Consider the following 71,435-nt stretch of genomic DNA (forward strand, 5'->3'; position numbering starts at 1 on the left):
AAGGCAGCCAAAGCATAAAACATTCCTTAATGTTTATTAATAAACTGAATTAAGCTGTGCTGAGCTTTATTTTTCATATTAACATGTATCAGTCATAACAAGCGTAATCTTTAATCTCTATGGTGTTGCAGCTGTGTACTTGTTTAATTATGTATATTAATGTGTACTGACCCTATTATGACTGACAGCTGTGTTTATTATTTTAATTTAAAAATAAGTGAACACAAATTACTAATATAAGGAAATTATATGATAATATAAATCTACTTTTTAAATGTATTCATTACTTTTTTTAATGTTTAATAAAAATCAGTTTCAATGTTTGAAATTGGGTTAACCATCTACTTCTGTGGTAAACATGTTTGACTTTAGCAGCAGAGCTGCCGTATCTGTAGATCAGGATTTCCTGTTTTGGTTAAACCCTTCCGGTCCAGACAATGGAGCAGGAGCTAGTGAGGAGTGGTCTGTTAGGATTGTGGAAAAGTCCCATTTCTCCACTCTTTCTGCCCTGCTGTCACTTTATTTTTCCAGACTTTTTTCTCGACTCCTACTAAACTATGAATGATAAAATAAAAAATGAAGATATAAAAAATGATCTAATCTTATTTTAATTTCATTAAAAATGCAACACTGGAATGTAAATCAATTCACAGTAAAGGTTTGAATGTGGTTCAGCTGTACCTTTCCAGGGTTTCCACTGGTTTAAAGTAAAAAGGCTCCACTGAGCAGCCACTCGCTACGGACTCCCACCTTTAGGAGGAAAATGTAAGAGTTATTACGTGTATCATTTCAATGTTCCCTGCATTTCAACCATACATTGAATTTACTGTATTTATAAAGCGCTGCTCTGTACAATGAAGTGTCTCACCTTTCTTCTTCAAAGGCACCCATTTCTAGATCTTCACACTTTTCTTCTTCAGTTAGATCCATTTCTAGATCTTCACACTGTTGTTTCACACTCCTCAAAGTACGACTGACTGGCGTAGTTCAGTTTCACCCTGTACTTTGCTCTCAAATTACAGCAACAGCCTTCTGAGCCGCCCCCTCTCCCACTACCGTCTCCCTCCTTTCTAGGCTTCTGGGAAATGTAGTTTCCCATTATGCTTATATAACATAACACAACATCTTCCCTTGTTTTAAAGAGAAAACTGGGTAACACTTCACTGTAGGGTTCACTGTAGGGTTCTGGCTACATGAAGCCTACATAAGCCTGCCATGTCAACTGACATAACCCTACACCTTGCTGTGATAGAGCTGCGCAACCGACAGACTGACAGGAGATCCTTTGATCCTTCAACTCTTCCCAGGGGGCCAGAAGAGAAGAGAGAAGAGAGAAGAGGGAAGAGCGAGGAGGAGAGAGGAGGACTGAATCTCTCATATTAAATTACAAGTTTATTAAATCCATCTGCACATATGGACCCCTTACTGTACATCTTGCACATCTGCACACCTTATTGCACATCTGGACACTCCACACCTGGACACTTTATTTCAGTACCAATACCTGCACATATTTATTCAGTGTTGTCGTTACATGCCGTTACCTGCGCCTCCTTGTACAGTCAGTATTGCACGGCCTTTTTCATCTCAGGATAGATGTTATTGCATATTTTTATATATTTCTAGTTGCATATATGCCTGCAGATTCCTGCCTCTTTGTAATAAAAGAGCTAGATTTATTTATAGTTGTCAATTCTGCTGAACCTGTACTTTCTTTTTTTCATATTGTACCATCTTTATTATTGTAACTGTACTGTGTTATTTGTGTTGACTGCTACTGGCTGCTAAATGTCCTTCGGGATCAATAAAGTATCTTTTTGTTTTATTTATCTATCCATCCATCCATCCATCCACACAAATGTTTACGAATGCTCATTCCAGTACACAGCATCTGTCATAAAAGCTACTTTAACTTTGATCTAAACTGGTGAATGTAACCCTGTGGAACAGCAAATAAGACCTTTTGGAATGAGCATTTATGTAGGGTTATGTCAGTTGTCATGACAAGCTTATGATTACATTTTACATTTACCAGAGCGACTTAAAAAGTACTTTGTTGTCCACTCAGAGAAAGTATCCTTATGGGGGAAACAGGTTAGGGGACCCACTGGCCCCTGAGCTCCGATACTGCTAGACACAGTACAAGTGCAAAACAATACATTTTCATACTGTATTTTCATGTATACATGTATTCACCTACATGAAGGCGTCATGTAACCTTATGAAGAGAATCCTACGGTAAAGTGTCACTGAAAAACGTTTAACCTACAGAAATATAAACTGTTGCTGGGAATTACTGTGTGACTGATGAAAAACAAAATATTTTAAAAAGAATTCTTCTGGAGTAGTAGTTCTGTTACAGTCCTTCTGTTAGTCCTCATATTTGAACTAATTCACATGATTTCTGTCAGTCTTTCAGGGGGGCTAGTGTTCCTTTTGGCTCTGTGATTAGGAAAGTCCATTGTTGTGGGCTCAGGTTGTTGTTTAGGGTCAGTCTTTCGTTTGTCAGCAACAGCAGGTACCGTTTGGTCAGGAGCTGGTGGTGGAAACTCCAGATCAACACAGTTCAGCCACAGTGCTTCGCCATTCTCCATCATGATCTCATATGAATGAGGACCCACCTGCTGTTCTACTCTGCCGAGTTCCAGCAGTGTGACCTCTGAGCCTCACTGAATCCCCTGGGTTCAAGTTTAAAAGGTGTCTCTTCTTCTCTTCTGTCCTGCAGTCTTGTCTGTTTGGCCTTTCGTGCCTCTTTGCTGCTCTTCACTGGAGTACAGAGTGGTGTGGTGAGTAGATCCTCATGAATAAGAAGGTTTGTACCAATCCTTCAGCATCTGTGCTGGTGATAATTCAGTCTCCACTGGTGCACGTCTGTAGATCATCAGACTTTTTGTAAAGTAAGTTCCTCTTGACTGAGATTCCTACCAGTCCATTTGAACTGGGAAAATTGAGGCGTTGGGCTGGAAACCCCACTCTTTGAAGAACTGCTGGAATATGTAGAAAATTGAGGACCACTGCAAATGTAGCCTTCATGAAGGCTGTGACTGCTTTGCTGTTTGGTGTCTGTAGAGTCACTACTCAAGGTAGTTTGATGGTCGTCTGTCTCTACTGTCTGACTTTTACCTTGGAGGTCCTACAGATCTGCTCCTGTCTTGTAATGAGGCCTGCTGGGTGCTGGATGTGGAGCCAGACATTCTGCTTGTTGCTGTTATATTTCAAGCACAATAGGTTGTTCACAGTCATGTGATTCCAATGTGAAATCCAGACGGAGGGCAGGAAGTGAAGAGCAGGATGGACAATATTACGAGAGAAAAATATCAGAAAGCCACATCGTATGCTGGACGTGATCCTTCTTTTATGAAGAGAGTGATTTGTCAGCTGAACTGAGAGACTCTCCTGCTACCCAGGCAGCAGATATGAGCAGCTACCTCATCTTTCAGACCTCCTTCTACTCAATAACACTAATGAAAGCACACAAAAGTGTGGAGGCACAACTTTATTGGCTGAGATTGGCCTCCTATTTGCCAGCTTCCTATTTGAACTTTCCTGTTTCACCTTAAATGGTGCAGCAGTTATTATTACAACACCTGACGCCAGACTGTAAGTGCTGCACCTGCAACTGATGAACTGAGCAGAGTACAACACCACACACCTCCCGACCACAGACAAAGGTTTTTTGGTGATCTTCTTGCATTTTTCACCCTTATGAACAACAACTTCTGGTACTTGATAAAAGCTGCTTGTGGTTTCTTGGCTAGATCGAGTTGAGCAACCATAAATAATGCAAACCAGAGACATTTAGAGATCTTGTGATCACTTTAACACAGTGACATGATATAACATTGTATGCAAACAGGCTGTGCACATGCTGCTGTATCCTGTGATATGTCTTTATTGGTCACAGGCCAGTACATAACTTCTCTCGCTTGCTGCTTATGCTTTACCAGATGACCTTTATACTTGGTGCCTTTGTGGACAATGTCATCCACCACAGTTAGGCTGGAGCTTTACGTCCCGTAATCAGTGAAGTCGGACAGTCCTCTTTCTGACAAGACCACTCATTCAGTATGGCTCAGTCTCTATATCTGCTCTGATCTCTCTGACCACACTGGAAGTGATGCTACTATCATATCCATGTCTGCACATGATGCTACATTTATCTCATGGTCTCCGTCTGCAGTATGAGAGAGTGTGATGAGGGTGTCAGTGGCAAACATGGACTAACAGGAGTGTAAATAAGATTTACAGCATCCTTTTGCAGTGTGACTAGCACTCAGTGTGCTCTCACTGGACAGTCGTTTGGCCATCATTGGCACTAGTGACTGGTGATCTGTCTCCAACGTTTAAACGTAAACAAATTGGTGGAATCTCACACACTAAGAGCTCCTTATGTAGTTAGTAATGACTGAAGTTTGTGGGAGGAGCATGGCTGAAACCCTCCTTCTTCCAATCGAACACCCTATAAATTCACATCCTCGCCTTCCGTTCCCGTGACAAAGTGTTCACTCCCCACCACCCCCCCATCTCCTCCCTGTTCCTCAGTCCTGCATCAGTCCTACTACAGCTATGAGGAGGTCTGGCCTTCTAGCTACAGGCAGAAGCTGCCCAGAACTCCAGCCCAAGTTCTCAGAGTTCTCCCCCTCCCTCAATCAGTCTCCCCTCATACTACCACCGCCATGTTGAAGACGCGGTCCGAACTCACAAATTCTATGTGTGCATCCCTTGTTTTGCTCCTATTATTGCTGATGAAGTGTATGCAGATGGTTGCCATGCATCACCATATCACCATACTGCTGAAGAAGAGCTGCTCACAAATCATTTTGGGAAGCATCTGCTGAAAACCCTGTTCCTTTGGTAGGATCATAGAACCTGAGCACAGGATCTGCAGTGGGTTCCACCACCTGTCACTGTCTGTTTTGTTCATGTTTTGTGGCACCTCACACAATGATGTCATCAATCATAGCTGAATGTGCTCGAACAACATCCTGATGGTTCTGTGATGAACCTCAGGTGCTGAAAGAGCCCCATATGGGCGGCGTAAGAACCTGTGATGTATTAAAGGTGCAGAGCTTTGAAGATTTCTCATCTAACTTCACCTTCCAGATCCCAGAGGATGCATCCAGTTTGCTGGATTTGCTGGAAAAGCACATTTGTCTATTAATGGCAGATAAATGGCAAATTAATCATCATATAGCACTGAAATTTCTTCTTACTCCCAACAACTTATTTCACTAGAAAACAAAAAATGGATGAAAATGGCATTTATTGCACTTTGAACCCCTTCAGTTACTGCAGTTTATTGATTAGCAACATCTGTATTTTTTGTCTTTTTTATGAATACAAATGTATCAGAAATAAAATATGGACCACACTGCAAAAAATGGTATCTTGTCAAGTGAAATGATCTGAAATCTAGTTGATATATCTAATATTTCCCTTTTTGAGATGGTTGTGCACTTATTGTAAAGTTATTTACCTTATTTATCTTGTTTTAGGTCATATTATTAAGTAAAATTATATCACTATACTGGCAGATAATGTTGCTGGTTTCAAGCACATTAATCACAACAAGCAAAATTATGGATACATTTACTAGTTAAAATGACCTAAAATAAGGAAATAATGTCTAGAAACAAGCTAGATAATCTCGAACTAAGCTTACAACAATCTTAACAGGAGAAATATTAGATTTATTAATTGTATTTAATATCATTTGATTTGAGAAGATACCATTTTTGCAGTGTAGCTGTTAAATTTTGGATCACTATTACTATTATTTATACGCGTGCATTGTTATTTCATTACTTTCATTTTGTAGTTTGTGATGTACATTTCACACTCGACTTTAAAGGATGTTCATGTGGCGCCTCCTGGTGGGAAATTATTATTATTTTATTTTTTTTAAACAGACGAGGTGAAAGCAGCAAGAGCTTCTCAAATAATGAAAGCAAAACTTTTTCTTCTGCTGCAGCTTCTACAGAGCTCACTTTATAACAAACCATAACTATTTGTCTAGACTGAACACACAGAGCGTCCAGATTCTCACCCTGAGATCACCTGAAAACACACATTACAGTTCTTTAAAAATACCAGGAAGATGATCCTCACAGCAGTTACTGCCATATCAGGGCTCTGTTGGGGGGCCAAAACGCAGTGTTTGTGGTGGGTTGAGGGCCGAAAAGACAAAACAGTGCACAACAAGGTAATTAGTTGCCATTACTGATGTTTAACAAATGGAGATGAGGATATAAAGGAGAGCAGCAGGCAGTGAAAGCCACCTGCAGTGTGCTTCATTCTTACGTTATCAGCACTACTGTCCTACATTATTCAGTGTTGTTTTAAAAGCTATAAATGGGGAAAGGTAACCTGATTCTGGGCTCCTTTGGGGGAGGGTCTCATTATCACTGGTTCTCCTTTCACACACAAGAATTCCGTCTTAATTGTGGACTGATTGTGCAATTCCATATGTCACTTTTCTGCACACAGGTTTGCAGAATGTGGCTTCATTTCCGCTGGATATAAACACTCAAGCGGTGAAGAGCAGCACTTTTTGATCCTCCCCCTCCATCATAAAGCTTGAAACGGGAAGTGACGCGATCAGTCGAAGCAGCCATGCTGTTTTGATGAAACGTTGTTCATCTTGAAAACTGCAGCAAAATGGTGCAGTGTTTGAGACTGAACACGCCCCTGACCCTTCATGATATATTTTAAGGAAAGACACATCAAGAGCTCAGAATAAGTTTTATAATTTTCCTTTTTTGAAATGTCACATCATGAGGAACTTTATTTCTGCAGCAGTTTGTCTAGCTAACCAGCTGCTCACTTCCTGAAACCCCACAAGAGTCCCTTCTGGCCTGCATAGCATTGCGGATGGCGTGCATTGTGGGTATTGTAGTACTGTAGTTTTTGTGACGTCCTCAGAGCTGACTGCACTTTTTAAAACTGCAAAAAATAAAAAGTGGCGAAAGGAAGTTCAGAAGGAAATACAGCCCTATTTTACAGGACTCCTTTGTGAACATTTGTGTCATTAGTTAAAAATGAGTCTTTCGTGTCAAATAGACATACAATTTTTATGCCAAGAAATCATACACTGCAAAAAATCTCTTAACAATCTTAAATCTACTTTAAAAATAGAATATTTCTCATTTTTAGATTGTAGTACGATTATTACAAGATTACAAAACTTGTTTCTAGATGGTTTTTACTTGTTTTGAGTCATTTTATTAAGTAAATGATCTCACTATGCTGGCAGATAATTTTACTGGTTTCAAACACATTTCTTAAAATAAGCTAAATCATCTGCCAGGATAGTCACATAATTCTGCTTAATAGAATTATCATTTCACTTGACAAGAGACCATTTTTTGCAGTGTTGTGGCTAAATCTGAAAATCTACAACACAACTTTCTCTCAGTCGGGATGATCTAGACAGCTAACTAACTGAGAGTGGTGGGAGTTATAGTTTATCTAAAGCTGAAATGGGTCAACTATAGGCCTGTTCTCACCACCGTAAAACCTGTGAACAGACTCAACTAGACTGAGAATATCTATTGTTGAAACCATTTAAGTACAATAACTCAAATCAGATTTTCTGAAATGAACATTTGTACAGCACACGTTAAACTGAAACCGCTGCTGACACAGACTAGACGATTTAACAATATGGAAAATATCCATCCAAGGTGGGAATGACTGACACACCCAATATGCAAAGTTATGAAGTTAGTTTAGACCTTGTGTTTTAATGCAATGTGACATCATTCAGGATCTGGTCAGAGCAAAGGAGCTTCCATTTCCATTTTACCTGCTTTACTTTTATTTGAGTATTAAACACAACATATTGGCTACATACATCACTAACAAAACTGATAACTAAAATGATCACTGTTATAAAAAGAACATTGATTTCTGTTGTTTATTCTGCATGCAGAATGAAAAGACCTATAAAAACAATGATAATATGAAGAAGAATAATATGATCACGCACAGCGCCCGGTGAGATCATCTGTGTGTCAGCTTTTATGTCCATAATTTCCTCATAAAACAGACTTTCTATTACGAATGGGCAGAGAAACTCAGTGAGGATATTGTAAACTGTATGTATAATTACGTATCAGTGCTTTACAACTTTGTATTGTGTTTACCGTCCAGCCCAAACCTATAAACATCAAACCTGCTGTCCTTTCAGAGGCTCAGTTCTTTGGATACTACATATTCATATAAGTCGAAGTCACTATCAACATCGTAATAGCTCTTCGTGTAGATATTCGTCCCTAAAGAGAAACAAAATTCAGAATGTGACTGATGTGGCACTGAATACACTGGAAAACTACACTGCTGAAGACAAAACTGTGTTCGTCAGTCTTACAGTGAAATATGAACATATGAAAAACTCATAGTTTATATTTAGGTGGTGCATAGTTCATCCGTTTGTCACTCACCTTCTGTAGGTGTCTTCTCTCTCAAGCTGTATTCTGGGGGGCTCTGTTCATTGGTCACCATCAAATCAGTGGTTGCTTTCTGCAGGTTGGTCATGGTTTTTTCCCTCAGGTCCAGGTTCTGTTCCCTCAGGTTCATCTTCTCGACCAGGTTCTTTTCCCTCAGGTTCATCTTCTCGACCAGGTCCTTTTCCCTCAGGTTCATCTTCTCGACCAGGTTCTTTTCCCTCAGGTTCATGTTCATTTCCCATTGGTCCAGGTTTTCTCCCAGCTTCTTTTCCCTCAGGTCCAGGTTCTGTTCTCGAAGATCCATGTTCTTTTCCCATTGGTCCAGCTTTTCTACCAGCTTCTTTTCCTTCAGGTTCAGGTCCTTTTCCTTCAGGTTCATCTTCTCAGCCAGGTTCTGTTTCCTCATGTCCAGGTCCTTTTCCCTCAAGTTCAGGTCCTTTTCCCTCAGGTTCATCTTCTCGACCAGGTTCTTTTCCCTCAGGTTCATGTCCGTTTCCCATTGGTCCAGCTTTTCTACCAGCTTCTTTTCCCTCAGGTCCAGGTTCTGTTCTCTAAGATCCATGTTCTTTTCCCTCAGGTCCAGCTTTTCTACCAGCTTCTTTTCCCTCAGGTCCAGGTTCTGTTCTCTAAGATCCATGTTCTTTTCTATCAGATCTAGTTTATCTGCCAGATTCTTTTCCCTCAGAGCCAGGTTCCTTTCCCTCAGGTCTAGGTTCTTTTCACTCATGTCCAGATTCTTGGCCAAATTCTTTTCCCTCCAATCCAGCTTTTCTGCCAGGTTCTTTTCCCTCATGTCCAGGTTCTTTTCCTGCACATCCATGATCATTTTCTTCAGGTGGAGCTTGTTGAAATTAAGAGGCTCTTCATGTGAGTGGTTACTCGCTGTAGATAATATGCTGGGTGCAGGTGATGATGCCCTGTCATGACTTACACTGAAATATTAAATTAACTGTATGATTAGATCCATTTGGCACAACACTTATTAAACCAATACACTACACTGAATTAATTTGAAGGCAGCCAAAAGTAACAAACATCCCTTAATGTCCATTAATAAACGGAATGAAAGCTGTGCTGAGCATTACTTTTGTATACTGTCTGCTGTTAGTATTTAAAGCTATGCTTATCATTTTAAAGTACTAATATAAAGTAAAAATAATTATTACAATGTACTAATATAAAGAAATTATATAGAAACATTAAACCTATTTTTAAATGTAAACATTGCTTCCATTCTTTTAATGTTTAGTAAAAACAGTTTTACTATTTTTTTTACTATTTGAGTTGACAGTCTCTTTAACCATCTACCTCTACTTGACTTTAACAGCTGTGCTGCAGTATCTGCAGAGCAGGATTTCCTGTTTCAGTAAAACCCTGATCTGATCAGTGTAACAAAGCAGGAACCAGTGAGAAATGTTCTTTTTCTCCACTCTTTCAGTGCCCTGCTGACTTTTGTCTCGTCTCTCGCTAAACTGTTTCCTCTCAGGGATTAAAAAATCTAATTTTATTTCAATTCATTTCATTAAAACTGCAATGCTGGAATGCAAATCAGTTCACAGTAAAAGGTTTGAATGTAGTTCAGCTCTACCTTTCCAGGGCTTCAACTGGTTTACAGCAAAAAGGCATCTCCCCTGAACAGCCACTCGCTACGGACTCCGGCCTTTCCATCATTGTGCTTTAGGAGAAAAAATTAAGTTATTAGGTGTATCACTGCAGTGTTCCAGCATGCACTGAATTTACTGTATTAATAAAGCACTGCTCTGTACACCGAACAACAACCTTCTGTAACAACAGCCTTCTGAGCTGCCCCTCTCCTACCTCCTTCCTGGTCTCCTTTGTAGGCTTCTGGGAAATGTAGTTTCCCATTATGCATGCATAACAATAATATTTTCTCCTTTTAAAAAGAAAGATGTTTAACCTACACAAACAAACTGTTGCTGGAAACTACTCTAATCACTGTATGATTGGTGAAAAACAAATAGAAAAAAAATTGTAGCAACTGTTACAATCCTTCTGTTATGAAGAGTTTCTCTCCAGGCAGCAGATATGAGCAGCTACCTCGTCCTCCAGACCTCCTTCTACTCAAGAACACTAATGAAAGCACACAAAAGTGTGGAGGCATGACTTGATCCATTTCTTGCATTTTTTACCCTCATGAACAACATCTCTTGGTACACTGCTTATACTCTACCAGACTTCATAGATCTTGCATGTATGATCTATTTGGTGCCTTTGTGGACAATGTCATCCACCACAGTGAGGTCAGACCTCGGACAGTCCTCTTTCTGACTAGGACACTCATTTAGTATGACTGTTTTCAGTGCTTTATCTTCTCATAAGCTTTAGTCTCTATATCTGCTCTGATCTCTCTGACCACACTGGAAGTGATGCTACTATCGTACCTATGTCTGCACATGATGCTACATTTATCCCGTGTTCCCTGTCTGCAGTACAAGAGAGTGTGATGAGGGTGTCAGTGGCAAACATGGACTAACAGGAGTGTGAATAAGATTTACAGCATAGTTTTGCTGTCTGACTGGCACTCAGTGTGCTCTCACTGGACAGTCGTTTGGCCATCATTGGCACTAGTGGCTTGTGATCTGTGTCCAATGTTTGACCGTACACAAATTGGTGGAATCTCACACGTTAAGAGCTCCTTATGTAGTTATGTTATAACCGAAGTTTGGGGGGAGGAGCATGCCTGAAACCCTCCTTCTTCCAATCGAACACCCTATAAATTCACATCCTCACCTTCCGTTCCTGTGATGAAGTGTTCACAATCCCCGCCACCATCCCGTTCCTCAGTCCTGCATCAGGCCCACTACAGCTATGAGGGCGTTCTGGCCTTCTAGCTACAGGCAGAAGCTGCCCAGAAGTTCTCAGAGTTCTCCCCCTCCCTCAATCAGCCTCCCCTCATACTACCACCACCATGTTGAAGACGTGGTCTGTTTTGCTGATGAAGTGTATGCAGATGGCTGCCATGCATCACCGTGCTGCTGAAGAAGAGCTGCTCACAAGCCATTTTGGGAAGCATCTGCTGAAAACCCTGTTCCTTTGGTAGGATCATAGAACCTGAGCACAGGATCTGCAGTGGGTTCCACCTCACACAGTGATGTTATCGATCATAGTCTGTACTCCTGAATCTGCTGGAACAACATCCTGGTAGTTTTGTGATGAACCTCAGGTGCTGAAAGAGCCCCATATGGGCGGCATAAGAACCTGTGATGTATTAAAGGTGCAGAGCTTTGAAGATTTCTCATCTAACTTCACCTTCCAGATCCCAGAGGATGCATCCAGTTTGCTGTATTTGCTGGAAAAGCACATTCGTCTATTAATGGCAGATAAATGGCAAATTAATCATCATATAGCACTAAAATTTCTTCTTACTCCCAACAACTTATTTCACTAGAAAACAAAATGGATGAAAATGGCATTTATTGCACTTTAAACACCTTCAGTTACTGCAGTTTATTGATTAGCAACATCTGTATTTTTTGGCTTTTTTATGAGTACAAATGTATTAGAAATAAAATATGGACCACACTGCAAAAAAGGGCATCTTGTCAAGTTAAATGATGTTAGATCTAGTCTATGTATCTAATATTTCCATTTTTGAGATGGTTGTGCACTTATTATAAAGTTGTCTTATTTCTATACATGATTTACTTGTTTTATGCCATTTTATTATGTAAAAATATCTTGCTATACTGGCAAACAATGTTGCTGGTTTCAGGCACATTAATTACAACAAACAAAATTATGGATACATTTATTTAAGCTTGCAACAATCTCAACAGGACAAATATTAGACTTGTTAACTGTATTTAAAATAATTTGATTTGATAAGATACCATTTTTTCAGTGTAGCTGTAATTGTACTTGGTTCAGCATTACTGTTATTTATATGTGTGCATTGTTATTTCATTACTTTCATTTTGTAGTTTGTGATTTCACACTCGACTTTGAAGGAAGGATGTTCATGTGGCGCCTCCTGGTGGGAAATTCTCAGACCAGGTGAAAAGCAGCAAGAGCTTCTCAAATAATGAGAGCAAAACTTTTTCTTCTGCTGCAGCTTCTACAGAGCTCATCATCACTTTATAACAAACCATAACTATTTATCCAGACTGAACATACAGAGCGTCCAGATTCTCACCCTGAGATCACCTGAAAACACACATTACAGCTCCTTAAAAAGAAGGAAGATGATCCTCACAGCAGCTGTTACTACATCAGGGCTGTGTTGGGGGACATTTAATCCAGAGATATAAAGAGAAGGTATAGAGAACGTGAGCAGCAGGCAGTGAAAGCTACCTGCAATGAGCTTCATTCTAATATTTTCAGTATTTCTATCCTATATTATTCATTATTGTTTTAAACAGTTCTAAATGGAGAAATTTGGCCTAATAGCTGGTGAACTGGCAGTAGAGCACTCTACACTCAGCACTCGTCCAATAAACAGACGAGCTGTTCTTCTAAGTGAAAAAGGGCTTGAAACTCAATTTATAGAAACAATCACATTTAATTCATAATCGCAATAAGTTTCATATAATTTACCCAAATCATTCGGCCCTAATTGTATGTGTGACTGAATGTTGATTCACCAAATCTAACTGCATGGCTAACAGCTACTTACTAGACAAGATAATATAATAACACATTAATTTAGGATTACTTAGCTAAATAAAAACCATTACTCTTCATATTTCTGAGTTTAGCTTCACACACTTATCAGAAAAGTCACAGCTCTTACAATCAGTGTTAATCTTCCATACTGTGTTAACTATGCTAGGCTAAGATAGCCGGACAACTTAGCCAGCTAGTTTAACATGAGCTGAAGTTATGTGGTTAATATTATTATTAGTATTGGTGACAATTACTATTTTCATGAATAATGAATAAACCTATGTGTCGTCTGGACCACAATAGAAATGTGCAGTTGCCTTTGTGTTATATTTATGTATATTCGTCTCCCCCTGGTGGCCAGGAGTGCTGAAGCCCTGGAGCCAGCCTTCACAGCTGAGGTCTGGACTCTGACACCAGCAGCTTCTTTGTCAGTTTCACTGAGCTGTACACATTTTATCTGTTTACTCTCAGTCTCTGGTTAGTTTACACTCACCTCTGACTGTAAAGGTGGATCATCTCACTGTAAAAGAAATTTGTAAATGAAGAACAGGCTGCTTTAGGGAGTTGTTTGTCTGTTGTTATATATTATATATACATTTACTTATTTACTGTCCTCATCCACCTTAATGAACTTGCTTTATTTCTAGCACAGAAAAGATAAAAACAACACAATTTTGTACAAAATGCACTCATAAAAAGGGGTCACACAATCTGTTAAGCTGCTAATATGCATTTTATTTTATGCATTCTCATCTGAATTATGAGCTCCTAGTCTGAAATTTAGCCATGAACATTCACCTCACACTGATGTGACTGTGATAAGCACAGCAATACCAGACAAGCCGAGCAGCAAAATTAAGCATAAACATTTTATTTCTGATCTTCTACATCATCCAGTAAGTTAAAGTATTTTTCATCGTTCAGGGAGAACGTCAGTCTGTAGCACTGGTTCTGCCGTGTTCCCCCCACACACACTGGAAAAGTGAGCTGTTTTCAGTAATTAAGCACAATTTTCTCCCCATAACTGTTCCTCTTCCTCAGTTCCTCAGAAGCGGCTCTCCACTGCTGTAACGTTAGTCCACCACAAGAACAATTTCTTTAGATCTATAAACACAAATATGTTAAATACTTTTATAAATACAAAAAGCAAATAAAACAGTAAAGTCAGAAGGCAAGAAATAATTTACATTCGTAAACTCTTTGGTTTGCAGAAACGGCCACTCTGTCCGCCACGTTTACCAAACTGAAGCGATGGAACTCTCGGCCGGTAAACAGGTGAACAGTATTGTGGGATTGCCTTTGATGAGAAGGATACATGCGATGCAGCCGTCAAATTTGGTCAAAATAAATGCTGCCATTTTAAAATACTGCCTACTTAGACAGCTGCCTCCTGACTGGAGCCCACGGGTTGTCTCAGAAAATGGTTCAAAGCCAGATTTCAGAAAAAACATCTGAAATCGAGAACATGGAGAAACCAAAGAACGAGGATGATGTAAGGAGGTTTCTAGTGATGGTTATTTACCATGTCCATGTCCATCCACAGAAATGGTCACATGAACAGAAGAAATGCTGGAATTTAAAAAAAGCACTCGCTGCAGATCCTGTGCTCAGGTTCTATGATCCTACCAAAGGAACAGGGTTTTCAGCAGATGCTTCCCAAAATGGCTTGTGAGCAGCTCTTCTTCAGCAGTATGGTGATATGGTGATGCATGGCAGCCACCTGCATACACTTCATCAGCACTAATAGGAGCAAAACAAGGGATGCACAAATACAAAATGAGTGGTCTGGTCAGAAAAAGCACTGTCCAGCTTTACTGCATGATTACAGGACATGCATGTCCAACCTCACTGTAGTGGATGACATTGTCTACAAAGGCACCAAGTACCACCATGCAGGCCTCAGGAAAGAAATGCTCCGCAAGATCCATGATGGTTGACTGCTTGAAACAGGCCAAAGCAACAAGCAGAACGTCTGGCTCCACATCCAGCACCCAGCACATCTGTAGGACTTCCAAGGTAAAAGTAAGATAGTAGAGACAGACGACCATCAAACTACTCTGAGTAGCAACTCAGACACCAAACAGCAAAGCAGTCACAGCCTTCATGAAGTCTACATTTGCTAGACGTGGAGTTCCATGTATTGTCTTTGCAGACAGTTGTCCTCAATTTTCCAGATATTCCAGCAGTTCTTCAAAGAGTGGGGTTTTCAGCCCAATGCCTCAATTTTCCCAGTTCAAATGGACTGGTAGGAATCTCAGTCAAGAGGAACTTACTTTACAGAAAGTCTGATGATCTACAGACGTGCACCAGTGGAGATTGGATTATCACCAACACAGATGCTGAAGGATTGGTACAAACCTTCTTATTCATGAGGATCTACTCACCACACCACTCTGTACTCCAGTGAAGAGCAGCAAAGAGGCATGAAAGGCCAAACAGACAAGACTGCATGACAGAAGAGAAGAAGAGACTCTCAAACCCAGGGGATTCAGCAAAGCTCAGAGATGCAGTCTGGCAGAGTAGAAAGCACTGCAAAAAATACTATCTTGTCAAGCGAAATTATCTTAAAAATAGTCAATGAATATGTGTGTGTGTGAGTGAATGTGTATGTCTGTCTGTCTGCCCTGCGATGGACTGGCGACCTGTCCAGGGTGTATCCTGCCTTCCGCCCAATGACAGCTGGGATAGGCTCCAGCACCCCACCACGACCCAGAAGGATAAGCGGTTTGGATGATGGATAGTCAATGAATATAATATTTCTCTTGCTGAGATTGTTGTAAGCTTAATTTATGATTATTTTCCTTATTTCTTGACAATCTTTACTTGTTTTAGGGAATTTTATTAAGTAAAATTATCTCACTATATTGGCAGATAATTTTGCCTGTTTGTAAGAAATGTGCTTAAAATCAGCTAAATTATCTGCCAATATAGTGAGATAATTCTACTTAATAAAATGACCTAAAACAATTAAATAATGTCTAGAAATAAAATAAATAATCTTATAATAAGTGCCAACCATCTCAAAATGGGAAATATGCGATATATCAACTAGATTTAATAGTATACACTGTTGTTGACAAAGCAAAGACTGAACCGAACCCTGACCCTGAACAACCTGAGCCTGCAACAATTGACTTTCCTAATCACAGACCCAAAAGGAACACTAGAGCCCCTGAAAGACTGATGGAAAATGTGTGAGTTGGTAATAAGTTAAAAAAAAATAAGGAGTAACAGTAGGACTGTGAGTGAACTTTATTTTTGTATATTTTATTAGTTTTTTACCAATCATACAGTGATTAGAGTAATTCCCTGTAAGGGTCCGGCCTGTGCTGCCGGCAGCTGCCAGCAGAGGGCAACTGCGGCGAGGTGCCACAAGTTCAGGGAACTCCAATTCCCAGAAGCCCTTGGGCTGATTAGGTCCAACCTGGCACACCTGTGGACTCCTCTACTTAAGGCCTGGCAAACAGCAGCTCTTTGTCACGCCTTTGTAGAGGGGTGACCGGTATGGTACTTAGCCCAGGTGGGTATTTAAACAGAAAGAAAAGAAATGAGGGCTGGAAAAACAAAAGAGAGAAATGACCCCAAAACTACTCAAAAGCCAAAAAGAAGGCTTAAACAAGGAACGGTTCCAAATCATACAAACAGTGTTTGTTCCACAAAGAGCAAACAGGTGAAACATAGAGCTGCTCTTCCTCTCATCACAGAGGAAGTGTCTTTTGTTTTCTGATTCTCTTATTTATATTATTTTACTGTTCTTTCTCAGCCTCAGTCTCCAGGAAAAGACACTACATGTGTCTCCAAAAACAGGATGATGAAAGTCTTGAAAAATGACAGGCCAATATACACAGGCCTTGAGCCAGAGAAATAAAAATACAACCAGAAAAGACAAACTAACCAGGGCCCAGTTTCCCAGAAGCATCTTTGTTCTAAAATGCTTTTGAGAAACTCAGCCCAGACTAATAACCTTAAAATGCCAAAACATACAATTATACAACCCCATTTGGGGGATCCTCACCTCTGTCCTATTTATGTTGCTAAACATTTACAACCTCATTTCCAGAAAAAGTTGGGATGCTGTGCAGAATGTAAATAAAAAGCGAATGCAATTATGTGCAAGTTATGTAAACCATATTTTAAAGGAAAATAGTACAAAGACAACACATCAAATGTTGAAACAGAGAATTTTTTTTAAAAATGTGCCCATTTTGAATTTGATGCCAACACGTTCCAAAAAAGTTGGGACGGGGGCCTGTTTACCACTGTGTTTCATCCCCTCTTCTTTAACAGCACTCTGTAAGTGTTTGGGAACTGCTGTAAGTGTTAGGAGACACTGCTGTAGTTTAGAAAGTGAAATGTTTTCTCATGTTTGCTTAACACAGGATTTCAGCTGCTCAACAGTTTCTTTGTCGTATTTTTCATTTCATAATCATAAACGGGACGCTTTCTACTTCGCTTTAGTCCATTTTAAATGAGCTCAGGCCCAAAGAAGGTGGCAGTGTTTCTGGATCCTGTTTTATATTTGGTTTCTTCGTGTTTTAGAGTTTTAACTAGCATTTGTGATGCAGTGATGAACTGTTTTCACAGACAGTGGTTTTCAGAAGTGTTTCTGAGCCCATGCAGTGATTTCCACTGCAGAATCATGTCTGTTTTTAATGCAGTGCCATCTGAGGGCCCAAAGATCGTGGCCAAAAACCAGTATTTGCTGGCCTTGTCCCTCACATACAGAGATTTCTCCAGATTCTCTGAATCTTTTAATGATATTATGTACCGTAGATGATGAAAAACAAAAGTTCTTTGCTATTTTATGTTGAGAAACGTTATTCTTGAATTGTTGCACTATTTGATGGTGCAGTCTTTCACAGAGTGGTGAACCCCTCCTCATCTTTACTTCTGAAAGGCTCCGCCTCTCTGAGATGGTCTTTATACCCAATCATGTTACTGACCCGTTGCCAATTAACCACCAGTTGTTGTGTGTGGGGTTGTTGTTGTTGTTGTTGTTGTTGTTGTTGTTTTTAGCATTACACAACTTTGCCAGCCTTTTGTTGCTCCCGTCCCAACTTTTTTGGAACATGTTGTTGGCATCAAAATTTAAAATGGGCATAAAAAAAATCAACATTTGATATGTTGTCTTTGTATTTCATTGAAAATTGTTCAGGGTTTTAAAGATTTGCACATCACTATATAAGTTCATTGTGTTCTCCTTGGGTTTTTTTTTTTTAAAAAGCTGGTTTCAGCCAGTTTATCTGATCCTACAAGGCCCTACTGAATATCAGATGGACTCACATGAGTTCACTGAGAGTGCACCTGCAAGTAAGGTCATCCAAGTTCACCTGCTTTTGGGAAGCCCTCGAACAGGCAGACTATGGCCCAATGCGTCCTACATTTCCTCTTTTGTGAGACATTAATATTCCCTTTTAGCCAATGCTTAACTATTTGATTAAATGTCTATTCTATTTGATTAAGGGTGTACTTATTCAAAATTTCCCATTAATACAGATCATGTACATAAGTTTGAACACCCTGCTCAAAAACATTTTGTTGGTTTTGCACAGACAAAAATAAGTTATTTCCCAATATGTTAAATCGAGCAAACAAACAGTAATTGTGTATTGAAACTTGCAGAAGTATTTCTCTATACTATTTTAGTCATCTACTCATACTATTTTAATAACAATAACAATTTGATCAGGGTTGTTCAAGCGTTTGCATATGACTATCATTTTTACATATGTTCATATCATTCTGTAATATTCTGTAAATAGTACATGTCTTCTCATATGTATATATTCATATCTCCATATGTACATTCAAAGAATAAAGAGCCATCCTTTCACTTGGCTCTTTATTATTCTTTATTCTATTTATGGTATTTATTTATTTTTTTATTTCATTTGTTTGCATTCACCAAGACATATCCCTCATATTGGTGAAAAAGTGTGGTTCTGATTTAAAGTAATTATATCTGTATATATCCATAATATCAAAGCTTGTAAAGCTACACAGTATATTTATAGTATAATAGCCAACAAAATATGCTAGGTACACAGCAGTGTATTAGACAGTATTGCTACAGGACATTGTTCTTGGCTGACTACTGTTGTTAACGACGTGTCCAGAGAATACAAACTTGTTCAGAGCTGTGAGGCCGTCCACACCCACTATTACATAAAAGGTTGAAGAAATAGGACAATTTGCATCGTTTGCAAAGTTTGGAGTCACAGAGGATCTAGCTGCACCACAAATCAACAAAGGGAACAAAATAAAGAGAGGACAAAGGAGAGGTCATTTTATGCCTCCACTGGGCTAAGCTAAGTGTGGCATCTGATGTGGCTCTGGGTTGTTTCTCCAATTGGACTCATTGTACACATCAGAGAGATGGATAAAGGTGGCCACTCTCATTTGGTTACTATACACTGCATGATGCACCAGCAAGTTCTATAGCAGTTAAGTGGCACTGTGAGTTGTATTAATTTCATCAGTCTTTTAAATACAGACAGTTTTAGGAATGTTTGTCTAAGCTGAATGCTGCCTGCTACGTGCTGATATCTGTTGATGTCACGACCTACTCCCCCGAGGCAGTTAGGCTCTCATATCTTAGGGCTCATCCATGGCCATAATTAGCTATGAGGACACAGAGGTCCAGACCTCTGTAGTTGAGGAGTTTTTTCACTCCATTCATGAGAAAATGTACAAACAGTGTCATTATGATAATACGGTCTACTCAGCGGCGCAGCCACGGTATTCAGGCCACCCAATGAAATCGGGATAGAATATTTATTATGCTGCATTTCTGGGATGAAGTTTGTTTTCTGTGAGCGCTGTCACTGTATTATGGCCAATCAAAGCCTGCCTTTATTTTCTAAACCCTCCAATCACTGCTTAGCGACAGTTACTATCTGCAATTGCTTCAGTAACTTGGCTAGCGTTCGTGACTAATGTTAGGACACCGAGATCCTAGGAAGTTTCAGAAGGGTTTAATGAGATTCAATGTACTGTGTGATGTGATGAAACTACACAGTAAGCATTGAGAGGTTCTCGGCTGCCCTCAGAACAGCTGTGGTTCGGCCATAGACTGAACTGCCCACTCTGTTCATCTCTGTACAAGTCGCTATGCTGCCCTGAGTACCAGAGTAACAGACTTTAGATGATCAGGCATGCAGCACACATGCTATATGCTAATATAACATCAACAACTCATTATTCTTTTTCACTCTTTATTATATAACATTTAATTTCTTTTATTTGGAGCACTCAAAGTGTTGCTGGCTAAATCAACATGCTTTAGTCTAGTTCCAGTAGCTGCACAATTTAGGCTACAGTCTCCATAGTAGGCTAGATTAGTGAATAGATGAGAAATTAAAGTTGTATCTTGGTGATGGTATAGTATCATGTATTAAAAACAGCAACGCACTTCACACACCATGCTGACCATCAGGACTTACCCTGTGTGTTCAGAGTGACTCTGTGGAGATTTTAGCCATGGGGTACGATAAAACTGCAGTGTCCCATTAAACACAATGAGTACACTTTTTTCCCTCAAAATCACACAAACAGGCCCTAAAACACATTTTGACAGATAAATAACAAGTATGACAAATAGGATTTATAAAATGAATACTATTTAGCCCTGTCTCAGAGTTTTAGGACTTGGCATGAATCCAAGAGGACAGAAAATCAATAAAAAAACATGTCTGCCTTATGCTAATTGTTTATTTTTACTAATAATAACTAATAGAACGAGTCACCATCAAAATTCTTGCACTTTCAGCTCACACGCTCCATACTAACAATTTCTGAAAGGATAACTACAACTGCACTTGTTTAAAATCTCTATATGCACAAAAATGCTACATTTTGCAGGCGCTAGGTACATTTTTGATAAATGACCCAGATTAATAAAGATATTACATAATATTAGCATTTACATGTCAAACAATGGCATATTTGATCAGCCCAGGGTCTCCCGAAAATAACAACATATGGCATGTGTGACTGTGAAAGGCGAATACTTTATCATTTCTATTATAATTGACCCAAAATACAATTGTAGGGTTCTAGAATTCAGCAAGTACAACAGACTGTATTTTGTCTTAACTCTGAGTAGCTACCTTTCCTGCTAGAGAGAGAGAGAGAGAGAGAGAGAGAATTTAAATTATTAATTAAATACACAAACAGGATAGGAGTCAAATCAGTTTATGGAACAGTAATATCAGTTCATGGAAGGATGGGGAAGGAACAAATGAAAGGAAAAGGTGGAGAAATGTACAGTTGGTGTAATTCTCATATTTGACAGTTATTTTATTCACTCTGAGATGTAGGTAACATTTTGGCGAAACGGACCTCACTAAAACTCTGATCCTAGTTACGGCCCTGGGCTCATCTAAGCCAAATGGAAATGCCAACTTGCTTTCTACATTTTCTAGAAATGTTGCTAAGTGAACTGCAAGCAGGATTTCAAGAGTGTCATGTCCACAAGAAAAAACATTTGACTTACTAGTCATATATAATACGCAGAAAAGTGACCAATTAAAGGAAAAGCTTAAATAAATGAGTGAAGAAACATAGTGAGGTGCAGATGCTACCAAACAAAAACACTGCATGGTACAATAAGCAATTAAGCAATAGTAACACTCTCTATGGCATGTATAAAAGGCCCAGACAACCAAGAAAATCAAAAGAATAAAAATCTAAGTGACTTCGAATGAGGGTTCATTATTGGGGTATGAATGGCAGGAGCTTTAACTGGCCAGTGGTTCAATAGGAGCAGTGACTAGTGATTCTGCATTCAGATCTTTGGGAAAGACATCAATATACAGGGCTGGGAACTGTGGTGGAAAGTGTACATTCAGTGAGCATAATGCTCATGTATTAACAAGAATATAGGTAAGAGCAGATGTTCCTCAGGTTATTGGGACCTGATCAGAACATCAGCAAGAATGAGCAGGAAAGTGATCAGCACTGATCATCAACAGAGATGTGAAATAAAGTGATGTAGTCTGAGTCATCGTTCACCATGTTCTCCAGAACTGGAAGAGTGCATGTGCAGTGTAAACCAGGAGAAATGGTACATGATGAAGTCTGAACCCCTATAGTGAGGGGCTCCGTTGGCTCTGTTATACTGCTGTCCACAGGTGTCACACCTTTGTTGGCATAATTGTCATTTGGATTGTCGATATGCTGGTTAAAATCTCCAGCAATAACAAAATGATCAAAGTCGGTGGAAATAAGACATTATCTGTAAATTCGTCAATAAACTTGGCAGTGTAGTTTGGAGGCCTGTGGACAAGTATTAGTAGTATTCTTGATACCCCTTTTTTGAACCACACAAAGATACTCAAAGGATGTGAAATCACCCAATGATAACTGCTTGCATTGGAAAGAATCATCAAATACAGCAGCTACACAGTTAATACGGTTTCAGTACTACTTTCCTATAACCGTGTTTCTGTTAAAAGCATTAAAATCAAGCGCATGGGCTGTAATAAAATAATCAATCAAAAAGGTTTGTTGTAAGAGATGTAATATTGAGAAGAGCTATCTTAGTAACCTATGCGCATTGCTCCAAAAGCTCTGACTGGCATTTGCATAATGCAGATTGGATACATTTATATTATCTAACATGCACTTGGAAGGCTTTAACAGGAACCTTAGCATTTGTAAAGAAGCTTACTTCTGTCTTTACATGCTGTGTGCTAATATACATTTTTTTTTATTTAGTAGGCAAGTATTCTAAAAGTATTCTCCTAAAAATGTAAAGTAACTGTATTCTGAATACTGTCATTACAAAATATGACCCGGATTGAAAAGATACTTAAATTCTGTACACTGAATATGTATTCCTAATGCGTGTATTCCATTACATCCCAGCCCTGGATGTACACTTGCATTACACATTAGGACTGGCAGTGAAATCAAGGACCTTAACATAGACTGTATTGTCAGCTAAATGCAGGCTCACAGTTCACAGTGACTTCAGGAACAATACATGGTTAGGCTAATGGAATTTCTTAAATTATAATTTTTGAAGGCCTGATTCAGTTCGTCAGGTTAGTTAGGTTAAGAGCAGGAAAATCACTAAACTATGCTGTATGCTGGCCTTTTTAGGACTGCAGTTTGCCACCCCTGGTTTAAGCCATTTCTTGTTTCACCAAAGTGCTGAATATGGGATATATCTGCTCTTGGTCTGCAAAGCTCATGGGTCTGAATGTGTAAATGTGAGCTTTAGTCTCAGTGTTGTAAAAAGTGACCCACTTCTCATCCACATCGACACAGACCCCCAACACCCAGGGTAGGGTTTCAGTTCGCAGGCACTTGGTGAGCTCGTCCAGAGCTGTGAAGGACTGTCTGTAGTGACAGAGACACCAGAAGCCTTTACTGGGATAGAAGATGAACTTCCCTTTCCACTGAGCAGCCTGACTGGTGACCCCAATGATGAACTCACTGTTGACCTTCACCTCCCAGTAGTGCCGTCCAGAGCTGAAACCTTCTGTGGCGAGGATGCACTCCCATTTGTCAAATTTCTGAGCGTTGAGAAGATCATCAGATAGAATGAGTGCATAGTGAGCTGAGGCAGGATCCCACACCACGTTAGCTGAGAAAAGAAAAGAAAAACAATGTGACTGATGTGGACTGGCCCAGAATTCACTGGGAAAACCGCACTGCGGAACCTGAGTCTCTCTGCCCTGCATAGACTTAACTCTTGGATAATGAAGATAAAATGATAATTTCTTCCAGACACTCACCTGCTAGGGGTGTCTTCCCTTTGCAGATGTAATCTGGAAGTCTCAGTTCACAGATCTTTTGCTTCAGTCTTTTGTTCTCTTCCTTCAGACCTGAGTTCTCATCCTTCAAGGCCAGGTTTTCTTGCATTAGAGCCTGGTTTTTCTCCTGCATCTCCTTGATTTTCATCTGCTGAGCATCCTCCAGAATTATACTGAGGTTTTTCGTGACCTCCACCAATACGTGGCTCTGCAGTGCAGGTATTTTGTAGTGATCCATGACGTGTCTCTCGCAGAAGGAGGCACGGCAGGTCATACAGGACTTGTATGCTTTTAACTTTCTTTCTTGACACAAATCACAGGCCACATCTCCAGCTTCAGCATAGCGAGAGAATGGTCTGTGTTCATGACGATCAAACTTCTTAGCTATTTCACGTGACCGGCCAGTCTTCACAACTACACCACTGTCTGCAGCTGATGGTACAGATGCCACACTAAAATGAGAGAAAAAATTAGATATGATTTTAAAACATTACTGAAACTGTTAAACAAAGTTATGGAATGCTTAGATGCAATCAGAAAGACACTGGCATCTCATCACCATCAGTGCAGAAAGAACTGGGCTATTTCTTTTGGTTCCAGTTACAAAGCTGTCTTCCTCCATAGAGGGTATATGTGGTGAATTACCTTATGTCGTCCTCATGTTTTGTCCCACTTATACTGGCAGACGTGTCAGTGCACAAACTCATCATGGAAGGTGATTCTGACCTGTACAGCATAATAATACATTTTAGGTGACTCAAAAAACCTTGCCATATGTGGGTAGGTTAGGCTTTATTATCATACGTATGCTGAAGTTGAGACTGCAGAAATAAATGGATAGTGCAAAGTGCTTGGAACATGGATTCATGGATTCATCCATGTGTAGTGTAGAATATGCTAGGATTGCATCAATAATGAGTACAAGTACATATGTTTTTTGGAACTCGCCAATGCTGAATAAAATGAAGTATCTGTTAGTGTAATTGAGTGTAATATACCTTCACAGTCAAATCATTAAATCTATCTGATTTGTTAATGAAGTGTGTTAGCTTGCTGTGCTACATTAGTGATCTCTGATCGAGCAGCGCTGCAGTGGAGAAGAGCGGGTTTTGTTCCCCATCAGAAAAGCTCTTCTGTACAGCTGTAAGTAAAGTAGGTTTCATAGTTTTGATCCTCATCTGTCAATTTCAGCAGCAGCACAGCGACAGCAGGAATCACATCTGAGGCTAACGCATCTGAGGAGCTCACGCTTCCGTGAAACGCAGCCTCTACAGATGCTCTGTCTACAGACAATTATCAATAAAGCTGTTTAATTCAAAAGAAAACCCTGCAAACCGAGTACTAAATAAACATGCTGAGAAACCAAGCAGCACTGAGAACTGAAGCTAAAAGCAGCCAGTGATGTTCATGGTAGGACAGTATGGTCTCTCTACAGCCTGATTAATAGAAAAATAAAAAAACACTTAATGTTTATACCTCAATATTCTATTCAGTCAAACAGCACAAATTAGCATATAGGTTTTATTACCACAAATGTCAACTTGCTTTCCTCCATTTTGTTAGCATGCATGTCTCCACCTGTAATGTGGAGTCTAATATTGTTTTAACCCTCAATGTAGCACTCTGACATGCTCAGTTCATGTAAATTAAAAAAAAAAAAATCAAATGAAAAATGGTAAATCATATTGCATGATGTCATTGGTCACATCACACTGCTTAAAATTTCAGCACCTCCAACTAAATGTCGCGGTGGAGCAGTGCACAACATGATCAATAATTCAGTATAACAACTAATACTTTTTTTTTCTTTATAACTAACATTGTTGCATGTTTATTACATATGACGGTGGTAGGGCTGTCCGGTACATTCCACATATCTACCGGTGGGGCCCTGTCAGCACTCGTCTAACCAAGTGAGCACTTAAAGTCTACGCATGATCAACACACTTTCAATAACCAGCCGTGGGGCCCAATCACATTGGCCCCATGCTGAAAGCAGCCAATAAAAAAACAATACATTTACATACATCCAAATGTTAAGTAAATGTCACTTACAAAATGGGTGTTACCACGCAGCTAGCCACTGTGGTAGCCACTCATAATAGCAATATAATGAGTCAAGTCAAGAATACAATAAAAGTTACATTTGGTACCAGCCATTAGAGCAGAAATTAGAGATTAAACATTTGGGACACACCAGCCAGAAGATTTCAACATCATTCAGTCTGGAAAGGACAAAATCTGCTTGTTCAGTCCAGAGAGGTTCAAGAGAAAACCATGGCTAACTGAGTGTCGCTAAAAACTCTTCTGCTTTCCTTACCTGCTCTTGCTATGGTATCACTTGAATTCATTCATGGATTGATGGAGCTTGAGAGAAAAGGTTTTGACAAGTTTGCCCAGATGAAAGATCGTCGTGCATCTTTTCTTTTCGAGCAGTGACCGTCACTGTGAGTCATTCTGCATAATTACAGGGCGTGTTATTCCTAAAGTGTGATTTTAGCCCATTTTAAGCCTGATTTGGTTGTAGCCTTCTAAATTTAAAGGTTGGTCCTAATATTAATGTGTTCAGCTAATCATTTGCCTTAGTGTTCACTGGAGTTCGCTCATTTATCTTGCAGTGTGAGCAGATCTCACTGACTGATTTCTCAAAGTTGCACTCAAATCCACAGACAAGCATATTTACAATGACTGACCTACATAGGTGAACACACAGGCCAACCAAACAAAGGCAAAAAAAGTCAGCTTTGCTGTACCAAAGTCCATACATGCCCATTTTGCTCTGTTTGACTGGCTGGAATCAATGTTAATGTGGCAATTTTTAAAGTTTTTGTAAAATAGGCTGTAGAGAGACTGTACTGTCCTACCCATGTAACTCATATCCTGGTTTTAGTTGCAGTGCAAGGTGTGTTATGTGAGGTTATGATCACACTCTAAAAAAGCTAATGATATTGTAATACTGGCAGAGAAGAAGAATGGGAAAACACTGCACATATGGGCAAATGCACTTTATAAATGTACTCCAGCAGCGAGTCTTTACCAAGACTAGAAATGTTCTGACCAGCACTCCCAAACACAACACAGGGAAGGGGTAACGTGGGAGGACACGACACATGAGAATGGTAGACACTTCTAACAACTGGTTACATTACAAAGCCCAAAGCTCAGACACAACAACAACAACCTCTTTAACCAGGAGTGTGGTGCCTCCCGAGAGCCACACCCCCCCCAAGCTCCCCTCAGCAGCACGGCCCGTGGCAAATGTCAAAATATTGTGTGTTTATAATGTAATACTATGATGATAGGGTGCAGCTATATGTGTATTTAAAGTGCTTTATACCTGTACATTTGTACATTATTAAATCAGCCTGTAGATCTCTGTTCTCTGATAGACTTTCTCACAATTAATTTCACTATTTTATTTTTTTTAATGAAAATCAAGTCACAATTACGCTGTTAGAAATAAAGGTTCTGTTCAGGTACATTTTTCGTTCATCAAGGTACAAACAGTATAAATGTTCCCTCAAAGCTCCAACAGTGGTTTTAAGGTCTGATCGTGAACCTTAAATAAGTTTTTCCAGGTGAAAAGTTCGTATTTGTACCTTTTCATAACTGAATGTTTTAAACAGAACAGTAAAATAAAAGCCTGGAGACGAGACGGGGTGTGTGGAGTCAGTACAGCTTAGAACATATCATTTCAGTGGATTATGGTTCAGTTATGTTCCCTGACTAAAGGTACTGAGATGGAGCCTTGAGGGTTCCACCCCAGTGACAATAGGGGAACTGCCCCAGTGACAGTTTAGCACCTTTCTGAGAGTGTACAGAATTGAAAGTGTTCAGTTCTACCTTGTATCATCCAGAGGTTTAATTCCTTTAAAGTCAATAAGTCGCTCCACTGACGAGCCAATCACTTTCGACTTGCAGCTGGATGACTTTGGTCTGTCCACCTTTCTGCTTCATTAAAAACAGTGACAAGTGAAACAAACAAAATGACTGTTTAGAACCAGTGGCAGGCTGCAATAGCTATTTCAAGAGTGACTCTCATGCACACATGACCTAACTGTTAGTGCTCAGGGATGTACAGGTAGCTGACAAATTACAGGAAAAAAAAAACAATATACCGACTTACAAAAAGTGCTTTGTTGTCTCCCTAGAGAAAGTATCTTTGCTAGTTACAAACAATATGACAGTATGGAAAAATGCACAGAAACAGAAAGGAGTGATTTATAAATCTATTTTGATCTGTATTTAAACAAAAACAGTGCCAAAACCAGATGTGTAATGTTTTATCCGATCAACTTTATTGTTTTTGTAAATACACTCATTCTGAAATTGATCCCTGCAACAATGTTCCAAAAAAATGGACATTGTGTTCTCCAGGCTGAAGAATTAAAGGAACATCCAGATTGTTACCAGTGTAGTTCTAAATCATGGGGGGTGTTAGTGGGTAACCTGCACTTCGGTGAAAGCGTCATTAAGACTAAACACATTTTGGAGCAACATGTGCTGCCTTTTAGACACCGTCTTTTTCAGGGACGTCCATGTTTATTTCAACATGACACACCAAGAAAACATTCTGCACATGTGGGTGCCCACAGTCCAGTCTTGTGTCCCATTGAAGGCCTTATACAGTTGCACAATTGCACTGCAAAAAATATCTTGTCAAGTGAAATTATCTTAAATCTAGTCAATTTGTCTAATATTGATATATAATGTTTCTCATGTTGATACTGTTCTAACCTTATTATAAGAATTTTAGTAAGTAAGCTAAATTATTTTATTAAATAAAATTTCTCACTATATTGGCTGCTAACTTTGCTTGTTCTTAATGTGCTTGAAATCAGCAAAAGTGTCAATGTAGTGAGATATAAATTTGTTTGATAAAATGACCTAAAGTAAAAATATCTAGAAATAAGAAAAATAGTTTAGTAATAATATATAATATAGGGTAATAGTTTAAAAATAATATAATATTCCTACAACTAATTTCACTTAAGCAGTAGAACACAGAGGGAGTGTGTATCGCAGAATAACATCACGGCTGTGATTTGGTCGCCGTAGATCATCACAGCCGTGATGTTATTGGCGATAACACACTCCTCGAGTGTTCTACTGCTTTAATACAACAGTTAAATAAATACAGTAATAAATTAATAAACTGGGCCGTGAACGCGGCGTTTAGTATGTTTTAATGTTCGCAGTTCCTTCACCAAATTATAGCTCCTTAACGAGCAGCTCGTTGCTATGTCAGAGTAACGAGCTCCGCCCACTCGCTGCACAGCCGGCAGTTCGTTCTCCAGCTCCTTACACTAAATTCCCAAACGGTCATCACCACTGAGCAGCTTTTTTGTGTTTTATTGAGTCAGTTTTATGGCTCAGTCCAATTTGGTCAGACTCTGAAGATCAGACTACACGTTTGGCGAATGGTGTTGGGTTCATTTCTGGCTGATTCCAGGTTGTTCAGCTGTTGTTCTGTCACAGCTGCCGACTGAAAAGCTGCTCAGTGGTGATGACAGTTTGGGAATTTAGTGTTGTCTCATCTTCAGAGTCTGACCAAATCGGCTGTCGGTCAAATGTGATCTTAAAAGTGTCCATTTTCTGTTTGTGGCAAAGTAAAAAGTAAAAACGTTCAAATGTCTTGAGCGTCTCCTACAGCTGTCAAAGTCGTTGCTTAGCAACAGCATCTCAGTGGAGTGATAGTGTTGGTGAAAAACCTGTGACGTTATTGTGAAATAACAGCACAGTTAGAACGACTCTCAACCAATCAGCTTGTGTGGCCTGTTATACTGTTGTATAATTGAAAATACAGCATTTATTTGCAGTGTGAAGACATAATAGCAAAAAAAAAAATAAATCACTTTCAAAACTGGATCAGTTCATGTCTTCTGTCCCTAAATTATTAAGTTTTGCTAAAGAGAACAAAATAATAAAACATTGTGATTTTGTATTGTTTTCAGTTTAATACAGACCAAACAGAATCACTAATCACTGCTTACTGTTTTTATGACTCTTTCTCTCCACCACCATTTAAAACACCAACTTAGGGAATATCTTTCGGAGGAACGGCTTGTGGTGGCTCAACACCTTACAAAGACACTTTATGCGGGGTTTCATTTTATCTGTCAGCCACCTGTAGATCTCAATTCCTTTAAATAATTAAAATGAGTTTAGAAAAACCTAATTTTATTAAAAAGGCAATGTTGAAATGCAAACTGGTTCACAGTAACAGGTTTGAACATGGCTCAGTTCTACCTTTTATTGTCCAGGGGTTCCATTTCTTTAAAGTTAATAGGTAGCTCATGTGACCGGCTGCTCACTGTGGACTTACAGCTGGGTGACTCTGGCCGGTCAGTCATTGTGCTTTAGGAGAAATATTTGAGAGTTATTACATGGAGCATTGCTGCATTTCAACCATGCTCTGTACACAGGAGTCTTTAATGGAGAGTTAATCAGACTGTTTTATGTTTAGTTACAGCACAGTGGCAGATACAGGTACAAACTTCAGACCTTCCTGACCGAACAATGTCTGATAAAACACATTACAGATATAATAAATATCAGATCTGTCATTCTTACCGTTCTTATAATCGATCCAAGTTGCTTTGATCACTACAGCTAATCCTTTCACAGCGACAGGGAGGTGGAGTTTAGAGCTCAGAGTGGTTTCTGTTTTAATGGAATGTGGATTTTCAGGACCTGCTCAGAGCATAAAGTAGGGAGTGGTCTTATATGTATGTTTACCTAACAGCAGCACTTAAAAGGTTATGAGACTATGACACTGTTGGATGAAAATGGCATTTATTGCATTCTGAAACCAAATTATCAGCTTGGAGCATCTATCAGTTTGTGGCTTTGTTATGAACAAAAATGTATCAAATAAAATAGGGGCTAATTGTACATACTAATTTTGATTCAGCATTACTATTATTTATATGTGTGCATTGTTATTTCATTACTTTCATTTTGTAATTTGTGATGTACATTTCACACTCAACTTTGAAGGATGTTCATGTGGCGCCTCCTGGTGGGAAAGTCGTAATTTGTTTTTTGAAAAATAGAGACCAGTTAAAAGCAGTAAGAACCTTCTTAAAGAACGAGAGCAATGAACATGTTTTTCTTCTGCTGCAGCTTCCACAGAGCTCATCATCACTTTATAACAAACCACAACTATTTATCCAGACTGAGCATACAGTGTCTCACCCTGAGAACTCCAACATTCACTAGAAAGTACAGACTGCAAGTCTTTAAACAGACCAGGAGGATGATCCTCATAGCCGCTATTGCTATATCAGGGTTGTGTTGGGCCCAAAGTGCAGTGATTGTGGTCAAAAAGACAAAACAGTGCACAGCAAGGTAATTAATTACCTTTGCTGTCGTTTAATTAATAGAGATGAACATAAAAGAAGAGCAGCAGGCAGTGAAAGCTACCTGCAATGAGCTTCATTCTTTAAGCATGACTATCCTATATTATTCATTATTGTTTTAAACAGTTCTAAATGGAGAAATTCGGCCTAATAGCTGGTGAACTGGCAGTAGAGCACTCTACACTCAGCACTCGTCCAATAAACAGACGAGCTGTTCTTCTAAGAGAAAAAGGGCTTGAAACTCAATTTATAGAAACAATCACATTTAATTCATAATCACAATACACACACACACCCCATCTAAACCGCTTATCCTTCTGGGTCGCGGTGGGGTGCCGGAGCCTATCCCAGCTGTCATTGGGCAGAAGGCAGAATACACCCTGGACAGGTCACCAGTCCATCACAGGGCAGACAGACAGACACAGTCACCCGGAGGAAACCCACGCAGACACGGGGAGAACATGTAAACTCCACACAGAAATGACCCTGGTCACCCAGCCGGGAATCGAACCCAGGCCCTTCTTGCTGTGAGGCGACAGTGCTAAACACTGCACCACCACCGTGCCGCCCATAATTGAAACTTATATGATAAGTTTCATATAATTTACCCAAATCATTCGGCCCTAATTGTAGGTGTGACTGAATGTTGATTCACCAAATCTAACTGCATGGCTAACAGCTACTTACTAGACAAGATATATAATAACACATTAATTTAGGATTACTTAGCTAAATAAAGACCATTACTCTTCATATTATCTGAGTTTAGCTTCACACACTTATCAGAAAAGTCACAGCTCTTACAGTCAGTGTTAATCTTCCATACTGTGTTAACTATGCTAGGCTAAGATAGCCGGACAACTTAGCCAGCTAGTTTAACATGAGCTGAAGTTATGTGGTTAATATTATTATTAGTATTGGTGACAATTACTATGAATAATCAATAAACCTATGAGTCGTCTGGACCACAATAGAAATGTGCAGTTGCCGTTATGTGTTTATATATATATATATATAATATATATTATATATATATATATATATATATATATATATATATATATATATAAAATAATATTGTGTGTGTGTGCGTGTGTGTGTGTGTGTGTGTGTGTGTGTGTGTGTAAATTGTCTCCCCCTGGTGGCTGGGAGTGCTCCAGCCCTTAGAGCTGAGGTCTGGACTCTGACACCAGCAGCTTAGTTTGTTAAGTTTCCCTTTTTGTTTTTTTTCACTTTGACTTTCTATTTCTTTGTGCAAGTGGATTCTTATATCCGATCTTCTTATAAATATCTCCTAATTAGTCACTCCTAACTGCCTATCTAGTCACTGCCTTCAAAGGCAGCTCTCTCTTTGGGCAGCATTTTAACTGAAAAGGAACCTTAGTAGGCATTGCATTTGGGACAGTCTACAGAACCGTCATATATCATAATTTTAACTGCGCTGTACACGTTTTCTGTTTACTCTCAGTCTCTGGTTAGTTCACACTCACCTCTGACTGTAAAGGTGGACCATCTCAGTGCAAAAGGTTGGCTCTGCATCTGGAGCGGCTGTTTTCCTGCATTGACACTGTTGTGGAAATGTGTGTATGAAGAACCGGCTAATTTAAGAAATTGTATCTGTCGTTATATACTCGAAACAGCAGCCCAGATAGATACAGATAATCCTGACTGAGTTTATGAATTTCAATTTCATTCACAGTCCTCATCCACCTTAATGAACCTGCTTTGTTTATAACACACTACTGATAAAAACTACATATTATTCTGTACAAAATGCACAAAATATAATTTCATACAATCTGTGATAAGCACAGCAATACCAGACAAAAGTGGAGTGGAGCAGCAAAAATAAGCAGCAAAAATAAGCATTTGTGGTATAAAACATTTTATTTCTGAACTTCTACATCGTCCAGTAAGTTAAAGTATTTTTCTTTGTTCAGGGAGAACCTCAGTGTGTTGTGCTGGTTCCCATTACAGCTTCTATTCCTCAGCCAGCGCCTCTCCGCCACTGTAACGTTAGTCTCTGAGAACAGAAAAAAATCCCTTACTGTAGAATCTAATTGATAATTATTTCCATACTAAAAATGCCTAAACAGTGAACAGCCAGTATTTTAAACTGGGCTCTGTCTTGTTTTGATGAGCCAGCATGTTTACACAGCTAGCCCACTAGCTAAGCTAACTAGAATTAGCTTCACCGAACGAGTTACAAACACACCGTTGCACAACGTTGTGTTAGACAAGCAAACTGCCAAACTTTCACCACAGAATCCATTTCTAGAGATCTACAAACACGTTAAATACTTTTATACAAATACAACAATCAAAACATTCAAGACAGAAGTAAGGAAATGACTTACATTTGTGAACTCAGTCGATGGAACTCTCGTCCAGCGAACAGCATTGTGGGATTGACTTCGCTGTGATGCTGCCTTAAAACGCTGCCTACTTAGACAGCTGCCTCCTGATTGGATCCCACTGGTTGTCTCAGAAAATGGTTCAAAGCCGGATCCCAGAAAAAACATCTGAAATCGAGAACATGGAAAAACCAAAGAACGAGGATGATGTTGTAATAATAATTAACTGTTCAAGAGAGTGATGGCTTGTGGGAAGAAGCTCCTCTGTTGCCTGGATGTCCTGATCCTCATCTGGCTGAAGCGCCGGCCTGAGGGAAGGAGCTGGAACAGGTGGTGTCCGGGGTGGGACGAGTCAGTGGAGATCTTCTCTGCACGCTTCCTGGTTCTGGAGGCACGCAGTTCCAGATTTTGACTGAAGGGTCTGTGGAGGTACAGTCATTTGTATACACTGAGAAGAGCAATGGTGAGAGTACACCATCCTGTGGAGCGCCTGTACTGATGATCTGGGTGTTTGTGGTGAACTTTTCCAACCTCACTTGCTGCTCTCTGCCAGTGAGGAAGTTGGTGATCCACTGGCAGGTGGCGGTTGGCACACTGAGTTGGAGTAGTTTGTTGTGTAGTTGTCCTGGGATGATCGTATTAAAGGCTGAGCTGAAGTCCAATAACGGAACTCTTGCTTACGTTCCTGGGTGTTCAAGCTGTTTGAGAATAAGCTGGAGTCTCATGTTCACTGCGTCGTCCACTGACTTGTTTGCCCGTTATGCAAACTGCAGGGCGTCTACCAGAGGATCTGTGATGGGAAAGCACCAGTCTCTCAAAGGATTTCATGACTACAGGGGACAAAGCAACGGGTCTGTAGTCATTCTATCCTGTGATGGTTGCTTTCTTGGAAACTGGTATAATGGTGGAGTGTTTGAAACAGCATATTTTACCTGCAGTCCTCCTCAGCAAGCCGACAGTCACGCTTTGTCTGCGGGGGGTCCCAAACAGCAAAGCAGTCTTAGCTTCATGAGTGCTAAATTCGCTGGACATGGAGTTCAATGTATTGTCTTTGCAAACAGCAGTCCTCAATTTTCCAGATATGAGTTCCAACAGTTCTCTAAAGTTTATAGCACAACACCTCTCGTCCCAAATTTCCCAATTCAGATGGTGTAGCTGAAAGTTCAGTGAAGCTCATTAAAGGACTGATGAAAAAAGCCCATGAAGGCAAGGGGTACTTATGTTACTGAAAGTCTCATGACCTACAGAAGTGCACCAACGGAGAATGGCCAGTCGCCAGCCCAGATGCTGATACCCATTCACGAGGATCTACTCACCAAACCACTCCACTCTCAACTCCAGTGAAGAGGAGCAAAGAGGCACGAAAGGCCAAAGAGAACAGACTGCAGGACAGAAGAGAAGAAGAGACTCTCGAACTTTAACCCAGGGGAGTCAGTGAGGCTCAGAGGTCACACTGCTGGGACTTGGCAGAGTAGAACAGTTGGTGGTTCCTCACTCATATAAGATCATGACTGACAACGGCAAAGCACTGCGGTGAAATTGTGAATTGGTAATAAATTAATAATAGACTAATAAATCAACTAATAAATAAAATAAAGAAGGACTGCAACAGATCTACTGCTCCAAAAGATGTTTTTGAACATTTTGTTTGTTTTTCCCCAATCATAGTGATTAGAGTAATTACCAGCAGCGGTTTATGTTTCTGTAAGTTAAACTTTTTTCTTTTGAATAGAAGGGAAGATCTTATGTTATGTAAGCATACATGGGAAACTACATTTCCCAGAAGCCTAGAAAGGAGACTAGGAAAGAAGTAGGAGAGGGGAAAGTTCAGAAGGTTGTGGCTGTAACTGGAGAGTAAAGTACAGAGTGGAACTGAAACACACGTCTGTCAGTCTCTAGGTCTACCTGAAGAAGAAGGGTGAGACACTTCATTTTACAGAGCAGCACTTTATAATACAGTAAATTCAATTATGATTGAAATGCAATGAAATGTTCCATGTTCCATGCATGCACTCTTGCATTTTCTTCCTAAAGGCCAATGATGGAAAGGCTGGAGTCGAGTAGCTGCTCAGAGGGCACATATGCCGTAGCGAGTAGCAGCCCAAAAGACAGATATTTTTCCCTGGAAAGGTAGGGCTAAACAAATTTCAAACCTGTTATTGTGAACCGATTTATATTCCAGCATTGCAGTTTTAATAAAATAACATCAAATAAGATAATTATCCCCGAGGATAAACAGTTTAGTGAGACGAGACAAAAGTCCTCTGGAAAAGATACTACAGTCAGTTCAGCCACGCAAGCTGATTGGTTGACAGTCGTTCTAACTGTGCTGTTATTCCACCATAACATCACGTTTTTTTCACCAACACTGTATCACTCTGCTGAGACGCTGTTGCTAAGCAACGACTTTGGACAGCCGAACGCGTTCGGAAGAAAGCACCAACCGCCAGATCTGTTATGACAGCTAACAGATGCCTGTGCTGACTAGCGTCACACTAAGTGATGGAGGTGACCTATATCTGCCTATTCAGCATAGAGACGTTTAGCCCCGCCCATTCACCCTGAAGTTATAAGGAGTGTTTCAGCCTGGACTGCTTTTTGGTTGAGGCACAATACAGGAAAATCAGAACAGAGCTCATTTACATATCAGTCTTAAAGGTGCAGTATTTGAAACACTCAGTCTAATTGTAACTGATAGAGAGGTTTGAAAATGAAGAAATCAATTGTGACTGTTTATGGTGTTGAATGTATATGTCTGTCTGTCTGTCTGTCTGTCTGTCTGTCTGTCTGTCTGTCTGTTTGCCTTCAGATGGACTTGTTACGTGTCCAGCCTGGATAAGGGGTGTCTGGCCGGTATGTTTCTCTCTCTCTCTCGCTTGTCCGCTCCCTATCTCTGCTACAGGTTGGCTGCGGTGTCGGTCGTCGTTAGGGGCTTGACGTATACCACTTGACGGCAAATCATCATGCAGAGTTCCGGCCCTGGAGGAGGGACTTGAACTTTAAAAGCAGCCCGGCAAAGCTCGTGAAGAGGCTGGCGTTACCCCGTGCGCCAAGCTGTTTAGGCGTGCTCCTAGTTGTAGTTGCTGTCGCAGACACAAAAGCTTTCTGTTCTTTCTGCTCGTGCAGTTTTGTGTATGTCTGCGATAGCTTTGTCTGTGTGTTTGTTCGGTTCATTTTAGCTTGAATTTTCGTGCCTCGCACTGTTAATCACGCTAGCCTTGCTGTTAATGGTTGTCTATGCTCTCTCTCTCTCTCTCCCTTTCTCTCTCTCATACGCTGCTTTGCTTTCTTGGGGTTCTGGACAGGTTAGATGGGCGCGCTCATACATTTTACATCACGTAGCTGCCCATTGTATAGACACCTTAGGAAAGGGGCGGGCGCCAACTCATGTATTTGTGTTATGCCGTAGGGAAGACTAGAGTAGATAGGGTTGTCTACTAGGTGAGGATTTGAATTAAAGAGCTAGGGTAGTTTTTTTTTGTTTTGTTTTGTTTGTTTTGTTAATTTCTTTCCTTTAGCGCCGTCCGGGTCCAGAATCCCGCTCTTTTTGACAGCAAGCATATTTACATTTTGTTTTTTGTAAATATTATATATAGTACTGGAGGTCTCAGTCGAGTCATAGTCTGAGTGTGCTTTGTCTTCTACCCCTGGCGTGTAATAAACAAGAAAAGAAGCTCTCTTATTTGTGTCCTGCTCCTTCCTGGTTCGTGCTGCAACCATCACATTTAAACCATATGTTACTGACCCCATTATCCCCTAGGCTTTCTTGTGGGGTCGTAACAGACTGGTGACCTGTCCAGGGTGTATCTTGCCTTCCGCCCAATGACTGCTGGGATAGGCTCCAGCTCACCCCACAACCCAGAAGGATAAGCAGCTTAGAGGATGTGTGTGTGTGTGTGTGTGTGTGTGTGTGTGTGTGTTTATGGTGCACAAAAACCACAAAGGTTATAAGTGGACCTTAAGGAAAAATAAATTCAAGATACCCTATATTTCCAATAGTGTTCACTCACCCATCCAAATCATTGAATTTAGGTGTTCCAATCACTTCCATGGCCACAAGTGTATAAAACCGAGCACCCAGGCCTGCAGACTGCTTCTACAGACATTAGTGAAAGAATGGGTCGCTCTCAGGAGCTCAGTGGACTCCAGCGTGGTACCATGATAGGATGCCACCTGTGAAACAAGTCCAGTCGTGAAATTTCCTCAGTACTAAATATTCCACAGTCAACTGTCAGCGGTATTATAACAAAGTGGAAGCGATTGGGAACGACAGCAACTCAGCCACGAAGTGGTTGGCCACGTAAAATGACAGAGCAGGTTCAGCGGATGCTGAGGCTCATAGTGCGCAGAGGTCACCAACTTTGAGTCAATCACTACAGACCTCTAAACTTCATGTGGCCTTCAGATCAGCTCAAGAACAGCGTAGAGAGCTTCATGGAATGGGTTTCCATGGCTGAGCAGCTGCATCGAAGCCTTACATCACCAAGCGCAATGCAAAGCGTCGAATGCAGTGGTGTAAAGCGCCGCCACTGGACTCTAGAACTCAGTGTTCTCTGGAGTGACCAATCACAGTTCTCCGTCTGGCAATCCGATGGACGAGTGGAAAGCCTTGTGGAAAGCCTTCCCAGAAGAGCTGAAGCTGTTATAGCTGCAAAGGGTGGGCCGCCATCAAATTAGACCCTATGGCTTAAGAATGGGATCTCACTCAAGTTTATATTTGTGTGAAGGCAGACGAGCGAATACTTTTGGCAATATAGTGTATAATGTAGATTATGGGCTGTTTAAATGAAGGTCTTTTCATTCATCAGTTATTTTAAGCTCACATGTGTGGCAGATAACAAACGATCGTGGAACTTAGTCCTGGTGGGCAAGTCAGGGATGGGCTTGAACACCTGGCAGCACTGTCTCTTGGCTGTGAGGGCTGGTATGTGCTCCAGTTGTTTCTCATCTTCAGAAAATGCTGCTAAAAAGAAATGATAGGATTTTATGTTACAGTGAAATATCAAAATATTATAGACTTTCTGTTTTAGTATTGTTTGTATTCATAGCCTGTCCCTTGAATCTGCGCTAGATATTTTTCTTTTTGTCACTCACCTTCTAATGGTGTCTTGTCTTTATAGGTGGGATGAGGGAGTATTTGATCTCAGATCTTTTGTTTCAGTGCAGCTGTCACTTTCTTTAGGTCAGGTTTCTCAGGCAGACTCTTTCATTTGGTACATGTTCTTCTCCCTCAGGTCCAGGTCCTTCTCCCTCATATCCAGGATCTCTTTTTGCACCTCCATGATAATGTTCTTCACCTTATTGTTCTTACGTGTAGTTTGGCTGAAGTTTAAAATTTCTTCACGTAACTTATTACACTGTTGGTGAAATGCTGTATGTAGGTTATTGAATCCTGCAAGATATCACATTAAAAGATTAAACTGTTGGATTATATTAATTTAACACAACATTATTAAAGCAATAAAATGCATTAAGTAAAAGTCTATAAAAACAGCCAATGTAGTTTAAAAGAATAAAACATTCTTTTAATGCTGATGAACTGAATGAAGTTTTGCTGAGTGGTTATTTTTCACATTAACATGGATCAGTTATAAAGAGTGTAATCTTCTTTCATGATCTTAGTGGTGTTGCTCTGGAGATGCATTCACAAAAAAGGACTTACAGCCAACTGTGTATTTGTGTATATTATAGTATAAGTGACCCTTATTAGTCCCACAATTTCACCTCTGCATTTAACTCATCTGTGCAGTGAAACACCACATAAACACTGGTGAACACACACACTACGGGGCAGTGAGCACACTTGCCTGTAGCGGTGTGCAGCCCTATCCCCGGCACCCAGGAAGCTTTTGGGGGTTCTGTGTCTTGCTTAACGGCACTTCAGTCACGTCAAGGGATCAAACCAGTGACCTTTCGATCACAAGGCTCCACAAACCTCCAGCCCACGACTGCCCCCAATGACTAAAAAAGCACAATAATAAGGTTGGACACCGTAGCCAAACCGTGACTGATTCAGATTTAGCTTTCATTTTTTGTGAAGCTCTAAGAACCTCTGTAGTGAAGGAAATTCCAGTATGGGCCTTAAATGGGTCAATATGCGTCCTGGGTGATCTAAAGGATGGTGAACAGCGCTAAGTACAGGTGTAAATGGGATACATGCAAGATAGATGTAAATACCAGGTGTGAACAGGGCTAAAGCCACTGTTCATGAATTTATGAATGTAAATTGCCTTTATTGTTAGATGATTAGATGTTTATTATTGATCTGTTTCACCAGAACAATCTATGAATTTTCAGCATTGATAGATCATATTCTTTAAAAAATCTAAAGTAACTATCTAATGTAACAACAGCACTAAAAAAAATATCACATTAAAGGAAAAAAATTAATCAGCATTTAAGTACAAAGCAGTCTACAATAACAGAATTGAAAATTACTCGCCTTCTATTGTCCAGGGGCTCCATTCTGTCAAGAACAGTTAACCTCTCCATGAAGCAGTCACTCCCCTCAGATGCACAGCTGGGTGACTCTGGCTTTTCTACCACTGTACTGTAAGAGAAAAAAATTAAGAGTTATGTGGAACTTTTCATTGCTCCATGCGTTCCCTGGATGTTGGTACCATATCATATGTCAGACCAATCTCTATGCACAGTTCACTCAGTTTTAATTAGGTATGTTGTGCTTCTTTTTTTTTTGATCCAAGTCCTTAAACATTGAGTATCTGCATATACAGAGTCATACTACCATTTGTGTTTTCACAGAAAACAAAAATCAAAATAATAATAAAATTCAGTTTATGATACACTTTTCTTAAACACAACGTGCCACAAACCAATAGATAAAGCAGTATAGAACAAAATATAAAACAATATATCAACTTTCAGTGGCCTTTTCTGCTTTGTTCAGTAAAAGAGCATTTTCTTGAGCAGAAATAATAGCGTCCTCTAGTCTTTTGTCACTGCCAATGCCACATTGGTGTCAGAAGTGGGGTATCGCCACCAAATTAGAAGACATTGAGCAGTGGATCTGCAAACTCAATGGCGAAAGGAACCAACGACAGTGCTCTGTGCATAAGAGTGCCAAGCGTTATGTCTGCCCCCTTTCGCCGTCTCCGTTCTGGTGGTTGAAGTTCTGTAGCAGCAGAGTGGAGGAGCAGAAGCAGCAGCTGTGGGATCTCCTGCACGATTACAGTGACAACTTCACAGCTATGGAGGAAGACTGTACAAAAAAGAACTTGGTGCAACCCAGCATTAACACTGGCGATCCTGCTCCAACTTGACTCCGCCTTCACCAACGTCCTGAGAAAGAGACCATGGCGCAATGATTAACCCCTGGAGTTTTTGGAAAAGCTGCTGAAATGAGATTTTAATTGGCTCTGTTGCTGAGTTTGACAAAATGGCAGGTAAAATGCTCGCTCACCCCTGAGATTCTGCTGACCATGGGCTATGATCCACAGTGGAGCGGTGGGTAGTGCTGTCACCTTACAGCAAGAATGGCCTGGGTTCGACTCCCAGCTGGGGAACTAGGGTCCTTTGTGTGTGGAGTTGTGTTCTCCCCTAGGTGTGAGTGTGTGAATGTATATGGCTGACTGCGACCTGTCCAGGGTGTGTCCTGCCTTCTGCCCAATAACTGCTGGTATGGGCTCCCATGACCCAGAAGGATAAGTGGTTTAGAAAATGTGTGTGTGTGTTATTTAACACAGCACATTTTAGTGCATAGCTGTGCGCTCATTTTACACAGCCATGTTAGATGTATGTGGCTGTTTTAAACACAGTGAAAACCCTGGAGCAGCAGATATTATACAGTTTAAGCTTCCTGTTTAAAATAGTCCAACACTGCAGAAATTTAGATAATTTAGCTATATTCTGAAAACACTCCTCGCTGCAGTAGGTTGTGAATAATGTCCGATTATGGCATCTCTGCAACGGTGGAGAAACAAAGGATCGAAACTGGACTGAGCTCATCCAGTTACCAGCTTTCAGTGATCCATTAAAATCTGCTGAGATTGGACTTCCTTAAATTTAACACCTCTTATAGAAAAAAATAACAATCAGACATTTTGTGACCTTAAACCTACTTTAAGACCTTATAACACTTTGAAGGAGCTGTGGGAAGCCTGTATTAGCCATTACAGATTTAATAAATATTAGATCTGTCATTCTTACTGTGTGTCCGTTCTTCCAGCATGGTCTCATAATCATTCCAAACCGTCACAACTGCTGTTGGTTTCATTTGATCCTTCATCTGTGATGTTTCTTGCCTGAGATGGAAGGAGGTGAAGTTAATACGGTTAGCTCGACTTTTGGTTATCAGCCACAATCTAATGGACAGTGTGAACCAAGAATTAGCAACGTTTTTAAGCTCACATTACTGCCTCGTTGCTCAAATCAGATTTTTTGCTCAAATCTCTCTCTCGGTCACGATGGTTCACACTCATTTAGATAAGTGATTCAGATCTGTCATTAATGTGATGAATCGGCATCCTGAAATGACCCTCATGAGCTCATCCTACTCAGTAACGTCAGGTGAATGAATCACGTTCATCATCAGCACAAACTAACGAGCAGAACGAGCTTCGCTGAGAAGATAATTAACTCTGATCAGCTCTCAGCTTCATTATTAGAGCGAGACGAAGGAGAAAAAGGTGAGATGAGCTGCTTTTCCACCGTTTACAGGCTTTAACTTCTGTTCGGCGCTGCTGCCATGGTAACGCTGAATGATGGTGCAGTGGAAAAAAAGCACATGAATTCCGATCTGAGCGTCACATTAAGGTCACATGACCACAAACCAGATACGTATCTGATCTATGACCACATATGAAAGTGGCTCAGGTCTGATTTGAAGAGATCAGATTTGTCTCCACACAGCCCTGAAAACATCAGATCTGAGTCACATTAGGGCAAAAAATCTGATTTGTGCCACTTCAGCCTGGTAATGTGAATCTTTTGTCACAACAACCCTAACGACTGTACTCGCTACTTGGTTTGGGCAAAGATTGAACAAAATTCTCTTATAAGCTCTGCTACTGGTTTTACTCCCTTCCAGTGTGTTCTCAGATTTCAACCGCCTGTTGGTCCATGGACTGGTCTCTCTTCTAATATTCCCGTGGTGCATGAGTGGATGCGACGCAGTGAAAGTCTGGGAAGAGACATAACAGAGAATAGAGGCAGCCCTCTGACATAATAAACAGCAGGCTGATGGTCACCGTGGTGATACTCCCACCTACCAGCCTGGACATCAGGTTTGGCTGTCGACTCAGGACTTTCAGTTTGCTGAGGGAAGTGAAAAGTTAACTCCGAAATACATTCAGTTCAACATGAGAAAATGAATGACATTAATGATAAACTTGATTTGCCCTCTCGTTATCATGTCTCTTGTTCATTTCATGTTTTCCTGCTCAAACCTGTTGTCCCAGGTCCTTTGGGCAAGCCTACGCCCGCTAATGCACCCCCAACTCCAGAGGAGGTTGATGGTCAGTCTATGCTGTACATTGGTGCTGGACTCCAAAACAGGTCAGTGGCAGCACCTGGTCGACAGGGGAGGATATGGCCCTGAGGAGCAGTGCTGGGTGCCTGCTGGGGATATCGTAGACCCTGGACTGATCACAGACTTCGACAGTCCGCACCTGGACAAGTCTGCTTCTCTTTCTTGGGTTCGCCCAAGGAGGCTTTCCCACAGTCCACTCCCTGGTTGTCGTCGGGGGTACTGTCACGCGACCCTCCGACTCCAGGTCACACAAGAACTCCAGATACCTGATGTTGGACTTCCGTAATTCAATCACCGCTCACAATCACCTGAATTCTGATCTGTTGCACTGCTCTGTTTATCCTGTGACCAGTCTTGGTTTAGTTTTTAAGCCCAGGCTTTAGGCTAGTTGCTTTGCAAGGTATTCACTGTTGGCGGAAGACAACCTTGTATCTCTATTTTTATTTTTGACAATTTGAAAACAGCTATTGTCCTTTGTGTGTGAATTTCATGATGAATGGACCAAAAGAAACAGGCCAAAATGACTTGGAATAAAGTCTGATTCCATTGACTTACATTAAAAGTAAAGTATGTTTTTTCCTTTTCCTGTAAAGTTACCATTTTGGAGAAACAAAGTCTTAACGGCGTATTGTTTTCCTAGTAGAACTACTGAGCATTTTCTGATTGTTGTTGTGCCTTCTTGTGTATTCAATCTTGTTTCTGGATTTTCTGACTTTGCCTGTCTGCCTTTTCTCTTTTTTGGATCTGGTTGCCTTTGTTATGTTTGTGCTTCTGTCTTTTGTCTTTTTTGGATTTGACTTAAACCTGTTCACCAACTAAATATTTTTAAGCATGTAGAATCTTAATTATTTGTACTTATAAATAGTAAAATATGTATCAAAACAATTTACATATATTTTATGAAAAAAAAACTAATTAAATTGTCACAATATACTGTGTGTATTATTTATTTATTTATATTTTGGTGGTTTACATATAACATGTTACATACAAATTACTTTTTAAAAACAGTATGTCAAAGTGTGAAATGAAGTTAATACACCAGTTTTTAAAAATAGTTCACAATTGTTATACCAAGTGTTGAAATGAGTTGATATCAATTTTGAAAATGTTTACAATTCAGTGTTATACAAGTATTTAAATGAGTTGTTATACCAATAATAAAATCAAGTTCAAAATTCCTGATGTTACAGAACATTAGACATTGAAATCATATTGATGTACCAACACTTCAAAGCCACCAATCCTATGGTATAGCAACGCTCACCCAACTCCGTCAGTGTGGAGACAATACTTCAGAATTGTGACAATGTTAAGTGCCTGCTGGGCACATTTTAAGTGTCTTGAAAGTAGTGTGTCCAACCTGACATTTAGAGGGTTGCAGCTTAGAAAGGTTGAGAACTGCTGCCAAGGACATTTAAACCATATATAATCTGATCAGTGATTACCCAATGTTTGGACAGCAATAATCCAGCAAGAGTCCAGTTATCTCACAGTCTTAATCTTCAGATCCACTGATTATTCCATGGTGGTGAATACAGGGTAGATCTTCTCTCCGTCTGCAAAGTTCATATGCTTGAAAGTGTAAATGTGTTCTTTGGTCTCAAGGTTAAAAAAAATGACCCACTTCTCATCCACATCAACACAGACCCCCAGCACCCGGGGCACAGAGTTGAGTGGCAGGCGCCTGCTGGGCTCCTCCAGAGCTGTGAAGGACTGTCTGAAGTGATAGAGACACCAGTAACCACGAGCAGGAGAGAAGCTGAACCTCCCTTTCCTCTCAGCCGACTCTCTGGTGACCCCAGTAGTGAACTCTCTGTTGACCTGCACCTCCCAGTAGTGCCGTCCAGAGCTGAAGCCTTCTGTGGTCAGGATGCACTTGTACTTGTCAAGTCTGTATGCCCTGTGATTGATGGGTTGCACTCGTTTGCCGTCGATAGACAGAAGGAGTGACCGGTGAGCTGTATCAGGACCCAGCACCATATCAGCTAGAAAGAGAAAGATAAACAGGATGTGACGTGATGTGGGATTTCACTGCCCTGAACGCACTGAAGAAACAACCTGTCGTAGTATTCAGTAGTGCTATGCACCTTATATGTACACCTCATGATGTTCATTTACAGTGAAGTACCAATGTTAAGTTGTCATCTTTGTTGTTGAGATGAATGATTATGTAATTGATCTGTTACCAGAAAGTTGAACCCACATGAGAGAAATGCTTTAGTTAGAGGATATTATTTATAGCCTACACCAGACTCACCTGCTACAGGTGTCTCCCCTTTCCAGACCCTCAGTGCAGCATTCTCTTTCCCCAGGGTCTGGATCTCATGCTCCAGTATCTGGTTTTCATCCCATTCCTCCTTGATTATTTTCTTCAGCTGAGCATTCTTCTGGTGTATACTGGGGATTTTGCTGACCTCCACCAGTAGGTGTCTCTGCAATGCCTCCACTGTGTAGTGATCCCTGATGTGTTTCTTGCAGAAGGAGGCGAGGCAGGTCATACAGGACTTGTACGCTCTTAACTTCCTTCCTTTACACAGATCACAGGCCACGTCTCCAGCCTCAGCGTAGCGAGGGCTCAGCCTGTGTTCTTGTAAAGGTTCATGTGACCGGTCAGTCTTCATAGATATACTTCTCAGTATAGTTGAAGCAAATCCAGACAGCAGACTAAAAGACAAAAGACATTGACTATATTATGGTAAACTGATCCATAACATTGATTTAATTTTTCACCATTTGTAATGAAGCAACATTGTTGATCTTATTTGCAAAACCCAGGAGAAGCGTCCCGCAGCCATACTGTTGACATTCCTTCAGTATAATATGTATGAGCAGTCAGTGCTGGTGTGGAGTCTAATCATACCTGTTTTTACTTCCCTTGGTTTCCTTTGATATTATTGGATGAATCATACTTAATATTAGAGCAATCAATCCATCAATCAACAACTCTGGGAGGAACCTCAAAAGACATTATTCAGTGACAGGTTTATGGTAACTATAATGGCTTACATGATAATAAAGAACCGCTAACTTGCTCACTCTGCCCAAGGATGGGGATGTGAGGCTGGGCTTCCAAATCAAGATATCAAGAAAAATTCAGTTTGATCGGAGGTGTTCACACCTATCAAAATCAATAAGCTATCTTTGATTCCCAATTGTGCGTTATTACCTGCAATAGCATATTCAGACATCTGTAATTACATAAAATACAGCATCACAGGAGATGAAGGCATACAAACCACTATGTAATCATATAATTCATGTTATTTGGTCTGTGGAAGAGTCAGCAATATTCTGTCTCCTGCACCCTCCACCACACCATCAAACATCACCGTGACTGCAAAAGTGAGTAACAATTAATAGCTACATATTGATGTTCGATGGGATTAATCAGGGTTAAATGTTAGCTTAAGTTATGTGAGCCACACTGACATCCTGGTGTTCTCTGAAGTGTATTCATTGTCTAGGTAAAGAGATCAATGTGAGATGTTAATTATGAACAGTTAAACACTCAAATATGATCTGTGCTGGGTGTGAGCTATCTGCATAGATTTTTAGTAATTTCTTTTCTATCCTTCTGGCTTATATAGAAGCAACAACTAAACGACTGCAAAAAAAAGTTTCAGTCTCCATTTCCCAAACGCTTTAGCCGAGCGCGCTAACGTTACTCCTCCTAATAAACAGACACACGTTCAGCTCCGCCTCCTCATTATTCACCACCATCACTGTAATATTTCATCATCAACATTAACACACGAAGGTGATCAGAGGGGCGGTGGAGATCGAGTCTGCAGCGTCTGAGATCTTTAAAACGCAGAGTTAGAAAAGAAAATCATCTCACAGTGAAAGCAGCGTTTTACAGTAGAATAAATGGAGCTCATTATGCTGGTAGTGAACTATGCGGCTGACACAGCTGCCTAAAAACCATAGAAACGGACCTTAAACAGAAGTGAGGACCCTGTTGGGGTTCATCCTAAAGTTAGGACAGGATTTAGGAGGTTCAGTCTAGTTAGGATGTTTGTGTGATGCTGTTTTCTTATCTGGAGTTCATGATGAGATTATGAAGATAGGAACTGTTAGATGTTAGACTGTTAGGAACTGGAATAGATACTGTCCTGAATTCAGTCTGTACTGAAGTCATCATGGAGACTAAACTGATGAGATTTGAGAGTTAAGATGGTTCTGTAATACGGCTCCTGGAGGTTTGTGCTGCTTGGTTTGGACAAGTGGTCAAACGATTGTTCTCAGATTCTCCTATAGCTCAATAAAAATATAAAAACATTTGACTTTTAATAGGAGAGTTTCTCAATAACAGGATTTGGGTACTTTGTACTTCGCAGGCTGCTCAGCACAGCACACCAGTGTGTTTTTACAGACATTTCAATACTCGATTTTTCCATCCTGTGTTTCTGTGATGTGGCTCTGACTGAAGTCTGGGATTCTGGGAGATCGAGTCCGTTTCTTCCGCTTCGCTTGTGACAGTCCAGTATGCTCTCCACAAACATAAGGGCAAAAAATAGAGTGATGTTTATTCTCAGATGTTACAAGTATAAACATATACATATCTAGAAAATCACATGGCCTTGTGTTTGTGTTCAATGTTATGGATGTAAATTCATGAGAATAATACATGCGAATCATTAAGAGTGCTGAGGTTTACCTTTTGTTCTCCAGGTGTTTCCTTTCTTTAAAGTTATTCAGTATCTCCATGGAGTCATCACTCTGCACAGACGTACAGCTGGGCGAAACTGGCCTGTGCACCTTTTTACTTCAACAGAAAACAGTGTTTGTGAAATAAAAGAAACAAAGGGACTGTTCAGAAGCAGCAAGTCTGTTATTACTGCTGGGTTTAAACAGGATTGTGTGTCACCAATGACTATTTTAAGAGTGACTATGTATGCTTGACCTCTTCTTCTTAGAGATCCTCCAATAAATTTAAATCATAAAATGTATTTTTTTCTGTTCCTACCTTTTATTGTTCAGGGGTGCCATTCCTTTAAGTTCAGTCACCTAACCAGCCACTCGCTTCACACTCACAGCAGGGCGACCATTGTCGGTCCAATATTGAGCTGTAGGAGAAATATTTAAGAGTTATTATGGGGAACCTTTCATTGTTCCTTGCAGTTTAATCAGGCTTTGAATTTCGTAAACTGAATGGGACGGACCAAAGCTCTGTCCGGTGTTTATAACTAACGACAATAACTTATTTGCATGCAGTAAACAATACAGGACAATACAATACAGCACATCTGATAAACATATGATATTACATTATAGAATTCTGCTCTGGATTTAATGGGCAGAGTTAAAGAGAGTTGGGAGTCATAAATGGAGATAAAGATTTTTCAAAACCTTTCTGAAGTGAAAGTGTCATTTATTTTGTTCACATTACTGTTTTGCTATATTTTTTCAGCTAAAATTCTGATACCCCTACTCTATGGAATCCTGAAAATGATGTGATTCTAGAGTGAGTTGGGAAAAAGTTTCCTAAAGTCTAGAAAACAGTGGATAGAATAATTTGAAACTACTTTTACTGAGACTTTTATTTATCAATGTCACACTTTTCCTATCTTGTCAATTCTAGCTAATGTTTAATGTTTAATCACTAATGCCAGGGGTTCCTAACCTTTTTCACCTTACAGCCCACAAAAATGACCGCAAAGAGGCCCACAAGAACATTTAACCGACAAGGGCCCAGTTTCATAAGCTTCGTAGCATTAAGATCATCTCAACTGGGAGAGACTGCATTTAATGTGATGCACCACTTAACAGCAACTTAGCACACAGATTGCTGTTGGCAAACCTAGATCTGACCGTTTTTCTGACTCGCTTATTGAGATTGCTGATGTTTGGCAGCCGCTGTCAAATAGGTTTAAATAAATACTGATTGTATTTAGTCTTCAGCTGACAGCGCAAATTATTTGGCTTCAAAGCTTTATTTGACTAGACTTCTGAGCGCAAAGCAGAGAGCGGTCATTACACGTTTTCATTTCCCGCTCATGGGAAGCCCAGCGCTAAGTGCTCACTGCTGCATTTTCTCTGTTTTTGGTTTATGCTGGATTTTCTTGTTTTTCTAGTCTGAGATATGGTGACCGCTTCACTTGCAAAGGGCCAAGCCTTGGGCCATTAATCCATGATGGAAAAATGTCCACATGATCGTGAATCATTTGCCCTGAGTATATACAGAGAACTAGCAGGTATTTTGCCAGAACAATATAAATGATAATTATTTGCAAAAAATAAATCATCACAACAATATTTGTAATATATACGATTTAACTAAATATAATGTTTATATTGCAATTAATTTTTGCAGTTAACAGTCAACACCCTCACCACTTACATGAAATCTCAAGTCACTTATAATTTACTGAAGGAATCTGTGGCAAAACAAACTATTTTTGAAACAGGGGGTTTCAATGCTTTCTGTATTAAAGCATTGCTATGAAAAGATATGCATGCATGGCACATTAATAATTTTATGACTGCATATTTACATACATTAAAATATTTACACATGCAATTTTATCATCTTAAAAGCATCCTTAAAGAGATTTTACTACCGTACACCACTATTGTCATCGCTGAGACGAAGACCTTGTTGTTGCTTTGGAGCATTGAGAAGCAGAGACACACTAGACCAACCACTATCTAACGATAAACACTCTAAAGGTAACAGATATTAAATCTACTGTCATGCTTTATTTCATGGTCCTCTACAGATACTTTAACAAGTAACAAATCTTCTGGTGATAGTAGATTTTCAACAAGGTCAAGGTTTAGGTTTAGGAGTAGGTATAGGTTTTGTATTGAAGTTAAGGTTAGGATTAGGTTTAGGGTTTGATTTAATCAAATATTTCACACTCAACTTCAAGTTCAGATGCATTTAATAGACATTTAGTTGAACGTTAGTCAAAGACAGACTGAGCATCTTCAAAGCATCTAGAGTGGACTATCAAAATAAAGTGTTACTATCTATTGCTCTTACCATGTTCAGGTCCAGTGTGTCTTTATGATCAATCCTGGTTGTTTTAATCACTCTACAGGCTTGGTTTAGTCCTTCATCAGCCACATTTGTCTCCTGAAACTGGAGGAGGCTGAAGTTTGTCCTACTGAATGTGACTTTTGAAGTCAGAGAAGAAAACAGGAAGCCCTTATAGGAAAGTGTATGTTTACATGCAACACTGCCTCATCACTGGATCACTGACACTGGCACAACAAAACGAAAGAAATCCTTGAAAACTGAAACTGTCCTTCAGAGTGAGAAGCATTTACTGAAAGTCCAAGGGTCACTGTATAACTTTGGGTAAAACCACATGCTTGTATGACTAAACTACAATATATCCTTTTTTCTTTGCAGATTTGTTAAAAAGCTGGCTCTGTAGTGGGTGATTAATGGTCAGTGTGACCCTAATATCACTGATCAAAATTTGAATACTTTAAATATAAAGTATTAAATATACACTCGTCTAACGTTGATGGAAATGTAATTGCAAAGACATCATCATGTGCTGGCTAAGCTTTTAACCTGTGTCCTAAGTAAAACGGGTAGCGTTGGAGTGTTGGAGATGCTTCCATATAAGGCTCGGAAATAGGAAACCTAATTCTGGCCAGTTGACATCAAAAACTGTGTCACGCTTGGTCACTGTTTGCAGGGACTTTCCTTTCTGTTTTGCTGAGCAGGAGGTCGTGTTCAAACCTGGGTGAGATTATAAATTTTGTGTCTAATGTTCCTCATATAAGCCGTAAAATAGTAACTATCAGCCAGGTTTGGGATAGCTACTGAAAAATTTGTAGTTAGCTACTTTGTAGCTACTTTTCCAAAATTTGTAGCTGCTACAATTTAGCTACTTTTCCAGAAAAAGTAGTGGCTACTTTTTAGCTACTTTCAAAGCGCGATTGTCTGAATGTTTGTGAATCTCCACCTGACACACCAAACAAGCCCAGCTGACAGTGTGAACAAGACACTGCATTTAATCATGTGACAAACATACAATTGAAAAGCTGCAAATATACAAAAAAAAAAAAAAAACAAAAAAAAACACCACACACAAAGTAAGTTTAAATGTAAACAATCAAACTTGCACAACCAAAGGTGTGATATTCAACAAAAATTTAGACTGAAGGCAAAGTCAGTCATTCCAGGTTTTTCCTAACAAAAATCAACAAAGATAACTGAATACAAACCAAACAATTTTATGCAGAGCATTGTCCACTGCTGAAATAAAACTGCTCCAATATAAACATTGGTATGATCTGAACAGGCACGACATTTAGAGTCCTTTAAACTTCAGCGACACTTCAGCCTTAGAATCCTCATCAGTGACTCTGGCTCTGTTTGGGGTGAATCAGGCCTGAATAATCTCTCCACTGCTACAGAGCTGCTGCGGCTCCACAGCAGAACTAGATTTTAAGGAAAAATATCATAAAGTAATCCTCCTTTACTGTAAAATCATTATAACAGTTCAAACTTTTTTTTTGTTTGTTTTTAAACAATAAATGGTCTTAAACACTGGAATTAATGCAAAACTGCTAATTCACCCTGATGCGCAGAGTGCTGGTCACACAGCAACACAGATAACGAAACAGCAAAGAGAGAGATTTAGGACGAACACTGATAATTTGGAGATTAATGGACTTATTTGCATTTATAAGCGCTCAGCTGGTTTCCTGATACGTTTAATCTGCAACAACTCAAAGCTGAATGGGACAGTTCAAACAAGAAGCTGGAGAATGAGAAGCGACTTCAGCCGTGTAAAAAGTCAAACAAACATCGAGAGACAATTTACAAGAAACTCACAGAAGTTTCCTGAGATGCGAGAAAAGCGGCTACAGCTGAGCTAAAAGGTTGAAGCAGAGCAAAGTAAGTCTGAGTTTTCGTTTATTTAATTTTTAGCCTGTATCAGCACATTAGGACATACTGAGACTTACAGCCAAGATGGTGAAATGGACATAAAATGTTGTGGCTCCGAAGGTGGTTTCATTTTTGTTGAAAGGACAAAATGGCTCTTCTTAACATTTGGGTTGCGACCCCTGATCTAAGCCTACTAGTAAGGGGTGATCAGTGCGTGCCTGTTTGCTTGAGCTGTCCGCAGCTCAGTCAGGACTGCACAGACGCCACCAGCCCAGTTAATGACCACGTTCTGTGGTTCAGATTTTGGGCGGATTGACTGAAGTCTGTAGTGAAATTGCTGTTAGCTACATTTCATAAAACCGTAGCAGCTACAGCTATTAGCTATAAAATATTGTAGTTAGCTACAACAAGTAGCGGGCTACTCCTCCATCCCTGCTAACAGCCAATACTGTCACTATTGAGCTGAGACTTTTGTTCTGTCACTTTATCACAGAACACAACAGACCTTCTCTCTGATTGCATTTGATAGTGTTTGTGTATTTAACTGTGTGAGACTGTTTAACTGTGTTATGGAACCTCGCTGGTGACACCCTCTGTAAATAAAAATAATACATGGCCACACCTTAGTAAGGCGTGGGAAAGAGATCCTAATGCATGGCCATAAGTTAGTAAGGCATGATCTCTTTCCCACACCTTACTAAGTCGTGGCCAGGCCATGATTTAATACTCATTCCCAAGCCTTAGTAAGGCCATGCATTATTTTTTATTTATATGGGATGTTCACCAGCGGGACTCTGTACTGTGTAACTTTCAAAATTAAAAAGTAAAACTTCTAATCCTGTATGAAGTAATTAGTAAGTTTACTAGAGAAATATATCACAGTAAAGAAATAAAGTGTGATGAACTGCTGTTGCTGTTAAAGATGTGAATTTCAGAAATGCTCCATATGGGTATCTGTGAATTTGTACAGTTTCAAAGCTGTGAATTTAAGGGTTACTGTATCTAGAGGTTGACACAGCGGCAAATCCTTGTGACTCAACTTTATAAGCAGGACTTTAATGTCAATTTAATTCTGGACTATGTTGTTCTGTTTTTGGATGCTCCTTCACACCAGCCATGTACTTACTTTCAATAAATGTACTGACTTCCAAAAACACCTGTACCATAACATGACCAAATGATAGCCTAGCGATATGTAGCTACAGTCTGGCAATGATAGCTGACGTTGGTTAGAACCAGAAAAAAAAGCCAACATCATTCACTGAGGAGAAAAGAAAAAAACAGCCTTAGTCACTCAAGCATCCTCAATATCCAACACTAAAACCTAACAGTTATACCCCCAATATTAAGGCAATGTATTATTGGATAATAATGCACACCAAATATTCCTGATCTTTGGAATATGTTGTAGATATTTTAGTGAATTCTGGGATGGATACTTTTTACAACCACCACACTGTAAATCACACAGTAAAATCTTAAGAATAACACTAATGTAAGTAGAAAGTATGTTGTGAAATTGTAATTTATTTCTACTAAATTTACAGCAATCATTTATAGTTTGTACGGTTAAGTTGAATATATAGACTCTGGACCACAGTTAGGATGTATTTCAAATCAGTGAGCTTATTAACTTGGGCTGGCCAAGTTGTACCTTATTCTGTCAACTCTGTCAGGTGGGTGGATCTTTAAACACTAGCAATGTTTGATTGTACACTGACAAAAAAAATAAAAACACGTCTCTTTTAAAGTTATATCACAGTCGATAAATCTATTTTTTCCCTGTTGAGATTGTTGTAAGCTTAAATTAAGATTTATTTCTTAAATTTTCTTGTTTTAAGTAATTTTTTAAAGTAAAATTCTCACTATATTGGCAGATAATTTTGCTTGTTTTAGTAAAATGAGCTTAAAACCCACAAAAAAAAAATCTGCCAGTACAGCGAGAGAATTTTACTTATAAAAATTACTGAAAACAAGTAAAAAAGTGTCTAGAAATAAGCTGGATGATTTTATAATAAGTGCACAACCATCTCAAAATGGGAAATATATATTGACTAGATTTAAGATCATTTCACTTCACAAGATATTTTTTGCCAGTGTAAGCCAATTTTCCGTTAGAAATATTACATTTTACCTTGAATTCCACTGTGTCTACAGTAAAATACAGGTGGATTACTGATGCGTGCATTGTGGAAGCATGTATTCAGACAGACTCTAGACACTGACAGAAACCCTTACGCAGATTCGGGAAAACTTGAACATTTCTGTGTGAAAATCAAGTTCAAAGCTCTGGAGTTGATTTTGAATTCCAGAATGCCTGGAACCAGGGAAATCAGCTCTTTTTTGGATCAACTCTGTGCTCCATGTTTTACAATGCTATGCCTTCAGTGATATTTGCTAAGACAAACATTAGAATTTTTAAAATTATGATCACATTCTATGGCTCTCCTGTCGCAACCAAGAGCTCTCCTTTGCCCAGGGTCTGGACATTTATAAGTAACTCTAATATTATTTATTCTATTTCCCTAATAACTGTAATCTAAAGTCTTCAAAAAGAATCATAAGAATCAAAGAATATCAACCAAAATGAAAAAAGGTAAAAAGGAATGAAAAAGACTTCAGCCGCTGAGTTCTTGTGGAAGGAAGGAAAAGGCCTTCGCTTTATTGAGCCTCAAATGGCAAGATGGTTCCAGGTCAACCACAATGCGAATATCCCTTTTTATTCCCCTCTGGGGTGATGAGGTAATCACCCCACCCCTTTTACACAATTCCGTACCATTTTAGTCCCCATCATATCCAAGCCTTACACCTTTTTTGGTAACCTTTAAATCCAAACGCGTATAATGACTCTTACCAGATTGTTCTCTCCTTACAGGGCCCTCTTACACAGCTCTCCATAGGGCATCTCACTCAACTCTCCATATACGTACAAGAGTGAACCAAGTATAACTTATGGTCATCTGGTCCAGCAACTCTTCCCCCGTTAGAGTCTACTGCACACAGTCCATAGTCTGCTTCCCTATATTACCTTATTAGGAGAGCTCCAAGCTCTCTAGTCATCCAATGTTTAGTTTATTGATTACTAATCAGGGAATGTTTTATTCAATCTTTCCCATCACTCCTCAAAAACGACCTACTGATTAATCTGAACACTCAAACTTTCCTACTTCTGCTCAGCGCTCCAGCTTTACGGATTACAAACACTCTGGAGCGGCAGCGATGGATTACTCAACTGCAAGACAAGGACAGCAAACTAGCTGGTCAGTCACTGTAGATCTGTGTGTGTTTCAGATCAGTGGTGGCGGGACTGGTATCCATAGCAACAGGGAACCAATGATTAGTTAAGCCAGAAAGGAATGTGGTGGTTTACCTTACATGTAATCTTTGGTTCAGCAGAACCATGTAACTACAGCTCACTCACATGATGTGTGAACTGAACAGAGAGCAGAGAAAGCCCATTTAATGAAGGTTTTCATGGTGGATTTCCTAATTGAAAATACATTTTTGATCGATCATCCAGCCCTATTGGTCAGTTAACTAAACATGATCAATAAACACAGTTCTTAAACACAATAAGAGTTAGAGCAGCGTTCATGACTACACACAGCAACACAGTTTACACTGCAGAATGAACGCAGCTCTGTCTCACTAGCTAAACATTTTTAGCCAAACAGCTAATTTAGCTAAAGAAGGCTATATTGTCCCATTTTCACCGTAAAGCTGTTAGATTTGAAATCTGTGCCTAACAAGTGCAAGTCAGGTAAAGAACTGGTGCTGAACCTCTGGTTACAGGCAACAGGCTCTTTTTAACTGGCCTATATTCTATATTTCTGTAACTGAACTGTATTCTGGCCTCATTAAAGAAGGCTGAGCAGTTCTGTGGAGACACAAATTATTAATGCTGGACCTACCAGCTTTCAGTCTGTGCTCCTCTGAAGGCTTAAATCTTTAAATGAAACCAGATTTTTCTTCCTTTGTCTTAAATTAGCCCAATGTTTCTTTCTCCCTTTTCTCTTTTCTTCTCTGTCCTCTAGCTCCTCTGTTTATTTTCTCTTTTTACCCTTCTTTCTTCTCTCTTTTATTTATTTATTATTTTTAAATACAACCACCGAGTACCATACCGGTAACCCCTCTACAAAGGTGTGACAGGGTGAGCTGTTTGCCACAGCCTTAAATGCTGGTACCAACAGGTGCGCCTGGTTGGCACTGATTACCCCTTGGTATTCTAAGGTTTTTGAGTCTCCCGGAGTACAGTGCCTCGATGCTGTCGCCCTCTGCTGGCAGCTGGCAGCACAGGCTGACCCTTTACAGCCATATTTTTAATGACATATTTAAATGACATTTAATAACCCTTGACAAAACGGTTTTCTACCTCCGTAGCCATATTTATTTATTTACTTACTGATTTATTTATTTATTTATTTATGACAACCCCATCACACTGTGTGACTGGTGTGCTCCTTCTTCTCCAGCTCATCCCTTCTAATGCCAGTTTTTCAGCAGTAAATTATTTTTCTTTTCTTTGAACATTACAAAAAAAAGTCAGAAACTGTATTTGGTTTTTTTTTGTTTGTTTTTTTTTATCTTTTTTGGCATGTTGTGCCTCTCAGGCTCTGTAAAGAACTGAAAACCCAACAAATTATTAATGTTGGATAAAAGCAAAACTTAGCAACTTTTAAAAACTTGACTAACACATTTAACCCCATAAAATCTCAGGTTTGACACACTAAGCTTTATTATTCAGTAACTACAGGGACTTCAGTGTCAACTGGCTGAGCTTTTCTGCACAAGTGTGTAATTAAACTTTGGGCCATTTTGCTTACAAATAAAATGTTTTATAATACATCAATATATTAAATATTAATGTGGAAACAAACAAATCTGAAAACGTTTGATGTTAAATAAACCCTTTCTGTGATTGTTTATGAACATATAAACACTGGACCTCGTTCTCCAATATCTCCTTAAGTTTGTTCTTAAGTGTGTTCTTGAGAAAGATCCTAAGAAAAAGTCTGTCAGATTCATGACGTGTTCTTAAAGCGCAGAACTGTTCTTTGTGCTCCTGAGTGTGTGTAGATTCTGTTCTACCAGAAAAAATCCAGAGACCAACGAGAAGGAAGAAAAATGACTTAATATTGAACAATTTGATATTGAATTTTTTGCAAGTTAAAGTCCTCGGCGCAGGCCTTGTCGTCGGCCCAGGTCTTGGAACATCTAGACCCTCTCAAATCCTGTCATGTAGGGACGATAGGGGCGGAGCCTACCCCAAAAGATCATAAAAGATAAGTTACCTGCCAGAGAAGGCTTTACCTGGATTGGGTGAAGAGATATTAACAATATACATCAGCATAGATCCAATAAGAGATACAGTTTGAGGATGAGTTGAGAATGTTAGTAACAAGTGAAAGAATGTTGCTGATTAAAGTGTAAAAAGTGCTTTTAATTGTTGTGAATGCTATGACTGAGTGAAAAGTGAACGGTGTTGAGAACGTTGTGCTCATTGTGGTTGGTGCAATAAGTGACAGGTCTCATGTGCTCTAGAGCGTTAGTTCACCTAAAGTAAATAAGGAGGTGTTAAGTTTAATAATTAGGATTATAGTTAGGTTAATGGGGAACTTCCCAGATTTAGAGGCCGAGGCCTAGACTGCATAAAGAGTTGGCTGAGAGCAACAAAATCATGCTTAACTTAATTTTTGCTATTATTTTGTTTTAAATCTAAAGATAGTAGGGCTCCCATTAAGCCCACACATGCACCATCTACGCTGTGTGACGTACGGAGTCAAAAACAGTCAAAACGATTGAGCTTGTAATATGATATTCACAAATGTATTGAAATTTGCAGCAGCTACATACACATAAATCATACCCGCTTCATATCTGCCTGGAGTTCGGGCCCCGCCTTCCTGCCAGCTCTCGCAGCCGTCACCGGGGCCCGGGTGCATGACAATATTATTATGCTACCTAACATGTACACATACTGCTAGAATCGGATACCGATATGCCCACATATGCCCTCAGTCGAAGCGCCATTAGAGGCGGGTACCGACAGCTTACCAAAGCTTTGACTGACAGCAACCAGTCATGGTTGTGATTGGATAAGTCAGACTCACTTTCTGATTGGACCAGTTCAAGCTTTCCTATTGGTCCATCAATTTGCCGTCAAAATAGGGTCAAAAATCCGTAGCTGTAAAAAGAGCTTATACAAAACAGAAATGAAGACGTGTTGTACTGTCACACTTGGAACTTCAAACTTTTGATGAGATTTTATGGTCAGGTACAGTGTAAATCATTTGCCGATCTTTTTCACACATTCAAAAATCCTTTCTGTATATTAAATATCTTTACACATTTTTGAATTGATTTATGTATGTAGCTGCTCAAACAACTGCAAATTACAGTACATTTGTGAATATCATATTACAAGCTCAAAATCTTTTTGACCCTTTTTTGCCTCAGTGACACAATAGCATTTTGCCTCTCATAAAAGATATAAAATAAAATAAATCTTCTTGATTTCTATTTTTAATCTAAACTATTTTAACCAATTTTCTTGCTGTAAAAGTGAGGAAGTTTGTAAGTTTTAGCCATGACAGTGTACTCTTTATCCCACAGTGTAAACTGTGGAATGCTGTGTTTTTAAAATGTGATGACTGAGTGTTTTATTTTAAGTCATAGCTCAAGCTGTCCAGACTGCTTTCAGGCTTAGTTCAGGCAGTTCAGCAGAAATGATTGCAGGATAAACAGGGCAGGTTTTATTAAAAAGGCCCAAAGGCAGGTTTATGGAACTAAACTAAGAGTCAATCAAGGCTATAAACAGAAAAAAGTCAGACTGGCCAGGCTAATTAAACAATAATGTAAGAGAGCAGAAACAACTACATAAGATTTCAAAAAGAACAAGACAAAATGAAGTTATAGTTGTTACGGGACGGCAGGGCGGTGGACCCAAGTGCAGAGAGGAAAACCCGTGAGAAAGGGTCTTAAAAGAATTTAATCAGGTGATGGAGTGTGAATTGAGTGACTGCACATTGGTGTTGAGGTGGCTCAGAGCCAGACTTGAACCGCTGATGTACTGATTGGCGATCTGAGGAGTTACTGCACCGGGAAGCACAGACAAGAACAGGAAGAACACTTGAATGAATGGGACTAAAAACTGGCGAGAAACAGTAAACAAAGGGGACACTGAAAGCAGAGCTCAAACAAAGGCTGAGATAGAAAAGTGAAATAAAAGATAATCAGAAAACAAAAGACACTTCCTCTGTGATTCTGAGAGGAAGATCAGCTCTATGTTTCACCTGATTGCTCTTTGTGGAACAAATGCTGTTTGTATGGCTTGGAGCCGTTTCTTGTTTAAACCTTCTTTTTGGCTTCTAAGTAGTTTTGGGGTCATTTCTCTGTTTGTTTTACCGGCCCTCTTTTCTTTCTGTTTAAATACCCACCTGGGCTAAGTACCGTACCAGCCACCCCTCTACAAAGGTCTGACAAAGTGCTGCTGTTTGCCAGGCCTTAAGTAGAGGAGTCCACAGGTGTGCCAGGTTGGGCCTAATCAGCCTGAGGGCTTCTGGGAATTGGAGTTCCCTGAACTTGTGGTGCCTCACCACTGCCGCCAGTGGCACAGGCTGGACCCTTACAATTGTAGAGGATAAGACACTCGCCCAGCGAGCCACAACATATTGCAGTACACCATTTCACAATACTTAGCATATCACAAACACTTGAATATCACAAAACAAGTATTTTAATAATATCGTATCAGGTGGACCTGCAACAACTCCCACCCCTACTGACTATCCCTCTTACTGTCCATTTGTTATTAGAGTGTTTTGATCGCAACAAAGGAGGTGGAGCTCAGAGCTCAGAGCTGCTCCTGTTTTAATGGAATGTAGATTTTCCAGATCTGCCCAGAAGGTCAATTAGGACGAGTTCTCAGAAAACCCTTTGTTTTCCTGTAACACAGCACTGAATGCAGGTTCTGTGATTGTAGAGCTGATAAGAGATTTAGCACAACCAGTTAAACATGTATAAAAGCACAACATTAAAACTGGCAGATTAAAAGACAATTTGGTTTCTATTTTTTCTGCTTCATTTTTTATTTGGAAAATTTAAATACAACATTGTGTACTTACATTACTAACAAGACTGACAATAATAATGAAGAAGAAGAAGAAGAAGAAACCACAAGAAGTTTTAGAGCATCAATTGTAGGGGTGGGAGTCTTTAGGCACCTCACAATTCGATAACGATTCAGAGGGCTGCGATGCGATTATAAAACTATTATCGATGCATCTTTTTTTCTACATAGGATTTCTATTTTCTCACTGTGTGAGGACTCTAGTTTTAAAGCAAAGTATTTGTGATGATCCATAATGAATTTACTTCCAATATCTTTTATTAATAAAACAAATGGAAGTGATGTAGAAGGCTCTCATTCACTGCTCTTGTTTGAGACGCTGCTGCCACTCATCTGCAATAAAGTCGCTGTGTCAGTAGAATATCTTCGAGACGTGTGCAGTATAGCGCGGAAGCCCTGTTTCTCAACGACTGAGAACTGGCGTGCAGACTGTAGGTCACATAACAACGTGTAGGTCACATAACAACAACATAACAAAGTTATTCGCATTAATAAGCAGCGCAGTTTCCTGGAACGTTAAATCTGCAACGAGAGACTGTCAAGCACTAAACTGTTGCGAAGATGAAGTCGCTTCTCTTTTGAATTTTCCCTGTTCGACCTTAAATGGTTCCACATTTACATTCAGCATCTCAGTCAGAATTTAAGGTGGAACGGGAAAATTCAAACAAGAAGCTGGAGAATGAGAAGCGACTTCCAAGAAGAAACTTAAGAAGATTCTCAGATGTAATAATGTGTCTCCACAATCAAGGATCAGAACTGGCCTGGACAATAAAAAGGCAAGACTGGAAAAACATTGATGCCTTTGAATCAGTAAGAAGCCTAAAGACTCAAACAGAAGGCAGGGCATTCTGGAAAGCACTATCCATTTGGTCGCCAGAAGTCTGATGGTACTTAATAATAATAACAGTGATAAATAAGCCATGTTTGAATACATGCCATTCCACAAAATCTTATCTTTACTTTTACAACCAATCACAACCAAGCATAAAAACTCGAACTGTTGAGTCTCTGTGACTCTTGGTGCTTGTTTACTGTACATAGTTTTTAGAGTAATCTTATTCAAAGTATCTTAAAGTACTGTGTCCAAATGAACATTTGGGGGTTGCAGTGAACTGGGAAGCAGCCGTCTACAATCTGATCAGTGATTACCCTGATCATGTTTAGACAGCATGTACGCTATACAGGTCTCTTCTTAAAGCCCTAATCTTCAGGTCCGCTGATTTCTCCAAGGTATTGAATACAGGATAGATCTTCTCTCCGTCTGCGAAGTCCATATTTTCAAATGTGTAAATGTGAGTTTTGGTCTCAGTGTTGTAAAAAGTGACCCACTTCTCACCCATATCGATACAGACCCCCATCACCCGGGGTACAGTGTCGATTGGCAGGGGCCTGCTGGGCTCCTCCAGAGCTGTGAAGGACTGTCTGTAATGATAGAGACACCAGTAACCCACACTGGGTGAGAAGGTGAACTTTCCCTTCCTCTGAGCCGACTCTCTGGTGACCCCAATAGTGAACTCCTTGTTGACCTCCACCTCCCAGTAGTGCCATCCCGAGCTGAAGCCTTCAGTGGCGAGGACGCACTCATACTTGTCAAATCTCTGCGCCCTGTGATCGACGGTTTTCTTTTCCCCCAGTCGCACTTGTTTACGATCATCAGACAGAATGAGTGAGCGGTGAGCTGTCGCAGGATCCAGAACCACATCGGCTAAAAAGAGAAAGAAGAACAGATCATCACTGACGTGAATGATGATGGTAAAATTAAAGGAATAAATGAAAATACATATAATCTTAATTGGTGGGGTGCTTGAATGCTTGGGTGCCGTTTGTAACCAATCTGTCAACAGAAACCTGAATGTGTGAGAGAAACACAGATCATTATTTACTTTGTATATCTTAGTTTTTTTGTAACTCCATCTGTAAAGGATTGAATACACCTGTTAGCTTTCTGTACATATCCCCGGCTTACTGAGCAGGTGGGCACAATATATCCATTAGAAGTAGACAGAAATAGATGAAGTATTTCACGAACGCTGCATGCTAGATGTACTTTCATTTTGCCTAGAAGCGTAGACAACTTGAAAGAATGTTGACTCAGGAAAACAGCCTTTAATTGGTCGACAGACTAATGTGGACAACTAACAGCCATGCTAACAACAGTAAGTCTTTTCAAAGAAACTCTGAAAGGGATACAATACAACGTCCAGGCAGCCTGCTAGGCCACCTCCGAGAGAGCCAGGACTGAGTAATTAGTACTGAGCGGTTGCAGCTGTGGGCACCCTACCTAAGGGGTGCTCACACACTGCTCAGTGCTCAGTCTTGATTTCTCTCTGCCATGAGCAAGACGCTCTGACTCAGCCGGTAATTTTGGTATCTCTCTTAAGTTTCAAGCTCTTTGCTTTTCCTCTAGTTGATTCCCAGCATCTCTGTGTGAGGGAAAAAGAAGTGAGGGACAGATTAAAGAAGGGAGTGTTTTGAGTTCAGTTTTGGGGAGTTCTTATCCCTTTTAAGTCTTACCAGAGTTAGCACGGCCATCATCCCTTCAGTGGCGTGGCATCCAGCACGTCAGTCTGGGATTACAGTGATTGAGGGTTTGACCCGTTACTTTCCTTGTTTCCCTTTTTATTTTATTTCTTGTCCAACTTGGTTTCCTGCTCTTACCCTTTTCTCATTTTGAAGTTTGTCTTTTCCCTGACCCTTAGTTGCTCTGCTCTGCACTAGGTGGTTCATCAAAATGTAAACCCAGGGGTGCACAACTCTGGTCCTGGAGGGCCGGTGTCCGGCACAGTTTGGTGATTTACCTGCTCAACCACACCTGCTTATACTTATCTGTTAACTGGCAGGTTTAATGGTTGTGTTTGAGTAGGGAAACCTCAAAGCTGTGATGGACATCGGCCACCCAGTTGTGCACCCCTGTGTAAACCAGTTAAAGAGAAAGTGTGTTAGCAGCAATCAGTGATGTTCCATTGGAATTTCATCATATGGCTGGATTTTTTTTAGGTGCAGAGACATTTAATGGGACACAACAACACAACAACAACAACAACAACAAGATTACTTTTTAAGTTAGTACACTTTCCTTCACAACTGGATATTTCAGCCATAATCTTGAAAATACAGTGGTCACTTGAAAAACAAGGTGGATGGTGAAACATGAAAATATGACCAGCCAAGTTTATACGCTGCTTGTGTTTATGGCACCCAAAACAGCCTCATCTGTTGGATCTGCAAAAGATTAAATGAATTTCTACCTCAACGGCTCACCTGCTACAGGCAACTTCTCTTTCCAGATGTAATCAGGGAACCTCAGTATTGCATTCTCCTTCTTCAGGGTCAAGATCTGACGTTTCAGGGTCTGGTTCTCATCACGCGCCTCCTTGATTGTTTTCTTCAGCTGAGCGTTCTCCTGAAGTACGTTGAGGTTTTTGGTGACCTCCACCAGTAGGTGTCTCTGCAGTGCCTCTACTGTGTAGTGATCTCTGACATGTGTCTCACAGAAGGAGGCGAGGCAGGTCATACAAGACTTGAAAGCTTTTCGTTTTGGTCCTTTACACAGATCACAGGCCACATCTCCAGCCTCAGCGTAGCGAGAGCTCAGCCTGTGTTCTTGAGGGTCTTCATGTGAGCAGTTAGAGATCGTCATAGATATACCGCTGTCTGCAGTTGAAGCAAATCCAGACAGCAGACTAAAAGACAAAAGACATTTTTGAGACATTATATTAAACTGATCCAAAGTATTAATTTAATTTAAATCACATATGTTATGAAGCAAGGTTAAATAAGCTTAAACACTGTCAGAGAAACAGGTGTCCTTTCACTGTTCAAGTGTCCAATCATGTAGAGTAAAATGGGAGGAGATACAGTAGAGGAGATACAGTGGCGATGCAGTGAAGATACAGAGGAGACAAAGTAAAATGGGAAGAAATATAGTGGAAAAACTGTGAAAGAGATACAGTGGAGATACAGAGGCGACACAGTGGAGACAGAGTAAAGTGTGAGGAGAGACAGAGGAGATACATCAAAAATAGAATAAAATGGGAGGAGATACAGTGGAGACAGTGAAGATACAGAGGGGATACAGTGGAAACATGGGAAAAGATACAGCAAATAGAGTAAAATGGAAAGAGATACAGTGGAGTAAAATGCGAGGAGATACAGTGGAAACAGTAAAATGGGAGGAGATACAAAGGAGATGGGATACAGTGGTGATTCAGAGAAGATACAGTGGAGGAGATACAATGAAGATACAGTAAAGATACAGATGAGATTAAATGGAGTAAAATGGGGAGTGATATAGTGGAGTAAAGGAGATACAGTGGAGAAAAATGGGAATAGATACAGTGGAGATACGAGAGGAGATATAGTGGAGATACAGTGAAGACACAGAGGAGATATAATGGAGTAAAATGGGAAGAGATACAGTAGAGGAGATACAGTGAAGATACAGTGGAGATACAGTGAAGATAGAAGATATATAGTTGAGTAAAATAGGAAGAGATACAGTGGAGATACAGTAGAGGTGATACAGTGAAGACACAGAGGAGATATAGTGGAGTAAATGGGAAAAGATACTGTGGTCACTTGAAATAGGGTGGATAGTGAGTCTTTCATAACTGCTCTCCTGACCAAAAAATCAAATCTCTTCTGAACAGGATTTGTTCCGGGAAGTGAACATTGAGCTCAATTCTGATTATCTATTACCTAATTTTTTATTGTACTTTAGATTATTGATCTCTGCAGTTATGCTAAGTGATCATGATTGGATGGTTGTGAGAAATGAATGTTTCAGGACTGGCTGTGACTGAAGTCTTCATTATCCAGACTGATCACATTTCTACAGCTCTGCAGTTTTTGGTCTTCACCCCAAAAACCCAGTTTTTGGTTTAGAGCACAAAACACACAAGCACAGTGATTTAAAATGACACTAGACTGAAAAGAAACAACTGCAGATTTGGAGTTCCAGTGTTTTATCCATAAACACAGAGGCAAATTAGTGTGACGTTATTTTAAGACGCTAAAGTGTAAACACATCAACAACTATAAAAGCTCAATTTTACACCACATGGCCTCAGTGTTCATTGTTACGGATGTAAATCTCTGGGTTGATTACTGTGAATCGTTGCTCAGATTTACCTTTTGTTCTCAAGGAGGTTCATGTCTTTAAAGTGAAGCGGCATATCCAACGACTTGTCGCTCACTGCAGACTTACAGCTGGGTGAAACTGGCCTGTCCACATTTTTACTTCAAGAGAAAACACAGTGGTGTTTATGTGGAATGAAGGAAACAAAGTGACTGTTCAGAAGCAGCGAGTCGGTTATAATCAGTGCTGGGTTTACTCAGGATTCTGTGTCACCAATTACTGTTTTACGAATGACTTTACATATGAGTGATTTCACAGTTCTAGATATTGATCTCTAATTTGAAATCATTAAAACTTATTGTTCATTGTTCTGAAAAGTTTTCCATTCCTACCTTTTATGGTTCAGGGATTCCTTTCCTTTCAATTCAACCGGTCGCTTCGCTGACCAGCCACTCACTTCAGACTCACAGCTGGGTGACTCTGGTCTGTCTGTTATTGTGCTTTAGGAGAAATATTAAGAGTTATTACAGGGAACCTTTTGCACCTGCACATCAAATTCTCTGTCTCTATATCTGTGTTTGTATCTTTGTGATGATCAAACACAGAAGTCCAGTTCAAACAGTTCTGAAGTCCAGTTCAAACAGTGAATCTGTAGAGTCGCGCTTTCCATTCCATTTTATCACGAGATCATACGACACTCACATCCAGAGTTATGAGCCTATGAAGAGGGGCGGAGATACACGCCATCTCCCTCTCACCGTGTGGAACTGGTGGATTGGTGTGTCCGTCTACATTCTGTGTGAAACTGACCAATGGACACTCAGGAAATCACTAAGGACTGACCATCATGCCGGAAACCCTTCATTCTTCATTCAGTCCACATCGGAGACTCATGTGAAACGGCGTGCAGAGAGTTTACAGCTGCTGAAGCTGCTGCAGCGGTTTTGGAAAGTAGTGATGAAGATAACGAAGCATTTTAGATATGAAACATATGAGGATGAGCCTTTAAAGGAGTTTCAAGAAAATTACCTCAGACCCCAGAGGGTTAATCAGAGTCATACCTGTCTGATATTAAATTATAGAAATCTGATCTGGATTTAACTGACAGTTAAAGAGAGTCGAGAGCAGGGCTGCAACTATAGCATATTTTCATTTTCAAATATTCCATAGATTATTACTTTGAACATTGGAATGCTCTGATGAATATATACTGACTCAGCTGCTTAGCTAACTTTAGTGTGGTTTACACTGTTTGGACACCATGTCATCTGCGCTTATCTGTGGCTTATTACTATAACAGTGATGACAAAACTCACAGCTGAGGAAGAATTTCAACTGGTATAGTGGATGAACTGAGATCGTGCCCACTGTAGTATGTAGTAGTACCTTTTAAAGGCAAGTACTTTTTGCACGATGTCTAAAGTAGGAATATAAACAGAGAACTTGTACTTTTACTCAATAAAAGGATTTGTGTACCTCGTCCACCACTGCTAGCAGGCTGCTCAGTACAGTACACCAGTGGTTTTTAAAAGACATTCCAATATTTCAGACGTTCCAGATTTTTCCATCCTTGTGGAGGTGGAGGAGTTTAAGTTTCTCGTGGTCTTGTTGACGAGTGATGCGAAGAGGGATGGTGGGAATGGCCGCAGGCTGGGACAGGCGGCAACAGTAATGCGGTCACTGTACTGGACTGTAGTGGTGAAGAGGGAGCTGAGCCATAAGGCAAGGCTCTCCGTTTACCGGTCGGTCTACATCCCCACCCTGTGGTCATGAGCTTTGGGTAATGACCAAAAGAATGAGCTCACGAATACAAGCATCGGTAATGAGTTTGGTGGCTACACTCTACTGACAGGGAGCTCGGTCATCCAGGAGGAGCTCAGAGTAGAGCCACTACTCCTCCACTCTGAGAGGAGCCAGTTGAGGGGGTTCAGGCGTCTGATGAGGATGCCCCTGGATGCCTCCCGGCGGGGGTTTAAGAGGCACAGCAGAGTTGGCCTAGGAGTGACTCGGCATCCCCCCGGAATGAGCTAGAGGACGTTGCGGGGGACAGGGTCGTCTGGCGTTCTCTGCTCTCCCAACTGCTACTGCGACTCTATCTAGACTAAGCGGTTAAATATGATGATGATGATGATGATGATGATGATGATGATGATTTTTCCATCCTGCCTTTTTGTGATACGGCTCTGACTGGAGTCTTCATCCTCCAGACTGATTGCATTTCTACAGTTCTATAGTTCTGTGGTTTTCATGTTGGTTTAGACCCCAAAACACACGAGTACAGTGATTAAAAGGACTCACTCAACTGAAAAGTAAGCTAAAAGTTTAAACACATATAAAACTGATCTTATAGTTATTTATCACTGAGCCTCAGTGTTCAGGGTTATGGATGTAAATCTCTGGGTTGATGAGTGTGAATCATGCTCAGGTTTACCTTTTGTTCTCCTGGAGATTCATCTCTTTAAAGTGAAACGGTACCTCCAGGGACTTATCAGACTTAGAGCTGGGCGAAACTGGCCTGTCCACATTTTTACTTCAAGAGAAAAGACAGAGGTGTTTATGTGGAATGAAACAAACAAAGTGACTGTTCAGAAGCAGCAAGTCTGTTATAATCACTGCTGGGTTTACTCAGGATTCTGTGTTACCAATTACTGTTTAAAGAGTAACTACACCCCACTATTCTCAGCGAACTCCACCCCTGGCTCAACTTTGAAACATGATCAAAAATGGGAGGGGCATGCTGGGAGGGGCACTGCAGTGACGTACGGGTTTGCAGGGTGGGCTGGGCTGCTGTGTTTTTATAGCTAATGTTACACTGTTAGTAATAAAGGTTCTGTTCAGGTACGTTTTTCGTTCATCAAGGTACAAACAGTGTAAATGTTCCCTCAAAGCTCCAACAGTGGTTTTAAGGTCTGATTGTGATCCTTAAATAAGTTTCTCCAGGTGAAAAGTTCGTGTTTGTACCTTTTCATAACCGAATGTTTTAAACAGAACAGTAAAATAAAAGCCTGGAGACGAGACGGGGTGTGTGGAGTCAGTACAGCTTAGAACATATCATTTCAGTGGATTATGGTTCAGTTATGTTCCCTGACTAAAGGTACTGAGATGGACCCTTCAGGGTTCCACCCCAGTGACAAGAGGGGAACTGACCCAGTGACAGTTTAGATCCTTTACTAGAAAATATGGAGAGAGACAGAATCAAACAGCACTTTTGTAACTGAGCGGTTTTACGAGATTGAAGATTTTATCTACTACCATCTCCATCTTGGACGAGGGAAGGTGTTTCTGATCAGGCAGGGCATCTTGAGCCTTAACAACTTCTAATGATCTGTTCAGCAGGTCCGTATTCAATAAAACCCAATTTCTTAGATGCTCTGAATTCTGAATGAAATGCATTAGCACCACACAACTAAGCACTGCCAAGTACCCTTATGTTAGAGAAGTTGTTAAATTATTCTAGGTTCGATGTCACCTATTAGCAAACAATTAACAGTGGAAATATTTGTCAACCACTTTTTATTGTTGACATTAATATATCTTGTCATCATCATCGTGTCAATTCATTATGATGGCAATTCACAAGACCTCACAGGTCTAGATATAGATCCCTCAATCAATTTAAATGATTAAAATGAAAATGATGAAAAAATGAAATTGAAAATTATTCAATTTTTACCTTCTATTGTCCAGGGGTTGCACTGCCGGTCGCTCCTTTGACCAGCTGCTCACTTTACACTCACAGCTGTGTGACTCTGGCCCATCCATCATTGTGCTTTAGGAGAAATATTTAAGAGTTATTAGGTTGAACTTATTTGCATGCAGCAATCAGCACAGGACAACAGATCTGACTTCATAATCACAGCCATACCTGTTTGATGTTATATTATAAAACTCTGATCTGGATTTAATGGACAGTTATAGAGTTAAGAGCCATAAAGAGAGACTCGATCTTCCTCTTCTTATTTTTACCCCTTGTTTTCGAATGTTGGAACTGAGTTACAGGGTAGTGGTTGAACTCTTCCCTCTGAAATGGGACCCTCAAATAAAAAGAGCATCACTTCATTAACAGCTACCAGCGCTGCTCTGTAGGCGACCCTGCCAGTCTGCAGTGACAGCAGAGGAGGGTAAAGTTCAGCTCCTCACTGCTGGGCTTTAGTTACATTTAGGGCATCATATGCCTTCAAAGAGGGGGGCAATTATTTATTATCACCCACCCCTAATTCTTCAGTGATATGAAGCTGAAGTCAAATGTTCACCATTTAAGGTGGATTGGGAAATTTATTTATCTAGCTACTGAGACATCAGCTACTATTAGTGATGTTTATGCTTGTTGTGAAAAGGACCAAAATATACTGAACCGACATTAAACTAAGATATGATAGTTATTGTAATTTTTAAACAGAGAAAATTCTCACATGTGTTTTTCTTTGGTCTCTTGTGCTCCATCTTGCAGGTTTTCCTTTGTTTCCCTTTTAACACTGTTTATAGTTATAACTGAGGGGTAGGGGTGAGAGGTGAAATAGAACTGGGCCTTAATGTGCTCTTTTATTTTTGCAAATAATTATCAACATTTCTAACATTTTTAAAAAGACATTGTTAAATGTCTATATTGTCATAATTTTGTGTGGTTAAAAACAGAAAGAAAGGCCACCTTGCAGTACCACCACAGCCCACTGGCTAAAATCCATATCACATTTCCTCACCGCTTATATAATAATGAGCCAGTTCAGTTCTCATATTTACTGAGAGCGTCAGTAGCAACATGTTTTTGAAACAGAACATTGTTTTCTGTATTAAACAATACTATGCAAAGATAATCATAAATGACTTTAGGACTGCATATTCAGACATTAACCCTTTAAAATCTCAGGCTCATTACATACTACGGCTTATTATTCAGTAACTACAGAGACTTCAATTCAAACTGGCTGAGCTATTCTGAGGTTATATGTGTGTAATGTAAGGGGTTAAAGGTTAACACATGCAAGTTTATCATCCTAAAAGTGACTCAAAACTGATTTTACTACCGTACACCACTCTTACTGTCCCTGAGACAAAGGAGACTGTGGCAGCCCGGAGCGTTAAGGGTCAGGGACACACTGTAGGCTGACCAGTATCGGGATAAACACTCTAAAATGTATTAAACCTCTTATACTCACCATGTTCTGATCCAGTTTATTCTTAAGAGAAATCCAAACTGTTTTAATCCTCACAGGTTTTATTTAATCCTTCATCGGCGACATTTGTCTTCTGAAACTGGAGACGGCTGAAGTCTGTTCACAGGTGTGCTACTGAACGGAATGTGGTTTTTCAGGTTGGAGAGGAACCGGGAAGACTTCTCGGAAAAAAAAAAAAGTATTTTTACATTCAACACCGCCTCATCGACTCAATCAGGGCACAACAAAGCGAAAGAAAGTTGAGACAAAACACTGAAAACAATAGGCTTCTATGTGATTTACTGAAAGTCAAAGGGTCGCTGTATGATTGTGGGTACACTTAGTGTCTATGAGTATCTCTGATGCATATTCTTCAATATTATTGTTATACTCAGGTTTACATAAGAGCAGTTTGTCATGACTGATATTGTCCTGTCTCCCCCCTCTAGGCAGACTCTGCTTGGACCACATGTGTCAGGCTCCAGTCCTCACAGACCAAAGCACTGCAGACTTCAACTCACAGCCTCATTAAAACTGTGGTGGTGTGTTAGTGTGTGTTGTGCTGGTCTGAGTGGATCAGACACAGCAGTGCTGCTGGTCCATGGAGGTCCTGACCACTGAAGAACAGGGTAAAAGGGGGCTAACAAAGTATCAGAGAAACAGATGGACTACAGTCTGTAACTGTAGAACTACAAAGTGCACCTATATAGTAAGTGGAGCTGATAAGATGGACAATGAGTGTAGAAACAAGGAGGTGGTCATAATGTTATGCCTGATCGGTGTATATGTCCTGTATGTGGGGTGAGTTCAGTAAGTGGTAAATACTCCAGGGGACGCTCATAAAATCTGTATTTTGACATTTTCACTAGAACCAGGGCATTTACTGCTTATAACTGCTTATTCAGCCTACTGCAGTTTAGCTCCGCCCACTCTAGCAGTCTTTCAGGCCTGACTGCTTTCTGAACAAGGCACAATGCGGGCAGGTGGTTCTGGATAGTAAATAAAATGTCCATATCTGTGTTGTAGTCATGGCGACCCCTGGTTCCTATCACCACCACTGTAAAGACATCGGACCATTTCACACCAAACCACTCTGAATCTCTCTGTTTACATCTCACACACTGAATTATGGAGAAATCTTGAAAAACATAGTGGAATTCCCCTTCAATAGTTTTCTGCCTACCTGAGTGA

At 40.1% G+C, this 71,435-nt stretch overlaps 4 protein-coding genes across 6 annotated transcripts; all 4 read right to left on the reverse strand.

Moving 5' to 3' along the window:
• Positions 1 to 7,854: 7,854 nt before the first annotated feature.
• On the reverse strand, positions 7,855 to 10,260 carry si:ch73-288o11.5 (chromosome partition protein Smc). Its single transcript, XM_036578179.1, has 4 exons — positions 10,227 to 10,260; positions 10,036 to 10,122; positions 8,442 to 9,379; positions 7,855 to 8,273 (listed from the first exon to the last, which is right to left on the reverse strand). Exons 2-4 carry the CDS (start codon positions 10,116 to 10,118, stop codon positions 8,185 to 8,187), a joined length of 1,110 nt encoding a protein of 369 aa, XP_036434072.1. The 5' UTR covers positions 10,119 to 10,122; positions 10,227 to 10,260; the 3' UTR covers positions 7,855 to 8,184.
• Positions 10,261 to 22,772: 12,512 nt separating this feature from the next.
• On the reverse strand, positions 22,773 to 30,518 carry LOC118813041 (butyrophilin subfamily 2 member A2-like). 3 transcript variants are annotated; one of them, XM_036578176.1, is made up of 6 exons: positions 30,404 to 30,518; positions 30,080 to 30,187; positions 27,674 to 27,778; positions 24,476 to 24,556; positions 23,813 to 24,282; positions 22,773 to 23,661 (listed from the first exon to the last, which is right to left on the reverse strand). In XM_036578176.1, the coding sequence occupies exons 2-6, from the start codon at positions 30,181 to 30,183 to the stop codon at positions 23,198 to 23,200; spliced, it is 1,224 nt and encodes a 407-aa protein (XP_036434069.1). In that variant the 5' UTR covers positions 30,184 to 30,187; positions 30,404 to 30,518; the 3' UTR covers positions 22,773 to 23,197. The 3 variants fall into 3 exon arrangements, with proteins under 3 accessions (XP_036434069.1, XP_036434067.1, XP_036434070.1); XM_036578174.1 differs by having other exon boundaries at positions 27,674 to 27,781; XM_036578177.1 differs by lacking the exons at positions 27,674 to 27,778; positions 30,080 to 30,187; positions 30,404 to 30,518 and adding an exon at positions 26,151 to 27,049.
• A 13,453-nt stretch (positions 30,519 to 43,971) lies between these two features.
• LOC118813045 (butyrophilin subfamily 2 member A1-like) lies at positions 43,972 to 50,136 on the reverse strand. The gene is made up of 5 exons (XM_036578181.1): positions 50,021 to 50,136; positions 48,002 to 48,101; positions 47,693 to 47,800; positions 45,293 to 45,699; positions 43,972 to 45,020 (listed from the first exon to the last, which is right to left on the reverse strand). The coding sequence occupies exons 2-5, from the start codon at positions 48,022 to 48,024 to the stop codon at positions 44,551 to 44,553; spliced, it is 1,008 nt and encodes a 335-aa protein (XP_036434074.1). The 5' UTR covers positions 48,025 to 48,101; positions 50,021 to 50,136; the 3' UTR covers positions 43,972 to 44,550.
• Positions 50,137 to 60,264: 10,128 nt separating this feature from the next.
• On the reverse strand, positions 60,265 to 70,384 carry LOC118814015 (E3 ubiquitin-protein ligase TRIM39-like). Its single transcript, XM_036579686.1, has 7 exons — positions 70,248 to 70,384; positions 68,765 to 68,860; positions 67,523 to 67,621; positions 65,484 to 65,591; positions 65,145 to 65,252; positions 63,276 to 63,697; positions 60,265 to 61,719 (listed from the first exon to the last, which is right to left on the reverse strand). Exons 2-7 carry the CDS (start codon positions 68,854 to 68,856, stop codon positions 61,175 to 61,177), a joined length of 1,374 nt encoding a protein of 457 aa, XP_036435579.1. The 5' UTR covers positions 68,857 to 68,860; positions 70,248 to 70,384; the 3' UTR covers positions 60,265 to 61,174.
• Between the last annotated feature and the right edge of the window lie 1,051 nt (positions 70,385 to 71,435).

The sequence above is a fragment of the Colossoma macropomum genome, unplaced genomic scaffold (genome assembly GCF_904425465.1).
Source record: "Colossoma macropomum unplaced genomic scaffold, Colossoma_macropomum, whole genome shotgun sequence".
Classification (NCBI taxonomy): domain Eukaryota; kingdom Metazoa; phylum Chordata; class Actinopteri; order Characiformes; family Serrasalmidae; genus Colossoma; species Colossoma macropomum.

Bases quoted from the DNA above. Each gene is read 5' to 3' on its own strand.
- LOC118813041 (XM_036578174.1), bottom strand. From the start codon at position 30,183: ATGACTGACCGGCCAGAGTCACCCAGCTGTAAGTCCACAGTGAGCAGC. The intron at 24,557-27,673 runs GTAGAACTGAAC...TATGCTGTACAG, and splicing joins AAACCTCTGGATGATACAAG to GTCAGAATCACCTTCCATGA. The intron at 24,283-24,475 runs GTAATTCACCAC...CTCTCATTTTAG, and splicing joins AAACATGAGGACGACATAAG to TGTGGCATCTGTACCATCAG.
- LOC118813045 (XM_036578181.1), bottom strand. From the start codon at position 48,024: ATGGCACCCCTGAACAATAAAAG. The intron at 47,801-48,001 runs GTAGGAACAGAA...TTTCTGTTGAAG, and splicing joins GCACCCCTGAACAATAAAAG to TAAAAAGGTGCACAGGCCAG. The intron at 45,700-47,692 runs GTAAACCTCAGC...TTTGTCTTTTAG, and splicing joins AAACACCTGGAGAACAAAAG to TCTGCTGTCTGGATTTGCTT.
- si:ch73-288o11.5 (XM_036578179.1), bottom strand. From the start codon at position 10,118: ATGATGGAAAGGCCGGAGTCCGTAGCGAGTGGCTGTTCAGGGGAGATG. The intron at 9,380-10,035 runs GTAGAGCTGAAC...TTAATATTTCAG, and splicing joins CCAGTTGAAGCCCTGGAAAG to TGTAAGTCATGACAGGGCAT. The intron at 8,274-8,441 runs GTGAGTGACAAA...GTTTCTCTTTAG, and splicing joins AGAGAAGACACCTACAGAAG to GGACGAATATCTACACGAAG.
- LOC118814015 (XM_036579686.1), bottom strand. From the start codon at position 68,856: ATGATGGATGGGCCAGAGTCACACAGCTGTGAGTGTAAAGTGAGCAGC. The intron at 65,253-65,483 runs GTAGGAATGGAA...TTTCTCTTGAAG, and splicing joins GAATCCCTGAACCATAAAAG to TAAAAATGTGGACAGGCCAG. The intron at 63,698-65,144 runs GTAAATCTGAGC...TTTGTCTTTTAG, and splicing joins AACCTCCTTGAGAACAAAAG to TCTGCTGTCTGGATTTGCTT.